Source organism: Myxine glutinosa, chromosome 14 (assembly GCF_964187855.1).
Source record: "Myxine glutinosa chromosome 14, kmMyxGlut1.1, whole genome shotgun sequence".
In the NCBI taxonomy this organism is placed as follows: Eukaryota; Metazoa; Chordata; class Myxini; order Myxiniformes; family Myxinidae; genus Myxine; species Myxine glutinosa.
Genome location: NC_136274.1, coordinates 27,698,462 through 27,770,050, shown reverse-complemented (window position 1 = coordinate 27,770,050; position 71,589 = coordinate 27,698,462). Strand labels below are relative to the sequence as shown.

The following is a 71,589-nucleotide window of genomic DNA, read 5'->3' as shown; positions in this document are numbered from 1 at the left end:
TGTGGCAATACTCCAGACCGAGGTCGACAGGCCTTAATAAAATTCTGCCCCCAAACGGCAACTCTTTCGTCGTCTGTCTTGACAATCGGTCTCAAGAACATCTGAAGGCTTGCAGGAACAAGTGTCAGCTGACTATCGATGTCAGTCATACTGTGTGTGGTGGGGTATGACTTTGGACCTAAATCAATCAAGGCAATATCATTGGATATGAACTTGAGTGCCGTCTTTATGATCTGAGTCTTCTCATCTCCATGGTCAAGATTAGCATGATGCCCTCGCAGAATATTGTCGGTGCCATCTTTGAGACAGAGTACATCTGCCCTTCTTTCCTGTGTTGTGAAATACAAGGTGTCTTCGTATTTCTCTAGAAGTTTTATCTTTAGCCAATGCTTTGAATAAGAAAGGCTCTTCTCTGATGACTGATCAAACTCCTGCAGCTTTTCATGGACTTGGTCCATGTTCATTACCCCATGCTCTAATTCTGAGTCTAACCATTCGCAGAATTCAATAAAAACTGCCTCTCGCTCCTCATCAATACTCCTCTGTCCTCTCTTCCTTTTTCCTTCCTCATCAGTCTTGGACAAACCGTCCAGTGACTTCAGTGCCCCAGTCATCCCCGCGACTCCGTGCTGTCTTCAGCAAGCTTGCCTTCAGTGTATCTGCAGTCAAATTATCTGGCACTCTGTATTTCTTTCTAGCTTGTGCTGGATTATTTTTGTAGAGCTGGGCTGGTTGGTTGCAAAGAATGCATACATCCTTATACAGGAGGTCAACTGACTGTGATCTTCTAGAACTGCAACCAGTTGATGAACTGAACTCACAAGTAGTGCGTCTTCTCTTCAACTTTGATGACTCTTTCTCTGCCTTTGATGCTTGAGCTGACTTCTTGGTGGTTGCAACAAAGTTGTTGTACAGATCATTTTTACACTTCTGGTGGTACCTCAGTTTTCCTTCCTTTTGAGCCTCCTTCATACGTTCCACAACAGTAACATTTTCGACAGTTTCTGCTTGTTTCAATAAAGTTGAGTATCCCTTTGGAGTTGCCTGGTATGAGCCTTTCAGCTGGTGTATCCGAGCGTGCACAGATGAAGCAATTGAGCACAGGTGGAGTAACGTCTTCATCCATATTGCTAGACTCCATGTCCTGCAAAGTAGAAAATGAGATATATTTAGAAATTATTTTTCCACAAAGGAGTGTCTGTGGTGAAATATAAATGTTAACAATCAACTCAGAATCATGAAAAACCCTTATTTGACCCCTCATAAGTTACTTAAGGGCCGATTTAAAAAAATAAAAATTCTCGAAAATAATTTTTCGGTACCCGAATTCAACAGCTTTTTTTCTGGGTTTCCTACGGGAGTTGACCTTCAACATTTTAACACATGTTATTACACACCTTTACAAACATATTGGTGAAGAAATTTTTTGGTAACAATTTAGTTAACAGATTTTCATATGTTTCCCTTACTACTTGAACATCTTTCCGCTTCTCCATGAGCCTCGACCTCTATTCCATGAATACTCAATTGGGTATTCCCATGTTGAAATCTATCCATGGTACATCCCATGTTGAAATCCCGGATACTATGTCAATTTGCTTCTTGTTCTCTACAGAGTCGTCATTTATGTGAAATTTCATGACTGTCTCCAAACGTCCTTGTCTGGCATGTGCTACATGTACAAAGTTCCTCCAAGAACCTCAGACATGGATAAAATAAATAAGTAAAGGCACACCACATTGTTAAAATGGTCGTTCAAGGTAGACCATTTCTTTGGTGGAACCTATCACCCTCATCCACAACTTTATCTCATCTATTCTCACAATCCAGGAGTGAAGGGTCTAGTGCTAGACCACATCCGTTAAAGACCATTTGTACTCCATTCAAGGTCCATCTTGGTTACATCAACCTTTCCTTGCCGGTAAGGTTACCAACTCAAGCGAGTTGCGATGTTGAACCGATGATCCAGCTTTCTCAACTGGGTTTGTGCAAACAGCGGGGTCCTCGGTTTAGCTTCGACCTTGACTCGTTGCCCTATTGGGTAACAAAGCACGGCGAAAACAAAGACGTGTCACACCGTGATTTCTTTTATGGCGGTTTGTTGGCGTCACCACTTACGTGTCACAAACTTGGAACTTTAGCTCGTGCAGTGCGTGGCAGCCTCGTGCATGTATATAAGGGTCTGTTGGTCGTGAGTTAGTCAGACGGAGATTGGACACCTTAAGGTGAGTACTTTGGTGATGGGTCTTCAAGCCATGGGTTTAGTGTCCTTACTTCCTGAGCCTGACTGCACACCTGAGAGCGTTCCTCTTCTCTCTGCAGTTGATGCCTGTGATTAGAATTGGTTGAGAGTAGTTGTTGGAGTCAAACTAATGGTTGTGTGTGTGTGTCTCTCTACAGATTTGTGAACTTGAAACACCTGCAGTATAAAACAACCATGCAACTGCAAGCAATTTCGTTGCTCTGCGTCATTCTGCTGGCTGGTAAGAATCCATTTGAGCTCCACACAACCTGCGCTATCAGTACCGAGGAAGATTGATAAATTAGTTTACTCCACAGCAATGTCCGACAGGATGCATGGTGCATAGAGGTATAAGTTACTTACCTTGCATGAGCTGTCTATTGTATGGGTTTAATTCTCGACTATGTAAACTGTCGGTCGGTGTTTCGCATGCAGGGAGAGGCATCCAGGTGTGCACCGTCCATCGGAAGGACTTTAAGCCGGAACATCAGTCAGCTAACATTGACACATCTGGCTATAGATAAAGATCCTCCAGTGTGTTTAACCAAAGAGGAGGTTAATGTTACGAATAGTTGGTGAGGTTAGGGTAACCTTGTCCAAAGTCCAATTTCCAATCTGAACCTGTACCGGCAGCACTACTTCAGCGACAAAACAGAGACCTTTAGAGACCCTTGCACACCTGAGGGTGACAAACTGGATGCTGACCCAAGCTGGCCCCTCCTCAGTCCAACATGCATATGAACGAAATGTCTAGCAGTGCCGTGATCGGGACCCTCACCTCATAGATCATGTGGTCTTTACACGAGTGATGGCTCCAATCTGCGCTACCACAGGCTTCCAATCTGCTCTGGCGTGAGATCCCAACAATTATGAGAGATTGAAGTTCTGGCCTCTAGTGTCCTTAAACCCCGAGAGATCCTAAAGTTCAGGTTTTCGAGACCCTCTATCATGTGCCTTGTCCATCACCAATCTCACTCCCCATTTGAATGCCTCTCCGCTGTATAATTTTTTACAATGTACATCGTAGCAATGATAATACTGGAACAATTGTATTAGGATGCCTCTTCTTTGTGTGGTTGTACTGTGGTGCTTGGACGTGGATGCTCTGGTTTTGAATGAGGTGGATTTAAACCATATTTTTAGGTCATTGCTCAAATTCAAGTTATACACAAGATTTTTGCCTTGTTTTTCTAGTTTCATGATTGCTCGTTCTAATGAAGAGCTTGTATCTATATTGTGGTGTCCATTAGCTTCTTCAATCTCCAATTGGTCTCTTCATCCGTGCGCACAGGTGCCACAGCGAACATCTTCTTTGAAGAAACTCCTCCTCAGAGTCACCTAGAGGAGCTCTCCAAGGCACTACAACCCTTCCTCGACTCTGCCGAAGGTTACCTCAGCCCCATCGCCCACAAGACCAAGGTCTATGCCGAGTCGGTTGCTGACAAGGCACGCCAGTATGGTGAGACGCTTTCACAGGCCGCAGTTGATAACTATGAACCAGCTGTAGATCAACTCAAAGTGTTCGCCAGTGAGCTCACCGAAGATGTGTCAATCTACGCTGAGGAAATGGCAAAAGAAGCCAAGTCCCTGGCTTGGGCCTGGCTCAAGGATGTTCAAGAACAAGCCGAACCGGCACAAGAGAGGGCGAGGAAAATGGCTGAAGTAGCAGCAAATGAGGCAAGACGCGTCGGGGAGAATGCCTTGCAAGATATGAATAGGTGGTTGAAGGATCTGGAGGAGCAGGCCAGGCCAGAGCTGGAGCAGGTTCCAGAGAAGATCGCACTGCGCTTGGCTGAGGTGCGCAAATACACCGAAGACATGGCCAAGCAGGGCCAGGAACTCGCCCAGCAGATCCGTGAATCCCAGGAGGGACAGAGAATCAGGTGAGTGAGCAGAATAGGGAATGGTTCCAGGATTTTTGGTAAATATTGTACATGTTATGGATCGAGTGTGGTCAGACTTAAATGTCATTCATACTTGTGCCATTTGACTAGTTATAAAACCAATCATTTTCCACCATGAGAGTGACCCAAAAGTACAATCTAGAATCCAGATGCTCTGCAAAGCATCTCCGTCCCATGAGTTCTGGCCTCAGGGAAACGAATAGCTTCAGAAACATCTTGAGATCTTAACGAACTAACTTCAGCCCTGTTTTTCTCTACCAGCAATGTCATCCAGAATAGCTTGGCTTCCATCCAGGACTTTGCGGAATCTATGGAGGAGCATGTGGAAGAACTTGCTGAAATCCCTATCGAGGAGTAGGGGATAGAGCGTCGATCAAGATCTGCGGAAGACCTTTTTAACGATCCATCGTACGGTTGGGAAACAGGGATTTTTAAGGCCATGCTCACTGTATTGGCCGAATGGCACATTGCTTCAGCCCCTCAATCTGTAGAAACGTCTCATTTTTGTCACTTCCTTCTGTTATTGGTATATTATTGGATCTTCATTGGCATTTGTTAACTCAATTATTTTAACCCCCTGATGATTGTATTAGTTCTGTATGGTCTCCATCATGTTCAACACGGTTCCGAGGTGACATCATGACTGTCACATAGCTGTTTGTCTCGTTCTTTTTTGCTTCGACTAGTTTATCTTCATTTCGTACCAATTATACATGATCTTGTGGCATCACAATAAAGATATTCCCAGTTGACTGCTCTTTGATGTTTGTTCATGTAATTTAACGATTTATCAGATTGCACGTTCGGCATTATCGTACTCGGACATGCATGCTACATCGCATATAGTAACCGGACATGCTGGGTGTACGCCCCAGCATGGCCGAACGGTGATATGCCCAATCGAGTGTGGGACGTAGGGATTCTGACGTCACATTATTCTCCCAACCATTTCTAAATGCCATCACTGGGGAGGGGGGTGGGGAGGGATTGGGTATTCAAACCAAAGCACATACAAAGATGTCAACCCATGTTACTATGAAAAATTCTAAGTATAATGACAATAATTATAACAACGATTATATTGTTACGGACCGCGGACAAGATGTTGTTTGGCCGAGCGGATGGCACCGCGGCCCTAACAGTTACCCCGACTAACCCGATTCCTGAACGTTGGCCGAATCGCGCCACAGATATTCAATGGGGAAAAGACTAAAGCGAAGGATGTGAAGAAGAAGAAAGACAAAGGGTAAGGAATACAAATATAATTTATTACTATGTACAGGATTGAAAGAAACCAAGGAAGAAGGAAAGATAAGAAAATAATTTACAGAAGAACTCAGAGACACAGTGCAACGCTAGCTTACCTACAGTCTTAATTAAACCCAGGACAGAACAAACAAAAGACAGACTCACGCGGGGAATGATGATAGGAATGGCAGGAGGTGGATGGCTGGAGGGGGAGGAAGGGTCAGGTCCCTGCAAACGGCAGGGCTGGAGGTGACAGCTCCGACTCCTCGCGTTCTTGGCGGGAAAACCTCGGTGGCGTCGACGCAACTCTTGGTGTCCCTTTTTGTGCTCCTCCTCAACTCAACCCTCACAAGGCTTGCTGTCTTTCTTGGCTTCACTCTGCCTCACTCCTCTTTACTTCTCCCACTCTCTTTTGTAACCAACTCTCTTTCCGCCACCAACCACCAACCAACGTTCTGACGCGCCTTTCTTTGCACGTCTCTCGCTTGGTCCAACCACGTCTCTTTGCACGTCTCTTTGCACGTCTCTCGCTTGGTCCAACCACTTCTCTTTGCACGTCTCTTGCTTGGTCCAACCACTTCTCTTTGCACGTCTCTCGCTTGGTCCAACCACTTCTCTTTGCACGTCTCTTTGCAAACCACTTCTCTTTGCACGTCTCTTTGCACGTCTCTCTGCACGTCTCTTTGCACGTCTCTTTGCACGTCTCTCGCTTGGTCCAACCACACACTCGGCTCTTGCGCGCGCGCTTTTATAGCGCCTCAGGCGATCAAGCCGTCGGCCTTCAGGACACGCCCCTCGGTGAGCTCGCTTCGGCCCTGATTGGTGGGCATAGCCCAGGCCCTCTGACTCCACCCTTGATGACGATGGGCGGGCACGCCCTTCTTCCCTGGCTGAGCACATGCTTAATGGTGGTTTTGGGGCGAAATCAACAACCCACAGCTGTAGCAAACCTGGCAAACTGCCCAGTGCAGTTGGCAATGGAGGCTTGGAGGGGATGTAGTTGGAAATGGAGGTTTTGGGAATGGGAATGAAAGGGGATCTATCTTATTTCACTTGGTGCAATGGAGTGTCATCTTAATGGAAGACAAAGCCTTAACCTAATACACAGAATAAGGAAATAAACTACTGAACAGGGATATTATGGTGTCCTTCATGTATGCTTTATGGAACTAACTACGGGAATGCCCTTTGACCTTTATACAACACTGGAGTAAGGAGGGCGATATTTTACAACAATTTACACTACAACAACAACAACAAAAAAAACATTCTCATATCCACAACAATATATATGCATTTTATAATAAATGATAAATGATATTATTATAACAAGAGGTACGAAGGAGCCTCGACAGAAGTTGTATCTGGATCCGGACCTGAACTAAAATCTAATCACCTAACCAATCATCCAACTAGTTTTGTCATAATCCACCAAAAACGTTTTAAAATATCATACTACATATCGTTTTTGGCCCTATCTCTCAATGGTGAAAAATCACTTTGAAAATGAAAAATCCTCATAGCGGGATCCGGATATTCACCAAAATCTAATCAATTCTTCCTTGGCACACACCCAACTTGTCCGACACGTTTAGTCTGAATCTGTCCACAACGTTTTGAGATATCCTGCTCACAGCCAAAGGGGTGAAAACATGACCTCCACCCACTTTCGGTGGTGGAGGTAATAAAAAGGGAAGGATCAATTTTACAGCTTGGAACGAGGACCAAAGGGCAGACTTGTTTTGGAACAAATGACATATTGATCCTAAATTGTCTAAAGTCTGAAAATTTCAGAACATCAAGTGACCAATTTTGAATGCAGGTGGTGGGGGGGGGGCGTGGTGGTGGAGGTTGGTGGGGGGGGGGAGTGGTGCAGATTGGAGTTGAGAGGGGTGGGGTTTAAGAGTAAAACAAGGAGGTGTTGGGGAACGTACGCACCAACAGCAGGTGTTTCACTTTGATCGAAACGAGGTAGACAAGATGTTGTACCCCACTGATTTGTTACGCTAGACTTGCTGATGTCCCACTTACGGTTCCGCTCGGCCATACGTAATTAATAGGTAAAGGTCGGGCATCGAGAGCATGGTTCCCCATCTGGGGTACTTAAATCACCAGGAAAGTAATGCGAGTTTTGGGCACAGGGACTCATCAACAGCAGGTATTTCCCTCTGATCGAAACGAGGTAAGGATGAGTGTTGTTAGGGTGGGATGGGTGTTGTTGTTGGTTGTGCTGAAACACATTAGGACAAACAAACTTGATGTGAATGAGTCCCAGCCACTCACAGGAAGACATTTTATTGACATCGCAGGAAGACATTGGTTCGTGAGATCCTATATTCACCTAGCCACAGTATGCAAGGTGGGACACAGTAAGTGTGACGCTTATCTTCTTGTTATGTTCGGTGACGTTTCTGGTTCAATAAAAACTCGTTATCATAAATATGCCAAACACAGAAATCACACACATCCAAGGTTTGATGCAGGCTATCCTTAAACACCAACCTTTGAGTTTCCAAATGGCGATCTTCATGGAAATTGGTCACGAAGACAACGATTTTATCGCAGCGCAATGACAGAAGCTGATGGATCAATGACTCGGGTTGCAAAAAAATTCCATTATCCGTAACCCATAAAATATTACCTGGATTTACTGGTCAGAAGCCAGAAATGCTTTTCTGTCATTGGCTTTTCTCCACCAATTAGAAGCAAGCTTTCATAAGTCATCCAGGTATTATACATTGCGCGCAAGATTGGAGGTCTCGTCTCTTCAAAGCTGTCCATGCGTGCTCGCTTTCGAAGTTAAGTAACTTTTCACAATTGTGTTTTTGTCGAAACTGTATCTTTCTCTCGGTGTATGTACCTATTGGGGTGTCTTTAATAGTATTCTTGGCGTTGGTTTTTCATACCTGTGTACAGAATCGTCGGTCTTTCTTATCGCGTATTCTGAGGCCTAAGTGTAGTACTAGGCTACCATGTCCGACCTTGGCTTGAGGCTTTGTTTTTGTCTCAGCGGTTCTCCGATCGCGCTGCAATTACTTTCCGGTCTCTGTTTTTCACGGTCTTTTCACCCCATACTTCCTTGTTTTTAAATCTCAAAAAAAAAACAAAAAAAAAAAACATTTCCTTCTGTTCTTATTCGTTTATTCGTTCTTATTTGTTCGTTCGTTCTTCGACCACGTTGTTTGTGATCACGTGATCACGTTGTTAAAAAAATGTCTCATCTGACCCCTGAAGACCTGTATTCTGTCATATTCTATAACACCTTTTTCTTCTTCTTCTATAAAAGGATGCTTTCGACTTGCTCACCAAATCTATTCATTCCAAAAAAAAATTCCATCTCTTATAGTGCATCTTTCATTCATTCCCTAAACTCTCCAGCACTCCATCCTCCCTCCAGCGTCCTCAAACCTATTTTTGACTCGAATGTCTCAAGAAACTCATTTTGCAATAAATGTTCGTTTCCCATTAATCGTACATTTTTCAAAATCCCATCACCCCAAAATCCCATTTCCAATCACCCCTCCCCTCTAAATCTACCCCCTTGCCCCTCCCCTCCAAATCATCCACATCACCCATCTCTTTCAAATCTTCCCCCTTGCCCCTCCCCTCCAAATCTTCCCAATCACCCATTCCTTTCAAATCTCCCCCCACACCCCTCCCCTCCGAGACACTCCCTCGCTCCTCCCCTCCTAGACTCCCCTCTCACCCCTCCTCCTCAAAGCGTCCTCCCCGCTTCTTCCCCCTTCCAACTTTCACCTTCACCTCCCTCAACCTTCTGCCTCGCTCTTCCCCCTCGTCAAATAACACCTCACTGCGCCTCTCCCAATCACCATCAAACCTTTTGTCTGCCCCATTCTTCCCTTTCTCCAAGCTATTCTGTAATCTCCGACACACCTTCAACAGCTCTCCCTACCTCTTCCTCCTCTTCCACATCTTACCCTACCGCTCCCCCCCCCCCCCCTGTTCTGTATCCGATGCTCCCCCTTCCTCTTCCTTAACAGTATGGACCTCAAACATCCGGGGCCTTCGCTCAAACTTGTCTGATCTCTCCATACAGGTTGCTTCTGACAAACCAGACGTGATCTGCTTAACAGAAACTTTCCTCCTTCATGATGTCTCTGATTCCTTGGTATCTCTCCCAGGTTACTCCCTCCTCCGGTATGATAGACCTGAGCCTCGTCCTGGAGGTGGGGTTGCTATCTTTATAAAAAACTCTCTTCCTCACTCACCCTGCACTGCCCTCTCTCCACCTCACCCCCAGGAATACCTTTGGCTACGGCTTCCCCTTCGCTCCCACCTCTTGTTCATATGTGTGTTGTACTGTCCACCAAACAGTGATGCCTCCATCTACATCTCGCTGTCTGAGAATATGGACCAACTTCTATCTACCCATCCCAACTCTCTCTTCCTCATATGTGGTGATTTCAACTGTCACCATGCCAGTTGGCTGGGTGTGGGTACCTCTCTCACCAGCCATGGCTCTTCAGCAAAGGACTTCTGTGCCTCACTGGGACTGACACAATCTGTCAATTTCCCGACCCGGATTTCAGTCAACGGAGCATCTTCTCTTCTGGACTTGGTTATGACTAACTTCCCTGAAAATGTCTGCTGCTCTTCTTCTGCTCCAATCGGCTCTTCTGATCATGTGCTTGTTAAAGTGGACATCTCTCTGACCATTCTCAGAGAGCCTCCTCAGCGTCGACGAGTCTGGCATTTCACTCAGGCCAACTGGCACGGTCTTCAAGCAGCCATCAATCATCTGGACTGGTCTCCCATCTCTACTGCCTCTGACATAAATTCTTCCTGGGAATTCTTCCAAAGCAAACTGCTCTCTCTCATGCACAGATTTATCCCATCTCATCTTCTGTTGTCATACCCTTCCTCCCGTCCATGGTACCGGAATCTTGTGGTGAGGCTATTGCCCAGAAACAACTTGCTTTCGTCTCCTGAAAAGCAAATCCAACAGAAGGAAATCTCATTTCCTTTCACAAAGCCCGAAACAAGTGTGTGTCCACCCTCAGGAGAGCCAGGAAACAATATCTCTCTGTTCTCAGGACCGAACTCTCTTATTTGTCTCCCTCTTCCAAATCCTGGTGGCGTCTGGTCAAATCTGTTTCTGGTGTTTGTTCCCGCACCATCCCCTCCCTCACCTCAAATGGCCACACGGCTGATTCCGCACGTGAAAAAGCTGAATGCCTCAACTCTGTGTTTGCCTCTAAATCTTGTGTCCCAAACCCATCCCTCTCTGTACCCACCGTACCCAGTCGTACCCAGCTGCTCCTGGACTCTGTGTCCTTTCCTCCTGACAAGGTGGAAAAGTTTCTGTCAACCCTCGACTCGGATTCTGCAACTGGACCTGACGGCATCAGCCCACGGGTCCTAAAATCCTGTTCTTCCGCTCTTTCACTCCCTCTCTCTGTTCTCTTCACCCTCTCTTTTGCTCAAGGTCATCTTCCATCTGCTTGGAAATCTGCCAACATCACCGCTTTGCACAAAAAAGGTGCAAAAACAGATCCCAGCAACTACAGACCAATCAGCCTTCTCCCAATTATCAGCAAAGTCATGGATTCCATCATTGCTTCAGATATGAAATCTTTCCTCTTCTCCAATAGCTTGATCTCTGATCATCAATTTGGTTTCAGACCTGGACACTCTACTCTGGACATGCTGCTTCTGCTTTCTCAACAATGAATGGAGGTCCTCAATGCCAAACAGGAAATTAGAGCAGTCTCCCTTGACATATCATGTGCCTTCGATACGGTCTGGCACCCCGCTCTGCTCACCAAACTCTCCTCTTTTGGTATCCATGGAAATCTCCACGCATGGCTGGCGGACTTCCTCTCTAGTCGTAGTCAACGTGTGGCCCTGAATGGGTTTCTCTCATCTCCTCTTCCTGTTCAGGCTGGAGTTCCACAAGGCAGTGTTCTGGGCCCTGTGCTTTTTCTGGTCTTCATCAATGATCTCTCTGACTCTCTTGAAAATCCTCTGTATCTCTTTGCTGATCACTCTACTCTCTGTCGCTCCATTCTTCATCCCTCAGATCGGCAGTCTGCAGCCTCCTCACTCTCTGCAGACCTGGACAAAATCACAGACTGGGGAAACAAGTGGAACATGTCTTTCAATCCTGACAAATCTCACACTCTTACGATGTCTCTCCGAAAAGACCGACTGGACAACCCTCCCATCCACTTTCTGAATAATCCTCTCCAAGAAGTTCTGTCACTCAAGCTTTTGGGTCTCACTATCTGCCATGATCTTTCGTGGGAAAACCACATTTCAAATCTGGCCTCCAAAGCCAGTCGCCGACTGGGCATCCTCCGTCGTGCGAAGTCCTTCCTTGGCACACCTGAGGTCCTCACCACATACAATGCTTTAATCTGCAGCTCAATGGAATACTGCTCTCCCCTCTGGGCTGGTGCTCCTGCCTCACACCTAGCTCGTCTTCACGCTGTTGAAACCAAAGCATTCAGAATCATTGGAATCTCCCGTGATGAAGCCAACTCCAAGGGCCTCTCACTCACTCACCGCAGGCAGGTTGGTGGTCTTTCCGTCTTCTACCGACTCCTCTCTGGCCTTGCCCCCCCAGCTCTCTCTGGGCTCTGTCCCGCAAATATTCCTACAGGTCACACAATATCTGCCTGCAACCCTCTTATGGTCAAACTGCCAAAATCAAGACTCTCTGCTCACCTTCACTCCTTCATTCCTCTTTTCTCCCGCCTCTGGAACAAACTCCCTCACTCTCTTCAATCCCACTCCACCCTCCAGGTCTTTAAAACAGCTGTTCACCACCATCTCTTATCTTCCCCCATCCAAAACCTTGATCTTTTCTACCCCCGCTAATTTCACCCCAATTCCACTTTTTTGAAATACCAACTTCTGTCCTGGAAGTCCTTGGTGTCCTTGTGTTTTATACTTCTCCCTCGCCCCCCCCCCCTTCCCACGCCTCCTCCCCCCAAGCCCTCTCCCTTCCACACATCTCCCTGCTCTCAAATGTTGTGTTTGTGTGCTTCCCCTTCTCTCCCCATCTTGTTTTCCGCTCCCTCTTTTTATATACGTATTTTGTTTGTCTGGTTGATTTGTTTGTGAAGTAAATGTTAGCTCTTTCACGAGCCTCGATTCAGTATACAAAAAAAAAAAAAAAAAAAATTGTAAGAAAGGTCGTGATTCGTTGTTTGGAGTGACGTCGGTTTAAACTCATTTGCATACACATATCGACCGTGATCGTGGCCCGACGTGATTTATGGATAAAGGAAAGATTTACCTCAAGGTAGATTTTTTTTCCTCAGCTAAGGATTTCCTTAGGATTGAGGAAATCTTTTGGACCCGTTACCATGCCAGACAACCAATCAGATTAGAGATACGCTGTCGCGAAGCCTATCTCTAATCTGATTGGTTTCCTGGCATGGCAACGGTGTCGTGAAGAATAGCTTTTGTGAAGCAAGATGGCGGCGAAGCGATCCGCAAACTGGCTTCGTGAAGAGACAGAAGCATTAGTGGGGGATTTTGTGAAGCACAAGAGCATCCTAAAGGGGACGACGATGCCAGAAGAGAAGGCATGAGCCTGGAAAGGCCTGACTGAATAGGTCAATGCCGTTGGTCACGATGGACGGAACGTGTCTGAAGTGAAGAAAAGGTGGGACAATGGAGCGACCACCGTGCGACGGAAGATCGTCCATTGGACCAAAGAAAACCGGCAAGTGTATCATCATTTTACAAATCAAACATCGCGCTAATGCAATTTTAAAATTGCGACGAAAGTCACGGTATTGGTGGCCGCGTTATGGTAACACATTAAATTTCCCTGCCTCATGATTTAAAAAAAAATTATGTGCCAAAAAATAAGGTATTGGTTTTTTCCCTTTTATATTTGAAGGACGATTGCTTAACAGTGGCCGCCACTTCGGGTCTGAATATCACTCCCGAACACCGATATAACGGTGGCGCATGTGGTGTTCTCCAGGTGAAATCCTCCACCCAGACGATCACTTTCGTGACGGATTGTCTATGGAGACTCAGGGAGGGCGGAGAGGCAGATTCGGATTTGCTGGGCTCACTGACTGGTTATGGACATTTTGCTTTAAAATAAAACAAATAGACAGATTACAAAGGGAATAATTTAAAAACTTAATGAGGGGAAATGGTGGGGAAGCTTATAGACACATTACATATGGGAAGGGTCACGATTATCATCTCCTGAACAAACTTCAGCAGGTGCTCTATCCTTTTCACACAGAAACCGCACACTTTTGCTTCCGATGGACTCATGGAAAAAAAAAACTAATCTATTTTACAACCGTTAATCCATATACACTGGTAATTCCCTGCTTGTCGTTAAAGGCGGCAAAAAGGGTTGGCGTCAGGAAGGGCATCCGGCCGTAAAACATTGCTTCAAAAAGGGGACCGAAAAACAACAACAACCACGGTCCCCGAAAAAGGCCAACCCCTGCTTGCGGGGAAAAATGGCCTCTAAAGGTGGTTTTTAATCCATATTCACGTCGCTGCCTCGTATAATATACATGCACTCCTCTCAATCCTCAGTTCCCTCTTTCTTTGAAGAATGACTCGTGCCCGAAACATCCCTTCACCTTCTTTCCATGGCTGTTATAGTGTATCTCCCAAACTTGATTTGTTCTAAGTTCGAGTTTGTTTCTCTTAAAACCCATTTTTCATCAAGTTCCATGGATCTCTGAAAGAGGTTTCCAACAACAGTCTCTGAAACAATTGGCTCATTGTGTTTTTAAGAGTTTTTCAATCAGAGAGGAGGCACCCGTAAGTAATTAATTGAGAAATGTGCGAACTATATGTTGTGCTCCATTCACCGTTATGTGCAATCCATTTGGCGTAGTTGTGATGGGGATATTGTCTTGTAAGTCGGTGGGAATGAGCAAAGGCATAGACAGATCAAAGTGAGAAATTTTAATGCAGGTGAAATTTGAAAATGATGCATAAACAAAACATGAGAAGAGACAAGTTGAAATCATATTTTTACTTATTCTTTGTAAGAAGATTAAAATGGAACCAATAGGAGGCATAGGATACAATAGGGGAAAAATTGGGGGTTAAATATTGATATTGGGAAAGTGAGTAAAAGGACAGAAACTACCGGTAAAGACAACTAAATATTGCACAGAAGTACAATAGAAAGGCCCCATGGAAGGGGAAATACGAAGAGTGAAGAAATGGTGAGATGGGAAATGGAGGGAGAGGTTTGCTGTGCTGTGGGAGTTTGGAGAATGGAGGATGAGGTTTGGTGAGTTAGGGAAAGGAGTGTGAGGTTTGTTGAGATCAGGAATGGAGGGTGAGGTTTGGTGAGATAGGGAGAGGATTGGCAAGCTGGGGATTGAAGGGTGAAGTTCGATGAGACAGGGAAGGGATGGTGAGCTGCAGATTGAAGAGTGATGCTTCGTGAGCTGGAGAGTGGATGATGAGACTTGTTGCGTTGACTTTTTGTCTGCTGCCAAATCAACCAACTGGGAGGAAGGGTTGTTGGGAGTAGAAGATAGAATTATAGAATTACATTAATGACAAAATGGTTTTAGAATTAACAACTATCCAAAACCAATACGAGTAAACATGCATACTTTACTAAACACGAGAATGCACATTGCTCAAACTTGTGAGACAGAGCATGTTTGTAATCAGTTAATGAAATTATCAATTATGAGAGAATGGGTTAATTTTTCTGGTATGGTCAGTCATTGCCGTGTACTGTATTTCAAATAATCAGCTGTTTACCTGTCTGTTCTCCTTACCTTTAATAGTTTGGAATTCTGTTGGTGAGGGAAAGGGAAGGTAAACAGAAAAACAGAGGTTTTTAATTTACATGTATATATGTTATTGGCAATAATATATGGTATATTACATCCATTCATTCATTCATTCATTCATTTATATTGTTACGGTTTTTAGAACCTTCACTAGTAAATTTTAGTAAATGTTTCCCTTATAAATGATCCCCTGTAAATATCCCCATCAATTGGCTTTGTGAAAGATCGCACACTAGTTAGTCCATGTACAACACGTAGCGAACCATAGGACCTCTCCGTAGTTATTTCATTATTATGTGTTTCAGTTAAAGGATCTGTTCCCAATAGTTGAATCTGCGTTGCATTAATCAAATAAGATAGGCCCCATTCCGTCCATTTTGCTCTCCCTCCCCAAATTGTGGTACCTCGCTTGCCAGCCGCGTTCGCCGCCGTTGCATTGGGCTGTTTTGCTGGCACCACGCCGCCATAAGCCATGCGGTAAAGCCGAGGCAGAAAGGGGCGGAGCCACCAGAACAAGGTGTGGCACGTCGACTCCTCAGCAGAGGTGGAGTCAGCAAGCCCTTACCGACCAACCAGCGCCGAGGTGAGCCAACCGGTATGCGTGTCATCAGAGCCGGCGGCTTGATTTCGACACAGACAATAAAAGCGGCTGCGAGGGACTGCTTGGAGAGAGGAGAGAGGGAGTCGGGTGAGAAGGTACGGAGAAGACGTGATCCGGCAGATGAGTGAGGTACCCGACGAGGATACGGAGCATTGTAAGGAGGAGAGTGGGTCCGTTTGACGGCGACAATCCCGCGCTTTATTCGCATTGTCCGACCGTGTGAGATACGAGACCAGAAGCTGCCGCTGGCTGTTCACTTCCAGCCCGGAGCGTGGACCTGGAGCGGACCTCAATGCTGTGCCTCTGCCGGGACCTTCCAGCCCTGCTGTCCCACCTGGACCTTCTCCCTCTTCCAGTCATTCCTGCCTGCTATTCCCCTTTCGTGTAAGTCTGTGTGTTCTGTCCTGGGCGTTGATAATTAAGACTGTTTAAGGCTGCCCTGTGTATCTTCTTCTTCTTCGTTCTGTATATTACTTTCGTTTCCTCTTCCTTTGGTTTTGGTGTACATAATTAATAAATGTCTGTTATTTCTTACCTTTGGTTTCTTCTTTCCCCCGATCGCTTTAATCCCTTCTTCCCATTGAGTACCTGTGGCGCGATTTTGGCCAAACGCTTTATAGTCGGGTTTAGTCCTTTGTTAACGGCTCGAGCTGCGGGTTGCTAAACCGCTCGGCAATCTACCATCACATCCACGGTTCGAGCGGGGACTCATTTCCCTGCTTTGCGGAGAGATTGGTGAAAGTATTTGGGAAATCCTTGACCAATCACCCTGGCCAATCTCACCCCGCAAAGGAGCGAGATAGTTCCAGGACTCGGACAGCCAGCTTAAAAGACGAGGGGATTAAACCCCCCTCGTTAAGGGGAGTTCCGAAACCGAGATCCGTAACAATATATATATATATATATATATATATACATATATATATATATATATACAGTCTCCAAATTGGCCGGCAAAGAAAGTTTTCGCTGGGTTCAAACTTTCTTTCTTGAAGGGGGGGAGTGTTACATATTTATGTGAATGTATGTGAATTACCATGCAGGTGTTTGCTTCCGTGTGTAGTATATTAAGTTGTTGTGTAGTTGTTGTGGTTGGAGGGTCAGGAGCCCTTCTGAAAGAGTGGCAGGAAACGGAAGTGGCCGGAAGCGGAAGTGACGGGAAAGGGAGGAGAAAAGACACGAGGGAAAGGAAGGCTTCTTCTTCCTCGCCCCGCGACGACGAGAAGGGGGAATCGACCTTACGCTGCGCGGAAAACGCGCCGTTGCGAAACGTCTGGCGAGAGGAGTTACCTGGGCGGTAAATACCTTTGGACACGTCCAGTCACTGTGAGTTCGTGCACGAAACCAAGCGTCCGGGACAGTTTGCCCCGTCTACAAAGACGCGTACGGGTCCGCACGTTGGGCCTCGCTCGCGTCGGAAGCCGCGCTGGGTTTTGCCCCGTCTACAAAGACGCGTACGGGTCCGCACGTTGGGCCTCGCTCGCGTCGGAAGCCGCGCTGGGTTTTTGCCCATCGACAAGGACGCGTAAGAGTCGCACTTGGGGCCTCGCGCACGTTGGACGCCGCGCTGGGTTTGCCCCGTGGCTTGGCAAGGAGGTGCGCTGCAGCCGCGGCCCCAGTCCGAGACGGCACGTTTAGAGCACGTCCGCCCGGGGCTCGTTCAACCGCCCGTGTGCGGAGAGGAGAGACATTGACCACGGAGGGAGTCAGGAGTGGGGCTCACGTGAGGAATGTATAAGATTAAGATGGCCATCTTAGAGTTTGTGTAGATGAGTTCACATGGTTGTAATATTGATTGTGCATTGTTGATGGTTGTTGATTGCTCAGTGAATATATTATTGATTATTCCGGATCCTTGGTGTGGGGTTTCTTCTTGACCGGAATTCATATTGATTGCGTTACGAAAGCGTATAAACCATATATCTTTCTGGCGGGGTCCCTCCCACGGTCCGGGGGTCACCAAGACCAGGTAGTTACCGGGAGGACCACGTATGGTGGTTTCTTGCTGAAGCTGCATGTCACGTTCCTTTAATTCCCTTTCCGCTTTTCTCTCCTCTGCTTCGAGGTCCCTTGCAGCTCTCCTTTCCTCTGCTTGTTCCTTTTCTCTTCTTTCCTGGAGTTCTCTTTCCACTCTCCTTTCCTCTGCTTGTTTCTCTTCTCTCCTCTCCTCTGCTTTCCTTTCTTCTTCTGCTCTTTCCTTTTCTGCTTTCCTTTCTTCTTCTGCTCTTTCCTTTTCTGCTTTCCTTTCTTCTTCTGCTCTTTCCTTTTCTGCTTTCCTTTCTTCTTCTGCTAACCTTTCCTGGAGTTCTCGTTCCACTCTCCTTTCCTCTGCTTGTTTCTCTTCTCTCCTCTCCTCTGCTTTCCTTTCTTCTTCTGCTCTTTCCTTTTCTGCTTTCCTTTCTTCTTCTGCTCTTTCCTTTTCTGCTTTCCTTTCTTCTTCTGCTCTTTCCTTTTCTGCTTTCCTTTCTTCTTCTTTTAACCTTTCCTGGAGTTCTCGTTCCACTCTCCTTTCCTCTGCTTGCTTCTCTTCTCTTCTCTCTTCTGCTTTCCTTTCTTCTTCTTTGAAGATTTCAGAATCTCTGGCTCCGACCTCACTCTCTCTGACCACCTAGCCATCACTCTGACCATCAACATCCCCACCCCAGCACCAAGGCATTATCGCACTATCAACTTCCGTAAGCTAAACGCTTTTTCACCTGCCTCATTCTCATCGACCCTCTCTGAAAAAATGTCCACTTCTCCCTTCGTTGACCTCCACACCCCTTCTGACCTCACTGACTACTACAACCACACTCTCTCTTCCTGCCTTGACCAAATTGCGCCTATAAAAACCAAAACAGTTTCTTTCACCCATTCTGCTCCCTGGTTTACCCCTGAGCTCCGCCTAATGAAAACTCGTGCTCGCCAACTTGAAAGACTCCGCAATAAAACAGGTCTCACAGTTCACTCCCAGGCCTACAAGGACCACATACAACACTATAAAGATGCCCTCTCCCGCGCCCGCTCCGCCTACTACTCTCAAATTATCCACTCTGGCTCCGGAAACCCAAAAGCACTCTTCTCTACAATAAACAAACTCCTCAGCCCCCTGAACACCACCACCCAGTCATTCACAATAGACAACTGCATCTCCTTCCTTTCATTCTTCCAACGCAAAATTGAAAACATCTACAACAGCTTGACCACCGCCGCACCCGCTCCCCCTCAAACCACCTGCCCCCCCCTTATCCTGCCATCCCCTGTCTCAATTCTCCCCAGTCTCCCCTACTGACCTCTCTGAACTCCTCATCGGAATGAAAACTGCCACCTGCACTCTTGACCCCATCCCCTCCAGCTTTGTCAAGGCCTCCCTTCCTGCTCTTTCTCCACTTATCATTGCAACAATAAACTCCTCCCTGTCTACAGGCATCGTCCCACCATCCCTCAAAATTGCTGCTGTTACCCCCATTCTGAAAAAACCTGGACTAAACCCTGACACCCTAAATAACTTCAGACCCATCTCCAACCTACCCTTTCTGTCAAAGGTTTTGGAACGCGCTGTAGCCACTCAACTCAAGCATCACCTCTCTGCCAATAACCTGTATGAAACATTCCAATCCGGATTCCGGTCCAACCACAGTACTGAAACTGCTCTCCTCAAAATCACCAACGACCTTCTCCTCTCCTCTGATGCTGGCAACCTCAACATTCTCATCCTCCTCGACCTCAGCGCTGCCTTTGACACCATCGATCACACCATCCTCCTCACCCGACTTGAAACCACCTTTAACATTACCGGCACTGCCCTCTCTTGGATTAAATCATACCTCTCTGACAGACGTCAGTTCATCTCCATCAATAACTGCAAATCCCCCACTGCTCCCCTCCCCCAAGGTGTCCCCCAAGGTTCAGTTCTTGGCCCCCTCCTCTTTATCCTTTACCTGTCCCCCCTCGGTCACTTAATCCGCCGTCATGGTCTCCAATTCCACTGCTTCGCCGATGACATCCAGCTTTTCATCTCCACCAAGTCCATCTCCACCGCCACCCACTCTATCCTGACAAACTGCATCACTGAAATAAAATCCTGGCTTCAAATCAACTTCCTCAAACTTAACTGTGATAAATCTGAAATAATCATCATTGGCCCAAAAACGCTCACCAAGTCCACCCATAACTTTGCCCTCAACATCGACGGTTTCCCAGTGTCCACCTCCCCTCACATCCGGAATCTTGGCATCATCTTTGACCAAACCCTCTCCTTCGACAAATACACTAAACAGATCACAAAGACAGCCTTCTTCCACCTGAAAAACATCGCCCGTCTCCGTCCATCCCTCTCCTCTGTGGCTGCAGAAACCCTCATCCACGCCTTCATCACTTCCCGTCTGGACTACTGCAATAGCCTCCTTTATGGTTCACCCTCAACAATCACCAATAAACTCCAATACATTCAGAACTCCGCTGCCCGTCTACTCACCCATTCCCGGACCCGTGACCACATCACCCCCGTCCTTTACAAGCTTCACTGGCTCCCCATCTCCCAGAGAATCCAGTACAAAATCCTCCTCTTGACCTACAAAGCCCTCCATAACCTGGCCCCATCCTACCTGGCTGACCTCCTCTCCAGACACACTCCCACCCGCAACCTCCGCTCTGCTGGTACCAACCTCCTGACCCCCCCCATCCGGACCAAATTTAGATCCTGGGGGGACAGGGCCTTCTCCATCGCTGCTCCCACCCTCTGGAACTCGCTACCTCACACCATCAGAGACTCCTCCTCACTCACCACATTCAAAACATCACTCAAGACCCACCTGTTCAACACTGCATTCAACATTTAACCCACAGCATCTAACCCCTGACTATCTCCTCTCCTTCTCCCTCCTTTGTGCTTTGAATATTTCCCTATTGATTCTTCTTTTTTTGCAATTGTCTTTATGTTTTGCTATGCGTTATGTTTTGCACTCTGTCAAAGCGTCTTTGGGCTTCCTGAAAAGCGCTATATAAAATAAATGCATTATTATTATTATTATATATATATATATATATATATATATATATATATATATATATATATATATATATATATATATATATATATATATATATATATATACAGTATATATATATATATTGTTGCGGATATGGGATTTGGCCTCCATCCATATCCGCTTGTAAATATTCCCCTATTTCCCCAATACTTCCCAACTATCCCCAATCCCCCATTCCCTAGTCCCATTGTCTGTAAACAACACTCTGTAGACCCGACCTTCCCCTCTTTCCCCCATTAAATGTCGCATCCAGGCCCACCGCATCTCACGTAGACAACTATAGGACATCTTGCTAGTTATTCTTAGTCTATGTCAGTTAAGGACTCGTTTCCATTAATTCTGACTCTTTGTTGCACCAGAATGTGATTGTATGGCACCGTTAGAAAGTTTAGGACCTCCCAATACCTCCCCGCAGCTCTTCCTCATGGTACAACAACAACAACAACAACAGCGGCGGCGGCGCGGGGAGTGTGCGTCCTCACTCCGGCTTGGTTAGCCGCCATTGAACATGTGCTCCGACGGGGTTACCACGCAGGGGCTCGCTGTCAGCTCCTCGTCAAGGGCGGAGCCTGGTAACCCCCCGCACCCAATAGAAGCGGCGGACCGATTCCATCTGGGGCGGAGCCAACGAGCCGAGGGCGTGTCACTCCCCGCTGAGCATGCGCAGGAAGAGGGAGGTGACGTCAGATGCGCCCTCAGCTTGGAGAGAGAAGACGCCACCTCCGAGCGCTGCAATACCTCCCCGCATCTCTGGACCGGACCGTGTTTGATTCTGCCCCTGAGCCAAGGTGCACCTTGTGCTATCGACTGCCTGTCCTTCCTTGCCATCAATCCCTGTGTAAGTCAGTCTTGTCCCGTTTGTCTGTGGTCTGTCGGGGATAAGATAAGACTGTGTCTAAGTGCCCATCTTTTCTGTGCTTTACCTCTTACCTTGTAATCTACCCCTTTTCTGCATCACCAATTATATCCTCCTCCGGAGGTCTTGAGAACTGTACCCCCTTGTGTCGTTTCATTAATCCCAGCCGTTGTGTCCTTTCCTTCATTGATTTAGCGTAGCGCGATTCGGCCAACGTTCGAGTGGAATCGGGTGAGTTGGGGAAGAATCGGGTAAACTGTGCGAACACGGCGGCCATTCCGCTCGGTCAAGCAACATCTTAAGTCGTGTCCATAACAATTGGTGTCGGGAAGTGAGATCGGACCCGAAGCGCGCTTCACGCGCTCGAAATTATTAACGGTGAAATTTGTGTTGTTTTAAAATAAAAACCCGAAGTTTGAAAGTCGCGCTATGGCAGATCAAGACGGCTGGGTTCCGGTAGAGGAGAGTGAGGCAGGGTCGATCCAGGACCAAATTGAGGAACATGAGGAGAGCGAAGCAGCGAGGGCGGCAGGTTCGCAAAATGGCGCCTCGCACATGACTACGGCGACCGCGCCCGCGACCGTAGCAGCGCCGTTGGTGGATTTGAACCTTTTTTTTATACAAATGAAGGCCCTTATGGACAAGAATAGCGAAGAAATGGAAAGCAGAATGATGGGGGTAATGGGGAATCGGATGGATGCTCAGAGTGAGCAAATGAGGGCTCAGAGTGAGCAATTGGGGGTAATGAGGGACGAAGCGAGGGGTACCGGTGAGGGGTTAGAACAAAGGATGGGGGCCCAGATCGGAGGGTTAGGGAGTAGAATAGAGGGATTAGACAATAGATTAGGGGAAATACAGGAGGGGTTAATGGGGGTAGAAAACAGAATGGCCGTTCAGGAGAATCAAATGGAAGGGATGAAAAAGGGGTTAGAGGGGTTAGAAAACAGTATGGAAGGCAAATTGAGGGACATGAGGGACCAAGCGGAAAGGGAAGTTAAACAAATGGGGCAGCAGATAGAGGGGGTCAGAATGGGGGTAGAAACTAAATTGGATGCTCACAGGGAGGAAATGGAGCAGATGAGGGTGGCATCTGGGCAGGAGATGCAAGTGATGGGAGAAGAGATCAGAAGAGGTGTGAGTGAGGAGGTCGGAGGAGTGCGCGAGGAGGTGAGGCACTGTAAGGAGCGCATGGAGAAGGAGGTGAGAAAGGGGACTGTAAAATTGCAAGGTGGTATAGAGGAGTTGACGCTGGGAGTAGAACAACTGACGGAGGGACAAAAAGAACTAACGGAGCAGGTTCAAAGGAACACAGCGGTAATAGGAGGGTTAAAAGCGACACAAAATGACCTAAACAATGACTTGATAGCGACACAGAGGCAATGTCAGATGGTACGTGAGGGACTGACAACGAGGTTGGACGAGGTGACAGAGGTAATGGAGACGAAGGACCGGCAGGTGAGGACGCACATGGAAACGGTCAAGGTAGCCTTAGAGGACGAACTTGAGGAGACGTACCGGGAAATAAAAGAGGTGAAGCAGAAATTAGAAGAAGTGGAAGAAGGGGTGAGCGAAATGAAGAAGCGACGGAGAGGGGATAAGAAAGAGATAAAAGAGGAAGTAAAAGAATTGGTCCAAAGTCTGTGTTCGAATCGTGATGATGTGCTCATTAACCGGATGAGGGATTCGCAGGTGATGGAGGAGAAGCGAAGAGGAAGAGGACCCGGTGTAAGTGGTGACCAATATGGTCGTGCGTATGATGCGCCAGGTGATTTAATGAGCTTGGGGGTCGAGATGGACCCGGGTGTTCGTGAGAGGCCGTTGGTGAAGTGTGCGACAGGTCTGGTGTGCGAAAAAGGAGGTGTGCGAGAAAGTCCGACTCTGGGGTGTGTGAGGAAAAAGTGCGTGCCAAGGAGTGAGGGTGCTGTCGAGAGTGAGTCGGTCGTAGCGCGTGTGCGAGGGAGCACATGGAAGCGCGTAGGGAGGAGTGTTACGGAGGGTGTAAAGGGAGAATGCACGCCAGTGGTGAGTGTTACAGAGGATGTTACGGGAGAGGGTGTGCGAGAAAGAGGTGTGACGGACAGGTGCATGGGGAAAGAGTGCGTTGTCAAAGGCAAGGAAGAATGCACGCCTGTGGTGAGTGGTACAGAGGGTGTGACGGGAGAGTGTGCGCGAGAAAGGTGTGTAACGGACAGGTGCATGAGGAAAGAGTGCGCTGTCGAGAGTAAGGGTGAGTGCGCGACCGGGAGTGGAGGTGAGAGTAGTAAGAGTGACACGGAGCGTGAGTTGGTTGTGACAGGTGAGAAAGGAAGCACACCTGGAATGGTAGAGCGTGTGTGGGAATGCACACTCGAGTTGGTCGTGAGGCACGTGGTTGGGTGTGCGAGTGAAAGCACACCTGTGATTGTCACAGAGGAGGTGACCGAGGAAGGGGCGCGAAGAGGTGTGTTGGTGAGGTGTGCGACCGACGAATGTGTGCCAAAGTGTTCGGTGGTCAGGTGTGTGACCAAGGCTGTGAGTGGAATGAGTGTACCTGGGTGTGTAAGGAAAGGTACGAGGAGCATGGGAACAGCTGGAGGAATGAGCAAGAAAGGGGTAGCGTATGCATGTAAGCATGCAGGTGAAGCATCGACGGTAACCGGGTTAGAGGTTAGAACGACTTATAGCCGAATCGGGCCCTCGGTGCGTGCCGGGCTTCGCGTGCCGCGAGAACCAGCGGGGATCCGAGCCACGGCGGATTCGAAAGGACCGCCGTACGCGATCCACGCTGGGCCTCGCTTGGAACGGCCGCGTCCGGGCTCCACTAGGCGGAGCGGGCAGCCCGATAGGAAGGGTCGTCATGGCGACCACTTTTTGTTGAGGCATTCCGGCAGGTCGAGATCGGGCCATGGGATGGCTCCGTGCCGAGATGGTGCGTGGGATCTCGGCCCGGGTAAACCTCCTTCCCTGCACCGAATGCGGGACGTATCCAGCCGCTGGCACCAAACAACCCGCATTCATGGCTTGGCTGTACGAAGCCGAGCTTTAGGAGTTAATTGGCGCACCGAGAGGCATTAGTGAGTAGACTGTGTGATGAGGTTAGTGTTTTGGACCCAAAATTAGAAAAAAAACAAAATTTGATGATTGGCAAAGGATTGGCAGTAATGATTGGCAGATGATGAGTAGTGATTGGCAAATTTTTGATTTGTTGAAATTTGATGTGCAAAATTGGTAGTGGGAGATGCCCGATGTGGTGGGATGGCAACTCTGTCATCCCTCACAAACGTGGGGCAAATGCGCTATATATTATGGGGTGTATGGCAGTGAAAACTAGCCCGGGTGGGTTAGGTTATATTGATAGGGCCCTAGAAGATGACATTAGGTAACGTTAAGATTAGTTAGTGACAAGGATACCTGTAGTGGGGACGCAGGTAGATTAGTGTGGATTATAATGACGAGGGAGCGCAATAGTTTAAAGGGGCGACTGGGAAGCGCAAGTTTCAAATGGGAGTAGTTAGATGAGATGATGCTGTGTGAGAACTGGACAGGTGTGTGGAGCAGTGTGGAGCAGTGTATGAGTAGTGAGTGTTGTGGATCAGCGCGAATGCGCTTTGGGGAGAGAAGGGTGCAGGTGGCACCAGGTGTGAGAGCACAGGTGTGCAAGTACAGGTGTGTGGAATATATGGAGCAGAGAATGAGTGGTGTGGAGAGAGTTGGAGTAAGTGGTACGGAGTGGTGTGCATGGTGCGAAGGTGTGGATGGGGGAAGAGTGGACCCCTTTCACGAGTACCCGGGGCGGGTAGTGTAAGTCACTCCAATACATTCAGAACTCCGCTGCCCGTCTACTCACTCATTCCCGGACCCGTGACCACATCACCCCCGTCCTTTACAAGCTTCACTGGCTCCCCATCCCCCAGAGAATCCAGTACAAAATCCTCCTCTTGACATACAAAGCCCTCCATAACCTGGCCCCATCCTACCTGGCTGACCTCCTCTCCAGACACACTCCCACCCGCAACCTCCGCTCTGCTGGTACCAACCTCCTGACCCCCTCCATCCGGACCAAATTCAGATCCTGGGGGGACAGGGCCTTCTCCATCGCTGCTCCCACCCTCTGGAACTCACTACCTCACACCATCAGAGACTCCTCCTCACTCACCACATTCAAAACATCACTAAAGACCCACCTGTTCAACGCTGCATTCAACATTCAACCCACAGCATTTAACCCCTGACTATCTCTTCTCCTTCTCCCTCCTTTTGCTTTAAATATTTCCCTATTGATTCTTGTCTTGTCTTTTTGATTCTTGTCTTATATATATGCCGTATATCGCTGCTGTTTGTTTTCTTGATTCTTGTCTTTTTGCAATTGTTGTTTTCATGTATTGTTATGCATTATGTTTTCCACTCTGTCAAAGCGCCTTTGGGCTTCTGGAAAAGCGCTATACAAAATAAATGAATTATTATTATTATTATTAAGTGTTAGGTAGAGGGTATAGGTAAATTGTGGTTGGATATTGGCATTTGTGGTGCGGTTGCAGAATGGTATTGTGGATGGGTGCATTAGTGTTGTGGAAATGGCTGGGCGTGTAGCCTGTTAGTGTGTGTAGTTGGTTTGGGCACTCCACCACTGTGAGGATGTCGGCCAGGTGAGGCCGCAGGTGGGCTCTGGGAGCCGTTAGTGTCAGTGGGTGCCTGAGGATCCCGGGTGTGGATCGGGCAGCCCGTGCCAGAGAGGGCACTGAGGGGGTGAGAGTGCGAAAGGGCCTTCCCCAGTTAGTTAGGTTAGGGTGAGGAGCAGGTAAGCTCGGGTGGCAACTACAGTGGTGGAGGTGTGCAGGTGGGTAGACCTGCTGGGAGAGCTACACGTCACAGCCCAGAAATTGTGCGAGGGCACCGGGAGATGAATCGGGGGGGGGGGGGGGGGGGGTGAGACCCCAAATTGAGAAGCACCACAGTTTGGTCAATGGGAATTGGTTTTTAGAACCCATAGTGTAAGTGGGCCAATGGTTTGGCAGGAGAAAGACCCCGGGTAATGTAAAGTTGTTAAAGTCATTTAGGAAATAGTTAGGATTGATGAACCTGTCGCACCATACGCAGCCACTTGCCTGAGGTAATGATGATGACTCCACACCTGTGTTCCTTTGTTCTGTGTTGCAGGAAATAAGAATTGCTGTGTGGATTTGTGAGACGCATCATGACGTGGATGAGACATTGGGGTGATTCCATCTCTCCCTCCTTAGGAGGGACTGATGATGAATTGGTGATGGCAAATTTTGATGTTGAGTTGGAGATGGCAAATTTGATTGGTTAGGAGGGAGAGAAGACGAATTTGGTTTATGGGAGGAACGGGGAAGACAGTAGGGACGTTTGTTGATGTGTAAAGTAGATGTTTATGGGTAGTGTTGTGTTTTGTGGATACAGTAAGGGGTAAGGGAGGGGCAATGTAGGTTACCTGGTGGGGGGGGGGGGGCGTACGGTAGGAACGTACCTGTCTCACCTGGTTCCCATGTGCCCCCAGTGTGCATTACCTTATATTGCATGCACTTTTGCGCCCTTACCACCTTACTCACTTGTCTTCTTTTTGTCTCCCACCTCCGAGGATCTGGCTTTGGGGCAGAGAGAGAGGAGAGAGAGGTGCTGGCTCTGCAGTTGTGGGCCTGTACTGTCGCTGCTTGCTGCCTGGATCGATACACCATATGGACCGCAATTTTTGTGGCCGCCCACCATGGACCGCAGTTCTTCTGCGGGCAAGCACCACCCGTGGATGGACCTATGGGTCAACGTGGCACCTATGCCATACAGGTGAACCACTTATAGTTGGCCCCCCTGATGGCCACAATTTAGAAATGGACGCGGTTGGCGCCTTTCTTTATTCCTAAAGAAGCCAGAAGGCCAAGTGGGCTCCAAGGCAAGACCAGCGGCAGAACATCGGCCGGCTGCGACACCACCGGTGACTATGAACACTTTATTGGTGCACCGGATGGTGCTGACTGTATGTATGGGGTGGTGCTTTTGGTGCTTGGATGGGGTGCTCTGCACATTATTAAAGGCCGTAGGGCCACAGGGCACTCGTGGGTTGGTGTATCGATGCTGGCATGCGTGCTCTCTCTATGCATAACATCTGCATGTGTTCCTCAAAGAACAGGTCCTGGATCGTAGTGTAAATATCAGTCTTGTGTAAATAATGCTCCCTACCGGCTGTATGTTTAGTTTGAGGATTCTTTCCGCGATTCGGTTATCCTGTGGGTGTGTTTCTGTGAGGAGAAGGGTGCAACGTCGCAGGGGGACATATTTACTCATTTGTGAACATCTGTAAAACTGTCGCACTCAGGGTTGAGTTAATAGTAAAGGGAACTACATCTGAGTGCCACACTAAAGTAGGTAGAAATTTATCGGGTCGGGACGCCCCGAGGTAGAGAAGGGTGCAATGTTGCGGATATGGGATTTGGCCTCCATCCATATCCGCTTGTAAATATTCCCCTATTTCCCCAATACTTCCCAACTATCCCCAATCCCCCATTCCCTAGTCCCATTGTCTGTAAACAACACTCTGTAGACCCGACCTTCCCCTCTTTCCCCCATTAAATGTCGCATCCAGGCCCACCGCATCTCACGTAGACAACTATAGGACATCTTGCTAGTTATTCTTAGTCTATGTCAGTTAAGGACTCGTTTCCATTAATTCTGACTCTTCGTTGCACCAGAATGTGATTGTATGGCACCGTTAGAAAGTTTAGGACCTCCCAATACCTCCCCGCAGCTCTTCCTCATGGTACAACAACAACAACAACAACAACAGCGGCGGCGGCGCGGGGAGTGTGCGTCCTCACTCCGGCTTGGTTAGCCGCCATTGAACATGTGCTCCGACGGGGTTACCACGCAGGGGCTCGCTGTCAGCTCCTCGTCAAGGGCGGAGCCCGGTAACCCCCCGCACCCAATAGAAGCGGCGGACCGATTCCATCTGGGGCGGAGCCAACGAGCCGAGGGCGTGTCACTCCCCGCTGAGCATGTGCAGGAAGAGGGAGGTGACGTCAGATGCGCCCTCAGCTTGGAGAGAGAAGACGCCACCTCCGAGCGCTGCAATACCTCCCCGCATCTCTGGACCGGACCGTGTTTGATTCTGCCCCTGAGCCAAGGTGCACCTTGTGCTATCGACTGCCTGTCCTTCCTTGCCATCAATCCCTGTGTAAGTCAGTCTTGTCCCGTTTGTCTGTGGTCTGTCGGGGATAAGATAAGACTGTGTCTAAGTGCCCATCTTTTCTGTGCTTTACCTCTTACCTTGTAATCTACCCCTTTTCTGCATCACCAATTATATCCTCCTCCGGAGGTCTTGAGAACTGTACCCCCTTGTGTCGTTTCATTAATCCCAGCCGTTGTGTCCTTTCCTTCATTGATTTAGCGTAGCGCGATTCGGCCAACGTTCGAGTGGAATCGGGTGAGTTGGGGAAGAATCGGGTAAACTGTGCGAACACGGCGGCCATTCTGCTCGGTCAAGCAACATCTTAAGTCATGTCCGTAGCAATATATACAGTATATATATATATATATATACAGTATATATATATATATATATACAGTATATATATATATATATACAGTATATATATATATATATATATATATATATATATATATATATATATATATATATATATACGTATATATATATATATATATATATATATATATATATATATATATATATATATATATATATATATATATAGTTGCGGTTTTGAGGACCCACACGTGTAAATATGACATTATTAAAAGGTTAAAGGTTGCACCCCATAGTTAGGCCACAAGCAACACGTAGGCCATCATAGGACTTCAGTTATTTCATTAGTATGTGTATTAGATAAGGCCGTGTTTCCAATAGTTGAATCTGCGTTGTGTCAATCAAATAAGAAGTAGGCCCATTCCGTTCATTTTGAAAGCCTCCCTCTCCAAGCGACGCCATTACGCGCCCTCCAGTCTGCCCATGGCCCTCCCAATTTGTTACGCACTTTTGTTAGCAGCGTTCGCTGCCTTGAGCTGGAGCTCGCTCAAACGCCGCCATAAGCCACGCGTTGAGGCCCGGAAAAAGGGGGCGGAACACCAAGAAGAAGGTGTGGCCACGTCATCCAGCCGTTAAAGGCGGAGCCGGTAAGCGATGCCCAGCCAACCAGGGCTGAGGTAGGATCGCCGACAGGCGTGGTTTTGGGCTCGCGGAGTGATCGGTTGGGTGAGTTATATAAGCACAAACGCAAAGCCCTTTTACAGGACTTACGTGGAGAAGGATTGGTGCGCATTACAGAGGACTACGCGGGGGACTTGCCAGCGAGCACATTTACAAAGAGACTGATGCGCCGGCGTTTGTTAAAGAGGACGTGTTGGAAGGGTGGCTTGGAGAAGGACTGAGAAGAAGAAGGGCGCGCTTGTTAAAGAGGACATTGGGGAGAGAGAGGGCGTTTGGCACAAGGGTGCACATATTACATACGCAGCGTACCAGCTTCCCCCCGTTATATAACTGTCCGGTCGCGTTCAACTATACGCGGAGCTGCCTGCCGGGTTTCGCCCGCTGGACCGGAGCCTGGACCCCATCGCCGGACCCTCTACCTGTTCCATCAACCATCTACAATCCCCGTGTGAGTGTGTACGTTGTCCTGGGTATTAAGGATAAGACTGTTTTAAGACTGCCCTGTGTGCTGCTTCTTCCTCTTCCTATCTTCTTTATTCCTTTCGTTTCCTCTTCTCCTTCTTGTAAATAATGAATAAACCAATCTTTGTTCTTCCTATTTTCTGGGTTTCCTCTCCATCCGATCGCGTTCGTCTTTTCTCTCATTGGGTAAGCGTGGTACGATTAGAAACCGCTCAGAATCGGGTTTAGTCATTTGTTGGTAGCTCGGATCGCGGATTGCTATCCGCTCGGCATTTTCCATCGTGTCCGTGGTTCGAGCGGGAGTTGTTCCCTCGTTTCCGGCCGGCGTTAGTAATTAGGTCGTAGTGAACCCCTAGGCCTAACAAACCCTACCTAACGCCACGCCGGGAAGGACGTTATAACTTCCAGGACTCGGGTCGGCCAGATAAAAAGACAAGGGGATTGACCCCCCCCAACCCCCCCCCCTTGATAAGGGGAGAGCCGACGTCCGAGATCCGTAACAATATATATATATAAATACCAAAAATTTGGTCTTCTTTAAAGGAACAAAAATAGCACTCTTCAATTGAGACGGCCATAAATAGCCCTCTCTGTTTAGCTGACAGTTTCTCAGTCGCTTCTTCTTGATGGCTGATCACGGGTGGAATTGAATAATACGATTTATTTCTCGAATTAGATATATTGTGACAGCCAACAACACTGCATGTATTCACCATCGTTAATGATCTTCTGCAGCCATAAAGATGAGCGTATTGTGCTATCGATCGGTTCCTTTTCCCATAAAGATGGTGGTGCGAGTGAAGCGCCGTATGTGTGACGTCATATGTAATCTATCAATGAAGCCTCCATCTCATAAACTGCGACTCAACGTCGTCTTATTACAGTGTACAAGGGTGATGTATATCACACTGATTCTGTAGCGGTAAACTTCCGGATTTTTTTTTTCAACGTTCTTTAAAGTCATTATTTCATTAAAATTGAAATACTGTACAGCATTATATTTGAACACTGTGTGGGGTATTGAGTTCTATTAACTCTCGTGGAATCTGCAGTGGTGCCTTGATTAGAGCAGTAGATGCAGTAGATGCATCTGCAGTAGATGGCATTTCTTCAGTATCACACCGTTGCCAGCGGCTGATCAGCAATCATCTATCACTTCCTGCTTATTCTGATAACCATCCAAGAGCATTAGTTGCCCTCGAGTCAGCCACAACTTGAGGCCAAGCATGAGCACCTCATTCTGAATTATCTCTCAACATATTTGTGGAGACAAGCACCTCCCTTGTCTGCCCATGTGAATCAGTACTTTTACAATATAATTCAAAAATCTTCTTCTTCATCTTCAGGTGTAACTTGCAATTTGAGTGGAGAGGGAATCGTCTTTTTGTGTTGGCTTCCTGTGGTTTGGTAGTAATACTTACTCATGGGTAATGTGTGTGGTGATGTGAATGATTGGCTTGGGTTGATTTTGTCGACATACCTGGCAGGTGCATACCTCACTCCTAGTCTATTGGTTTAACAATGACACTTAAATATGTGGATTGTGTAAATGTATGACTTACCCATAGTACTTTGGCCTATGCAATTCACATGTAGGGAGAGAAAGAAAGAAAGGGGGTGAGGAGTAAGGGGAAGAGAAGACATGATTATAACTTTAAGCCTTTAAGAACAAAAATACAGGAATAATAATCAATTATGCATCATGAAAGTATAATCGGGTAGGAACTGGAGAATTATCTTGGCCTCCAAGTTTGCACTCTGAAATATACAGAAACGGGAGGATCTGGCCTCTGCTTGGAACTGTGGGACAAACTAAAGGAAACACCTTGCCAACTTAAATCAGTATGAACTTTTGTGGGTAGACAAGCGATACAGTAATATTGAGGAACAGACGTTGTGTGTGTGTGTGTGTGCGTGCGTGTGTGCGCATTGTATGTTAAGCCGCTGTCACACCTTGACGTTTTAGCCAGCGTATGCCGACGTATGAAAAATTTGGCGAATACGCTGGCACACGTCGAATACGTTATGGGTAAGTTTTGTATACGTTAAGAGCACGCTGAAGCACGCTGGCATACGTCGTAGTACGCCGAGCTCGTCGACAAATTTCGTGCATGCACAAAATTTGTCGACGTATGCCAGCGTATGACTCACACCAGCACTCAATTTTGATACGTCGGCATACGCTGGCTAAATCGTCAAGGTGTGACAGGGGCTTTAGGAATATGGTCTTGGTTGTACATGGTGTATCACAAGTTTTCTTTTCAGCACAAATCATACTCGTAATGATGTGTCACACTCACCAATTTTTGTATCTTGAGGGACGGATTCTGGAAATGATGGAAAATATCATTATTAGTTGTAAAAAATAAAATGGATTCCGTCAGCACAGAAACAGAGTAAATGGAAAGTGTTAGATATGCGACGTGTGTTTGAATATGTACAGAAGTTCATATCATGGTTAACTTCCTCCATAAAACCAGTACATTACCAATGGTGAACTCATTCACCAAACCGATTCCACGACTTTATCGCATGATGCTCATTCTGAGTTGCATTTCATATCAGGTTCCGGTTTCCTTTAAAAAAATCTGACAATACAGAACCCCGTCCATTTCTATGTCCAACCACAAATTTTGAGAATTACGACTGGTCGTGTGCTGTTTAACATCGGTATATATACAAGGAAGATGGACAATGGTAAACATCATTCACTTTGCGACTTAGGGAGGTGTGATCTGAGGTCGGATGCCATACAACTTGGCTACCCACCAACATTGCGGCTACCTGAGCTCCATCAAGATAAATGGATGAAATAAACAGGATATTGACTGCGGTATGCTATCAGACGTGGGAAGCAAGGAGAAGGTGACATTTCGAGCATCGACCCTTTGTCGCAGCAAAATGGCCTTCACCAGCAAGACGAGAAGTTCTTCATTCTTCATCAAGATAGTCTTTCAGATCTACTTGCAAGGGAAAAACTGAAAAGGTACAGCTTCAGCGAAGCCGATTGAAGAATGTCCTGATGTTCTTGACAAACCTCATATTAACATTGTTGAAACCTCTTCGGCCACTGCAGTTCATGCTCCTGACGGTGTTGCGATCGTTGGGATCATGCAGGTCTCTCAGTTCATGCAGCTCTCTCAGTTCATGCAGCTCTCTCAGTTCATGCAGCTCTCTCAGTTCATGCAGCTCTCTCAGTTCATGCAGGTCTCTCAGTTCATGCAGGTCTCTCAGTTCATGCAGCTCTCTCAGTTCATGCAAGTCTCTCAGTTCATGCAGCTCTCTCAGTTCATGCAGGTCTCTCAGTTCATGCAGCTCTCTCAGTTCATGCAGCTCTCTCAGTTCATGCAGGTCTCTCAGTTCATGCAGGTCTCTCAGTTCATGCAGCTCTCTCAGTTCATGCAGCTCTCTCAGTTCATGCAGGTCTCTCAGTTCATGCAGGTCTCTCAGTTCATGCAGGTCTCTCAGTTCATGCAGCTCTCTCAGTTCATGCAGGTCTCTCAGTTCATGCAGCTCTCTCAGTTCATGCAGGTCTCTCAGTTCATGCAGGTCTCTCAGTTCATGCAGGTCTCTCAGTTCATGCAGCTCTCTCAGTTCATGCAGCTCTCTCAGTTCATGCAGCTCTCTCAGTTCATGCAGGTCTCTCAGTTCATGCAGCTCTCTCAGTTCTCCCAGAAAATTGGTTCCCTTCATCTCCTTTTGACCTTCGCCTCTCTCTTCTGTGGAACCTGAACCTATTGGCTATGTTGTCCCACTCTTTCCTTTTCCAGCAGGTGGTGTAATACCATGTCTTGTCACTCCACAACAATACTACACCCTTGATTCTTCCTAAAGGAACCCTCTTACCTGCACTGCAGGTTGCTGCATTTTCTTTCCTCCTCTCTCTCCTCTTTTCCTGTTTGGAAACTCCCTTGGTTGCCCCACTGCCCCACTCTCAATCCATACCCTCTATCACCTCGCTCTTTCATGAGCCTCGGACTTGCAGAGCAAAAAGAAGAAGAAGAAGGTATCTATGGATTTCATTCATTTTTATCGAGCGTGACTTGCTCTGCTGTTATTCAGGCTAAGTGTCGGCAAACCCACTATCAACTCTTCATTTTCTGTCTATCCAGGTTTTGTATTTTTATCAACAAGTACAAAAAGTTTTAATTAAAACAAAAGCCGCGTCGATGTTACACAATGCCTAGATGCAGCTGTGCCTATAACGTCGATGTTATAGGCACAGGACATTCCTATTGATTCGATTACTTGATGTTATTTTTGTGCAAAGTGAAAATATATCTCGGCAATTTCCCGTGTGTGGCGACGAATTTTTAATATATCTCGGCATTTTCCCGTCTGTTATTTCAGGCGGTGTATGACTGACCATGCCGCAATTTAAAAAATATATCTCGGCAATTTCCCGTGTGTAGCGACACGTGAACGAAGCTATGCTCCTCTCTCCACATTATTGTGACGACGTATAAATTAAATATTTCATCGTGACGATTGTCATCAAATGGACGAATTTTTAATATATCTCGGCATTTTCCCGTCTGTTATTTCAGGCGGTGTATGACTGACCATGCCGTGATTGTAAAAAAATATATCTCGGCAATTTCTCGTGTGTGGCGACACGTGAACGAAGCTATGCTCCTCTCTCCACATTATTGTGACGACGTATAAATTAAATATTTCATCGTGACGATTGTCATCAAATGGACGAATTTTTAATATATCTCGGCATTTTCCCGTCTGTTATTTCAGGCGGTGTATGACTGACCATGCCGTGATTGTAAAAAAATATATCTCGGCAATTTCTCGTGTGTGGCGACACGTGAACGAAGCTATGCTCCTCTCCACATTATTGTGACGACGTATAAATTAAATATTTCATCGTGACGATTGTCATCAAATGGACGAATTTTTAATATATCTCGGCATTTTCCCGTCTGGTATTTCGGGCGGTGTATGACTGACCATGCCGCGATTTAAACAAAATATATATATCTCGGCATTTTCCCGTCTGGTATTTCGGGCGGTGTATGACTGACCATGCCGCGATTTAAAAAAAATAAATCTCAATGGACTTGAAGTTACAGGCCTTTGGGAATTCATTTCGTTCTATAAAGGGCAACTTTCATCGGATTTTCTTCCCGTTTTTTTTCAACCGAGTCTAAAACTATGTTAGCGACTGTGAAAATGAAATGATATATCGAATTTGATTTGAAATAAAACTGTGTGAGAGAGGAAGACACCACGGGCCTACAAAACAGGCCTCAAAGCTATGCGAGTTAATAAAATGGTGGATATTTGTTTATATGAAGCCTCTCGCACAATGGGTGGAGCTGTGGTTCCCAGAATGGGTGGAGCTTTGAGGTTTTGTCTTCTCTGCAAGAACAACAATAAGAAGAAGAAGAACTAGAAGAGGAACAACAACAACAACAACAGCAGAGGGCACTCTATGACCAGCGTCTGCGACACGGCTAAAAAAAATACTAAGTGAATTAATGACACTTTGTCAACTTCCTTTGACTTTAACACTCAATAGTAACCTTTTGTTCCTTTTTGAGGATAAAATATTTTTATTAATCCAGCTCATTGTTATCCAGGAAGCTCTTTTATTTGCTGTCTTGCTATTTATACCTTCATAATGAGCAGGTGAACAACTTTACGATTCCAGGTCGAAATATACAAGGTTTGTGAGTTACACGTCTGGTGACTTGGACAGAAAACCTCCCTGAGGGTAAAGAATGCTAATTTGATGGATAATTATTCTGGACTGAACTAATCGAGTTTGCCTTGCCCCCTCCATCCTCCAATCTTGTGCAATGCATTAGCTGCAGTTTGATCCATTAAAGTTTAAATTTTGACATTCCTCTTTATGAACTTTACTTGCATACATGAGAAGGTTCTTGGCTTGAGGTGTGACAAAAGCATTCCGGAACCCACATGGCTGCGTTTCAATTAAACCGATTTACATTGTCTATCTGAGGAAGTCTTTGCTCACCTGGCATACTGTCCTCTTCATCAACACGATGGATAAAGGGAAAGGAGGGGAAAAAGATGTGAGTAAGAGGATTGAACACACAATGATGAATCAAAAACAAACTACTTCTCAAACAACATACGTGAACATCAAGCAATCAAACACAATTCAGGTGAGTGATTCAAAATGTAATAAAGGCAAATATGTTGATTGATAAACCAGGACCTGAGTCGATCCCATTGGAGAAAGAGGTTGTGATCATGATGAGTAATTTAACTAGGTGGCTACAAACCCAAAACTACAGTCTCGGAACTTCAAAACCAAGTCCTGAAGAAGTATGTGTGTTGAAGAAGTCTGTTCTGTGTGTTGTACCATCCTAACAGTGATGACTACATATACATCTCCATCTCTCCACATCTCCCCCTCTCTCTCTCTCTATCTCTCTCTCTCTCTCTCCATCTCTCTCTCTCCATCTCTCTCTCCCCATCTCTCTCTCCATCTCTCTCTCCATCTCTCTCTCCATCTCTCTCTCCATATCTCTCTCCATATCTCTCTCCATATCTCTATCTCCATCTCTATCTCTCTCTCTCTCTGACAACATGGACAAACCTTTAAGCACTCATCCCAACTCTCCTCATACTACATAGTCCTTCCTTGGCATACCTGAACTCCTATCCACCGACACGACCTTCATCCAGAGCTTGATGGAGTACTGCTCTCCCTCTCTGGGCTGCCTCCCCTGCCTCACATCTTACTCAGCTTGATGCAGTGGAAACCAAGGCCTTGAACATTACTGGAATCTCCCACGATGAAGCTGAGTCTACGGGCCTATCACTATGCCATGTGAGAAAGGTCAGTGGTCTCTGTCTTCTACCACCTCCTTTCTGGTCTTGCACCCTCTGCTCTTTGTGCCTTGTCCCCCCCAAGGTTAATGCAGGACTCACACGGTCCACTATGAACCCCGTTCTGGTGAAACTACCTAAATCCAGGATTACTGCTCACTTCCACTCATTTGTTCCTCTTTTTCCCGCCTGTGGAATCAACTTCCACATTCTTTTCAATCTCATTCCTTGCCTCCAGATCTTCAGGACAGGCGTTCTCCACCATCTCAGGTCATCCCCAATTCAAAACTACGATCTTTTCTACCCTGGTTAACCTTAGCAAAATCCCTCCTCCTTCCAATTTTCCAGTTTTCTTTCCCTGGAGGTCCAGTTCCTTTTGTATCCATCTTGTCCACCCCATGCGTCCTCTGTGTCCATCTTGTCCACCGCATATATGGGTATTTTGCGTCATATTTTTGTCTGTTATGTCCTGATGCGTTCCCTATGCTCGCTCTTCCACGAGCCTCGACTATGTGTATAAAAAGTCTTTAAATCACGAGGCTGAAACAATCCTACGTCTCTACCAAGTCAACAGTCTGCGGCCTTCTTGGCCTAGCCTCAACCTAATCCAGCCAAGACTTTAACTGATTGTTGTGCTTCGGTCCATGTTTGTTTTACTTTATGCCCAACATGACACTATAATAATAAACTTGTTTCCACTCGATTATAAGTTTAAACTTACCGAATGAAATTTGTGTAGAGATAATTAAAAATACTGGTACCGATACACTTTGTTTATATACAATTAGATTTCACCATTTATGGAAAGGAGCTGTTTCCGTTGAAGAAACAAACTATGATTTGATGTACATTAAATATATACCGTTATATATATATATATATATATGTATATATATATGTGTGTGTGTGTGTGTGTGTGTGTGTGTGTGTGTGTGTGTGTGTGTGTGTGTGTGTGTGTGTGTGTGTGTGTGTGTGTGTGTGTGTGTGTGTGTGTGTGTGTGTGTGTGTGTGTGTGTATATATATTTCTACAAATCAAAATTCATTCATATGATTTATCATCACAAGGTAGTCGAAAGACAAAAGAGATACCAGAAGTTGATAGCAATGGTGAAAATAAATGAATAGAACACACAAATCAAGTTTTCTCAAATGGAGGCCTAAGCCTAGTTGTTCAATCTCCTCTTTCACATACCGGTGGTGAGGGAAAAGCTCTCCAGCATTCCAAACGAGTTATATGTGCTGACGAAGTCTGGAGTTGAAGCGATGGCTTCCAGGGCCGTTGTGTCTGAATAGGAAACACCAACAATCATCACGGAGATGCCCAGGTTTCTCAGCTCTTCCGCTGGGCCGGTGGCATCGTCTGCAGATGCGCCACCCGTGACCATAACGACCATCTGCAGGTAGCACAAGCAGTGAGAAGAGTAGGTAGAGCAGTGAGAAATTACAGCACAGAATGACCGTTTCATGAATGGTCCATGATGGGGTCCAAGCAATGGCCTCCCATCATACCTTGCCGGAGTATGGCCTGGCTCCATGCTGAGGATCCAGCACGTTGGTCAGTACGTATGATAGCGCTTGGCCCACGTTGCGTGCACCCTGAGTACGGCTCATTTTACTTACGGCCGCCAAAGCGGCCTTCCGCCCGCCGGTCGAGTCCAGAAGGAGGTCGGCATGGGGCTGTCCTCCAATCTGTGATGGTCAAGAAGATTTATCATCAGTTTCCTTCATTCAAGGAACAAAAAGGAAAGATGTTAACCGAACATGATGATAACTCAAATGGGCTCTGCTTTTAACGACGTGCAATGTGGGCACGGCGAAAGAAATATGGCAACACAGTAACTGTTTGTTTTTCACTTTGGTTCATAAACTCCGCCTCTTGGTCTTTCCAAGCAACCAATAACAATACAACTATATATATATAATTTTTATGTTGAAGGCTACAGTCACGGACTATATAGTCCTCATCGAGGCCAGGCCTTAAATATAATAACTGTATTGATAAATGTGAGGAAAGAGAAATAAAAGAGAGAGAATGTAAAAGTGAGGAGTGAAAATGAATAAGAAAAGTGTATATGATGAAAAGTGTATGATGATTGTTTGCAACAAGGAGAGATTAAAGCTTGGCCAGTAGCTGCAGTTTGATCGAGACAGTAAGTAAGACCAGTAATCCTGACACGGAGTGTGTAAGATGGTTCCGGGCACCACTTTAACGCTCCTAAGTCCGAACGGTAGTACTACCCTGAGCGGTTGCTCTCGACAACCTAAAACCTAAAACCCGGTACAACCGCATGGGTGTTTTTTAGGAGACACCATCTCCTTACTGGATGGCCATTGTCTCCTAAAGTGAGCTCATCTGCCCTTAAACAGGTATTGTTTTTGGTCCTGCAGGGTGTCAGTCACGTTCCCCACTGGCAAGCCAGTGAGGGTAGTCGGTTTACTCGCCAACTACCCGACCATGCGACAGGTAGCACTGGGTTACATGTTACCAGTTAGTCAAGAGAGACTGACCTGAATATATATATATATATATATATATATATATATATATATATATATATATATATCAGTCACTATGCGACCTTCATATCATCAGTGGAGAACCGCCAGCAAGGTGTCCCATACAGCTGCTGCTGCACCTTGCTGGGAGCGATAAGCACTGCCTGCCACACGGTAACGTTATCTCTGGTATCCACTCATCATATGGAGTCGACCTGGTTGCGGTTGGGAGTTACTAATAATGGTATCTGTAATCTGGTTCTCCAACCTAATGAGCGGACAGCATGACGTCATCGCCATGCATGTCCGCATTGCCTGCAAAGCTCCAGAGCACGTAATGACGTCACCACTATGTACGTACGCTCTGCCTGTCAAGCTCAGGAGAACCCTCCGACAGAGCATAATTTTGATCTTAGTTCAGATACTGTCATAAGTGTATGTCAAACTCACAGTTACCGACCTGGTTTCGCCCTGTTGGGGCTCATCAGGGCAACGCAGTGAGTCCTGCATACACTTATGACTCTGAAAACCTTTCGGTTATATACCAGTTATTATGCGATTTCACCACTGTATGACATATATATACACATACACATACACATACGTATACCTCCATATATTACATTGTGATGTGGTGCACGTTATATCTGCAGCATTTATATGGCGCTATAGATTTTGAGACATCATCCTGCTTATGCATACATTCGCTAAAATGCATAATTTTACATGTATGACTTTTGTTTTTTGTCTGCCAAGCATGAAGAGTATATGTTACAATCAATACACACCTGTACAACAGCCAGGCGGTGTCTGTCTGGCCGTACATCGATGTTGCTCACAGAGTTGGACAGGAAGCGGCGAATCTCCACAAAATCTGTGTCTGAGACACCATTAGAACCATCCACCAGGAAGACGACGTCCATGTCTGTGGTGCTTGGGATGGTTTCCTCAATGACTGCATGCAAACAAAGTAACAAAATGGTCCTTTTTTGGTGATTTGAGAATGATGAGGTATTGTGAGGGCATGTTCATCTGTATTATAACCTTGTTTTGCTTCTTGTTTATGGTCTATGTTATGTTTATGGTTTATGGTGCTGCATGTGTGAGAAGTGTTATGATTTATGGGAGCGAGACATGGGTAATGAACGTAGAGCAGCAACGAAGGTTGGAAAGGGTGGAAATGCGAATGGTTCTGTGGATGTGTGGAGTATCGTTGAGAGAGAGGAAGACAAATGATGAATTGCGAAAGATGATGGGAATAGAGCCTGTGATTGATGCTGTGAAGAGGAACAGGTCGAGATGGTTTGGTCATGTGTTGAGGAAGGATGAAAGTGACTGGTTGAGAAGAGTGATGGAAATGAATGTAGAAGGAAGTAGAGGACGGGGAAGACCGAGAAAGACTTGGCTAAAGATGGTGGAAGAAGAAATGCGGGCAAGGGGGTTAACAAGGGGAGATGCAGAAAATAGGGCAAGATGGAGAAGATTGTCATGGGGACCGCAAGGCTAACCCCCGCTCTAGCAGGGAAAATGGCCTTTAAAATGCATGTTGTTGTTGTTGTTGTTTATGGTCTATAATGAGATTCCCAGTTATTATTCATAAAGTTCAGGTGGATTTGAGTATGTGCAGGCATGACGTCAAACACCAAATGAGTGACCATTGCTGCCCATACTCTCCTGAAACATGTTCTTGGTCGATAAGAGTGACAGGACAGCACAGAGGTAGCTTATTATCTTTGTAGTACGCACTACTAAAACCATTTCCCCTAACATTTAAAGAACTGCACAAAGGGATGAACTCACCAGGCTCGTACACGAGAGTAATGAACGAGCTCGAGTAGGAAACCAAAAACGAGAGACTGGTCCAGCTGACAGACAGGCTGTGGCTGCTGGCGATCTGCTCTAGGATGTGACCGTCCAAGCCAGCACCCAGTGCGATCACGCTTGTTCCCGCGGACTCCACTTCCGCCAAACCAATGCTGAAATCATCAGCTGGAGGACCTCCCAAAATGGTGACTATGAACTGGGGAGGACGAGACGACGCGAACACCTTTGGTATGACCTTATGGAGTGGAAATCTAAGGCATAACATGAGATCATAAAGTCTGCATTTGCCTGTTGTCAGAACAAAGAACAAAAGCCTCGAAAAATTGAAAGAGACAGGGCGATAACTTGTATTGCTTTCTGGAATATTTTGTTTGTATTTCTGTTATTTATTTTGTGCCTTCTCCCAATTTATTTTGTTCATCCCTTTGTGCGCACAATATCTCAGATATTGTGCTTTCACTCTTCAGCCATTTTTACTACAAGCGTCTATGAGATTGCTTTATCAAATTGAAAAATGGAATATCAACCTTTTTCGACCAATGGAAAATTTTATGGCTTCCAAATGAGCCAATGGGAAAAGAGATTGACTTCCACAAGCAGAATGGCGTCAACAAATAGGACAACTAGAACGGCACTGGTAGAGCGAATACCCTCCGCCAGGCTGACTAGTTTATGTTTTGTATTCCACTGATTGGCCCGATCTGGATTCGGACCTGAACCAAAATCGAATCTGCTTGTTCTTGTCGTCGAACCAACTCATCCACCTAGTTTGATCAACATTCATCCACAATTTTTTGAAATATCGTGCTATATATCATTTTTGGCCCCATATTTTAATGGTGAAGAATCATTTAAAATAATTGGATTTGGATCTTCACCAAAATCGAATCAATTCGTCCTTCTCACACACACAACCTGTCCACCAAGTTTCGTCCGAATCCGTCCATACATTGTTCAGATACTATGCTGTATTTCAGTTTTAGCCTGATCACTCAATGGTGAAGAATCATTTTTTTTAAATCGCAGATCCAGATACGAACCTTCACCAAAATCGAATCAAATCGTCCTTGTCAGACACCCAACCGGTCCACCAAGTTTCGTCCAAATCCGTCCACAACTTTTTGAGATATCCTGCTATGTATCGTTTTTGGCCCAATCTCCCAATGGTGAAGAATCACTTTAAAACTTCTAGTAACCGGATCCAGATTCGAACCTTCACCAAAATCGAATCCATTCGTCCTTGTCAGACACCCAACCTGTCCACCAAGTTTCGTCCAAATCCGTCCACAACTTTTTGAGATATCCTGCTATGTATCGTTTTTGGCCCAATCTCCCAATGGTGAAGAATCACTTATAAACTTCTAGTAGCCGGATCCGAATCCGGATCTTCACCAAAATCGAATCAATTCGTCCTTGTCAGACACCCAACCTGTCCACCAAGTTTCGTCCAAATCCGTCCACAACTTTTTGAGATATCCTGCTACGTATCGTTTTTGGCCTGATCTCCCAATGGTGAAGAATCACTTAAAAACTCGTAGTAGCCGGATCCGAATCCGGATCTTCACCAAAATCTAATCAATTCGTCCTTATCAGACACCCAACCTGTCCACCACGTTTCGTCCAAATCCGTCCACAACATTTTGAGATATCCTGCTATGTATCGTTTCTAGCCTGATCTCCCAATGGTGAAGAATCACTGAAAACTCGTAGTAGCCGGATCCGAATCAGGATCTTCACCAAAATCGAATCAATTCGTCCATGTCACACGCCCAATCTGTCCACCAAGTTTCGTCCAAATCCATCCACAACCTTTTGAGATATCCTGCTATGTATCGTTTTTGGCCCAATTTCCCAATGGTGAAGAATCACTTATACACTTCTAGTAGCCGGATGCGAATCCGGATCTTCACCAAAATCGAATCAATTCGTCCTTGTCAGACACCCAACCTGTCCACCAAGTTTCGTCCTAATCCGTCCACAACTTTTTGAGATATCCTGCTATGTATCGTTTTTAGCCTGATCTCCCAATGGTGAAGAATCACTTAAAAACTCGTAGTAGCCGGATCCGAATCCGGATCTTCACCAAAATCGAATCAATTCGTCCTTGTCAGACACCCAACCTTTCCACCAGGTCTCGTCCAAATCCGTCCACAACTTTTTGAGATATCCTGCTATGTATCGTTTTTGGCCTGATCTCCCAATGGTGAAGAATCACTGAAAACTCGTAGTAGCCGGATCCGAATCCGGATCTTCACCAAAATCGAATCAATTCGTCCATGTCACACGCCCAATCTGTCCACCAAGTTTCGTCCAACTCCATCGACAACCTTTTGAGATATCCTGCTATGTATCGTTTTTGGCCCAATCTCCCAATGTTGAAGAATCACTTATACACTTCTAGTAGCCGGATCCGAATCCGGATCTTCACCAAAATCGAATCAATTCGTCTTTGTCAGACACCCAACCTGTCCACCAGGTTTCGTCCAAATCCATCCACAACTTTTTGAGATATCCTGCTATGTATCGTTTTTGGCCCTATCTCCTAATGGTGAAGAATCACTTAAAAACTTCTAGTAGCCGGATCCGAATCCGGATCTTCACCAAAATCGAATCAATTCGTCCTTGTCACACGCCCAACCTGCCCACCAAGTTTTGCTCGAGACCGTCCATAACTTGTCCTGTTCACAAACAAACAACAGGGGTGAAAACAATCTCCTCCCACCTGGTGGAGGTAACAAGATATGAAGAGCTGACAGAGGTAAAACCTATGTCGGAGTTTGAGGATCCGAAGGATCTTGAGGAGCCCGAACCCTTGGATACCTTGGCCGCGTTGGGTCTGGCATTGTTCAGCAAGTTGGAGGCCGCGTACTGCAATGCTAGTCCAAGGTTTCTCGATCCAGATGCAGCATGCAGCTTCAGAAACGAGGCAACGAGCTCGTTACGGGAACCACAGAATGGAACCACGTACGATGGCTCGGTTCCGATCTGGTAGGAGATCATTTTCAGGATTAGGGATGTCAACTGGGACTACGGACTGCTTCCCAAAATGAGTGTGCAAAAATAACAAAAATATATAAAGGTGTATCAACACAAAGTCTTGTACAGCCTCTTTTGGAGCTTTTGGCAACAAAGACAAAACAGTTGATCCATGTCCCTTAAAGCTGAAGGGTATCATGGATGTAGAGTGATGAAATGAGGGAAACTACTACTGGCAAAGGTAAAAAATCAGCCAATTGCAAATGAGTTGATGACCCATTTACAGAAGAGGAGTGAGGGGGTATTGAAAGGGTGATGGTGACAGACAAAGGAAAGAACATATTAAAGCTGAAGTCGAACACTTGAGCTTTAATGCAATTACAATACTCAGAGACCTTCATCATAAGGTCAGTTATATAGTCAATTAGCTGAAAGCACCCGGCGATGCCCGGGTTATTTTTGAATGAATTTACTGCTGTAATTCAGCTTTTACTCGTGGCCGTAGAAGATTGACTACTATAATTCAGCTCAGCCTTTAATTGTGAAATGGGTCTGGCCCGGCCGATGCGGCCTCAACCGGCCTCACCACCTAGCCTAAAACCTTCCAGGGGCCCGTCCCGACATTTTTGGTTCTTTTTGAATGAATTTACTACTATAATTCAGCTTTTAATTGCGGCCGCAGAAGATTGACTGCCATAATTCAGCTCACCTTTTAATTGTGAAATGGGCCCAGCCCAGCCGATGCGGCCTCGACCGGCCTCGCCACCTAGCCTAAAACCTTCCCGTGGCCCGTCCCGACATTTTTGGTTCTTTTTGAATGAATTTACTACTATAATTCAGCTTTTACACACGGCTGCAGAAGATTGACTACTATAATTCAGCTCACCTTTTAATTGTGAAATGGGCCCGGCCCAGCCGATGCGGCCTCAACCGGCCTCACCACCTAGCTTAAAACCTTACCGGGCCCGTCCCGACATTTTTTGTATTAGAGGTTTCCTCCTATATTTCACCGTTCAGGAGATTAGCTTGCGCAGACAAACAAACAAAAACTTTCTTTTATAATATAGGGAGATAACTAGGCACATTACTCTTCTTCTTCTTCTTCTTCTTCTTCTCAATGCAGCACGTGGATGTCGGTAGAATAATTTGATGGGGGAGCGGCCCTGCTGCTGATGCAGTGCCCCCTATGGGTCGGAATGCGAATTTGTAATCTGATCAGGGTGCCAGCGGTAGCTCGCCTACTCTTCATGTAGGACATCAAGGGATCTTCAACATCCAAAAACTAATGCTGGCCGGATGTCCAGATCAATGTCCATCCAAGGGACTGTGCACAAATTGATGAATCCCCCTGCCTGAGAAATACCAGAATGACAGTTTATAGTTGGGTCGAGATTCAAACCCAGGCTGGACAGCTCAGAGGGGAGTGCAAATACCTCTAGGCCATCCTGCTAGCTGATACCTTGCTCAAACATTTTAAATCAAGAAACATTCAAAACACAGCTGAAATTTGTTTTCCCACATTTGCTTGGGCTTAATCCGATTTGATGGCCTGATATTAGACGAGAATTGCCAAGTATGATAATTGCATAGGTGCTTATGAGTCAAGTCATTCAACCCAATACATTAGCCACACAGAAAGTTGTGAAATTTGGACTGAATACCCAAAGGCCTACTGTATGGAAAGATACTTTCGGATCTTTCATGTTTATGTGACTGCAGGTAGAGGTTAGCCAGCTTTCCAAGCCCCCAACCCTTAGAACAGCTTGCTTCATGGTGCAGCACTTCCTGCAAGCAGTCCACCAAAGGGAGTTTTATTCGTATTGGAGAGCAATTGGAATTGCTCTGCCACCAAACTAATGATGATGTCTATCTGTGAAATGCGCAGAAGTTGTTGCCAAGTTTGTTTATAATGGTGTGTGTGTTCTGTATTGTTCTGAACCACAAGGTTGAACAGGTATTTGAGGAATGTTCTGCAAGATGAGTCCAAAGAATGTATTGAGTAAACATGTCAGTCAACATGAGGGGTAACGAGAAAATTTACAGGAGTAAGAAAAATCTGAAAAAGGAATTATGGGGGATAGAATATTAAAAGATATAATTTAACCTAAAAATAGGATTCATTCAATACATAAAGGATGTGAGGTCACTATTGGTACCAGATCGTTCTGGGGAAGGATGGCAGAAAAGAAAGAAAGTGATCAGCTTCCTGCAAGAGTATCTGAATGATGGACCACCAGCGACGTACCACAAGGATGGCGATGCGAGTGTAGTCGTTTCCGATGTTCAGGATTCCTGTGATGCCATTGAGGAAGTTGATGATGTACACAAACTGGGTTTGAGGGATCGTTCCATCGATTAGGAAAATCAGTTCCAACTCCAGCTCTGTGAAGAGAAAAATAAGGGAGAGGATTGAATACAGGATTAAGCAGACCTCGATCTGGATCCATAAAACAATCTTGAACTGCACTTGCACCACATATCCACAGATAAACTCTCAAACCTCTACATATACTACAGGCATTGTCCATCAGCTGAATGTGTAACTGGGAGATGCTTGGGCCTAGAATCAGCATCAGATGAGGCAACATATTGCAAACCACGTACCATTCTCTGGCTTTGGCTCTGGTTCTGGCTCAGGTGGTGGAGGTGGTGGCAGTGGCTTTGGTTGAGGCTTGGGTTTTACCTGAGCGGCACCGCACACGCTTTTCAACAATGTTTCTCCAATGTTCTCAAGCACCTCAAAGTTGTCCACTGTCAAGATGTGGGAGTCTTTGGGTCTACTGGCTATGGATTCGAGTTGGTCTCGGTTGAAGTGGCCGATGCCAACGGTGAATATCTCGATTCCTGAATCTCGAAGGTGTTGCCCAGGTTCAGAAACATGATCTTGGGACTTCCCATCCGTGATTAGGACGAGGATCTGAAAAGAGAGTATATTTCAGTGATGAATACAAGGATAGGTTTAGGAGACCTTTAAAAGGAACGGAGATAAAATTGTGAAATAAATCAATAAAATTATAAACAAGAAGGAAGAATTTACAAAGCACAAAATTTATAAACTGATGTCGGAATAAAATGAGGTTCACTGGAAATAACAAGAATGACCGCACTGTGTTCACAGCCTGCCACAGAAAATATATTTTTTTCGCCTCGATCCACTCAACTCCCTCATCCTTGCTGTTTGAAGGCATTATACAATTCATCTCTGAGTGTCTTCAGGGTTTGGTTCAATATCAATTACGACGGACGGACTGCTGAGTTTTTTTCTTCCTTTTTTTTTGTATACAAGATCGAGGCTCGTGTAATAGCTAACATTAATTCCAAAAAAACATAAACTGACACATAAAACATATAATAAAGGGAGCAGGAGACAAGATGGGGGAGAGAGAGCACGGCACACAACTACAACAGTAGAAAACAGGGACATTGGGAGATCTGTGGGAGGAAGGGGGCTTGGGGTGAGAGGGGGGGGGGGGAGGTGGGAGAGGTATAAAACAAATGGACACTGCAAGGACTTCCAGGAAAGAAGTTGGTATTTCAAAAAAGTGCATCTGGGGTGAATTAACGGGGGTAAAAAAAGATCAAGGTTTTGGATGGGAAAGATAAGAGATGGTGCTGAACAGCTGTTTTGAAGACTTGGTGGGAGGAGTGGGATTGAAGAGAGTGAGGGAGTTTGTTCCAGAGGCAGGAGAAAAGAGGAATGAAAGAGTGAAGGTGAGCAGAGAGTTGATTTTGGCAGTTTCTCCAGAAGAGGGTTGCAGGCAGTTCTTGTGCATCCTGAAGGAACATTTTGAGGGCAGAGCACAGACAGAGTAGGGGGAGCAAGGCCGGAGAGCAGTCGGTAGAAGACAGAAAGACCACCAACCTGCCTGCGGTGAGTGAGTGAAAGGCCCTCGGAGGTAGCTTCATTGCGGGAGATTCCGATGATTCTGAAAGCTTTGGTTTCAACAGCATGAAGGTGAGCTAGGTGTGAGGCAGGAGCACCAGCCCAGAGGGGAGAGCAGTATTCCATTGAGCTACGGATGAAAGCCTTCTATGTGGTAAGGAGCTCAGGTGTGCCAAGGAAGGACTTCGCACGACGGAGGATGCCCAGTCGGCGACTGGCTTTGGAGGCCACTTTGAAAATGTGGTTTTCCCAGGAAAGATCATGGCAGATAGTGAGACCCAAAAGCTTGAGTGACAGAACTTCTTGGAGAGGTTTGTTGAGAAAGTAGATGGGAGGGTTTTCCGGATGTTTTATTCGAGAGACATAGTAAGAGTGTGAGATTTGTCAGGATTGAAAGACATGTTCCACTTGTTTGCCCAGTCTGTGATTTTATCCAGGTCTGCAGAGAGTGAGGAGGCTGCTGCCTGCCGATCTGGGGGATGAGATATGGAGCGGCAGAGAGTGGAGTCATCAGCAAAGACATCGAGAGTATTTTCCAGAGAGTCGGAGAGATCATTGATGAAGACCGGAAAAAGCACAGGGCCCAGAACACTACCTTGGGGAACTTCTAACTGGTCTGGTTTCACACCCCCCTAAGATTTTATGTAACACTTGAAGACACCTCCCCACTAGCCCACCTCCCCCGTCCCCTCCCCAACCCTCCTCCTTCCAATCAACATTCGACACAAAGCCTACAAACCTGGGCATTGTATAATCAGCAGAGGCCTACAGGCCTGATGTCTTGAGCCAACCAGAAAACCAAGTTGGCGGCCATATTCGTTTGTCTGGGTGCTATGGTCAGTGGAGTCAAGCACCAAATGTGGGTGGGATCCAGCAGCTGTCTGACCAATGGGTGCACATTTCAAAAATCGACACCCACCAAGAACCATAACAACAACAACAACCATGCGGAGCTCTTGTAGACATGCGACACATCACAGGTAAAAAAAGGGATGAAAATGGAAGAGGATGCAAAATATGAAATTAACGATGCAGATGAATGAATAATGAGATGAGGATTGAGGGCCAAGAATCCCACCCCTCACCAATTGCCCTCCATTCTGTTCCTGCCAGTGCTTGATGAAAGAACGATACCATCTCATCCATCAGAACGGCTGGCACAAATGGTAGATCCTGGAGATAAGTGTTCCACCAAGACAATGAAAAATCAAAGAATAGAGAGCATAGCGGAGTGATGGAAGTGCTCCACAATTAAAAAAAAAAGAACAGGTAGTGCAGTGAGGGTTGTTGAGTTATCTGTCGACCAGCCGACCTCGAGAAATATGCTTTAAAAAGTTTTGATATTTTTTGTTAAAAGTTGTCAAGAATGCTAAAAAGTATCGCCATGGTTCATTGTTTCAGATTGACCTGGTTGATGTTGAATCATCATGGCATTTGACCTTCAAGGTCAAATATTGAGCTGAAAAGGTCACATTTCAATTTTGATCAAAAAATGATCTAATTCAAAAGCCAAAGAGACAGAGACAAAATATTGATCATTTAATGAGTTATCATGCTGTACAGATTGAAAATAATAGGAAATTGTGAAGAAGATTCTGAAGAAAAATGCAAAGAACTCTAAACCCATGTCACTCACAAAATACTGGCCAACTGATATGTCCTAAAATTTGTGTTGCATGGAAATGTTTTAAAAGGTTTGGCCCATAGTTGCATCTTCCACCACTTATTGCTCGTGCCATCTCATCTCCCAATAAATCAAGAGAGTGGGTGGACAACTACATGGCGGCTCTGAGGATGGGAAGAAACGTATCAGCGACGCTGCGGCTGACCGAGAAAGGCTTGCTGATGGAGCTTCTTTACCCATTCCAAATCGACTCAAGAACATTTCAGACTTGACTGGAGGGATTTGGAGATGATGTGGCACAAGATCTGCTGTATCAACCTTTCCTCAGAGAGCCACAAAGAGAAGGGCAAGTCTTCTGCAGGAACGATCAGTGGAAACGATGACCGGCCATTGGACTCTTCTAATCGAAGCCATGGACGCAAATTACCGCCAATGAATTGGGACCTTTGTACGTTTTGTCAACAAAAGGACAAACCAAACCATCCTGACTATGAAACTATCTGAGAAGGTCCTTCACCTCTCCCAGGATGATTTTGTTATACGAGTTCAGACAGCTGATGCAGTCGACATTATTTCTGCTGAAGGCAAATATCACACCCGATGCCAAATTTAGTTTGAAAGGAGGGTGAAGAAGAAGGAGGGACAACATTCTACATGTTCAATCTTCAAGAACTCTGCCATAAATTGCTAGATGGTCTTGCTTTGGGTCATGCCTATGATATGGGAAATGTATGGGAGATGTACCTGATGTACAGATAGGAGATAATCTTTGAAGGAAATTGGAATTTGACCTTTTCACCTCAATATTTGACCTTGAAGGTCAAATGCCACATAGTCTGAAACCTTGGACAATGTTGATACTTTTTAGCACGGTTGATCACTTTTAACAAAAAATGCCGTTTAAAGATTATTTCCAGGCTTTGACCAGTCGACGAAAGCGGGTTACGGGGCCTTTGCTTGCCGAGTCGAACTTACTTTGCCTATTTGTATCTGCGTCTTTGCTCCTTTCTTTCACTCATACTCTCTTATGCCACCATAATTTTACATAAAAAGAAGATTCTAGATGAAGAGACTTTAACACCACCAAATGGAGGTGTATGGTAGAAGCAAAGCTTACTCTGGGCACTCCTGATCGGGGTGCGCGAGCAAACAGTTCTCCCAATGTGTACTCCAGTGCAGCTCCTGTCCTTGTGGAACCCCTCATGTATGGGGTTTTGTGTATTGCTTTCAATACTGCATCTTGCGAATTGTGCTGTGGGAGGTGAAAGATGGTACGATGCCTGGGTCTGTTTCTCCAGCCGCTGAACTCGACGAGTCCTACGCGTACTGCATCAGCCCCGATAGCCAGACCTCGGGCAACTCTGATGGTGAAAGGAAGACACATAATGTAAAGAAGAGCAATGGGAACAAGGAAAAACGTATCAAAACAGGGAGCTAAAAATCATTAATAAATAAAAGCCCAAGTGGTGTATGTTGCTGACCCGATGAGAAATTGTTTGACGACACGAAATTGTGGAAGGCCAATGCTTCCAGAACCATCCACTAAGAACACAAGATCCCCCTTCTGTCTTGCCAGATCACAGCCTTGAAGGAGTAATAGGAGAGTGCATTTGTAATGACAACCCACATAGGTTCACAATTTGCCTTAAAAAAAAATAAAAAAAAAAATACTGTTTTTTTTGAATAAATACTGAATAAAAAAAAAAATACTGAATACCTTATTCACATTAATTTCAAATTTCCAAAAAGGATATTATAAATACTGTACCATGACGAGAGAAAGTAAGATACAGACATGGGTGCATACCTTGTATATGTATAGCAGGCTTCTCTGCATTTCCATGACCGTGACCATGACCGTGACCATGTCCATGCCCATGCCCATGCCCAAACATGAATCCAGGCCAATGGAGATGTTGACCAAAGAAACCACCATGGTGACCATGGCCATGATGACCTCCCTTGTGACCATGAAAGCCTCCTAATCCAAAGAAACCACCGTGATGACCATGGCCATGATGACCTCCTCTGTGACCATGATGGCCTCCTAATCCCAGAAAGCCAGTGCCTCCGTGGTGTTGATGGCCATGACCGTGGTGTTGATGGCCATGACCGTGGTGTTCATGGCCATGACCGTGGTGTTCATGGCCATGACCGTGGTGTTGATGGCCATGATCGTGATGTTTATGGCCATGACCGTGGTGTTCATGGCCATGACCGTGGTGTTCATGGCCATGACCGTGGTGTTGATGGCCATGATCGTGATGTTTATGGCCATGACCGTGGTGGTGATGACCAAAATGGCGTTTGGCTGAATGTGCAGAACAAATAAATAAAGGTAAAATCACAATTAGCCAACAAGGCCATCACGGAACGTTAATAACGTTTTTCACAATACTGCAGAGATGATAAATTGATTTAAAGGAGCTTGTTTGTTTACATAGACAAGGCTCGTGGAAATGCAAGTACACTGGATGGATCAGGAAGTAACAGACAAAAACAGGACGCCAAACACACATGCATGGGGTGGATACAGAAGGCAACTCCAAGGAAGGAAAAATGGAAAGTTGGAAGGAGGAGGAATTTGGGTGGTGTTAACAAGGGTAGAAAAGCTCATGGTTTTGGATTGGGGACAATCTTAGATGGTGGTGAACAGCTGTCTTGAAGACCTATAGAAGACCTACTATAGGGAAGAATAAGATTGAAGAGAATGTGAATGTTGATTCCACAGGTGGGAAAAAGAGGAACAAATGAGTGGAGGTGATCAATGATCCTGAATTTAGGTAGTTTCACCAGAAAGGGGTTGATGGTGGACCGTGTGAGTCCTGCAGAAACCAGGGGTGGACAAGGCACAGAAAGAGCAGAGGGTGCAAGACCAGAAAGGAGGCAGTAGAAGACAGAGTGACTACGGACCTGTCTGTGATGAGCCCATAAACTCATCTTCGTCGTGGGAGGTTCAAATAATCTTGAAGGCCTTTGTTTCCACAGCATCAACCTGAGCAAGGTATGAGGCATGGGAGCCAGCCCAGATGGGAGAGCAGTACTCCATCAAGCTGCGGATGAAGATCTTGTCGGTGGATAGTTCAGATGTGCCAAGGAAGGACTTGTACAATGGAGGATGCCCAGTCGGCGGTTGGCTTTGAAGGCCAACTTTGATAGTGGTTTGCCCAAGAAAGATCATGGCTGATAGTGAGACCCCGGAGTTTGAATGATTTGACTTCAAGAGGGTTGTTAAGAAAGTAGATAGTAGGGTTTGCCAGACGGTCCTTTTGGAGAGAGAGAGATAGATAGAGAGGGAGGGGGAGGGAGTGAGAGATAGAGAGAGATAGAGAGAGAGAGAGAGAGAGAGAGAGAGAGAGACAGAGACAGAGACAGAGACAGACAGAGAGAGAGAGAGAGATGTGAGAGAGATTGTGAGAGATTTGTCAGGATTGAAAGACTTTATTCCAAGTGTTTGACCAGTTTGTGATTTTTTTTCAAGGTTTGAAGAGAGGGAAGAGGCTGCAGCCGACTGTACTTCCTCCTGTCTATGGGTGGAACATGCTGCCCAAAACGTTGAGGCCTACTTTTCTTATTTTCTTTTGCTTTGGAGTTATTTTTTGGTCAAAAATGTTTTTTGTCATTTTTTTGACATTATTTTCTTTTGTTTGGAGTCATTCTTTTTGAAGTAGGGTGTCTCAAAATACATGGAACCCATGTCACTGCTAATAATTCTGCCAATATTAATGTTCTTGTTCTTTTTCTTCAGATTTGAAGAGAGGAGACCATAACAACTCATAATTATCAATCAAAATGCCTTGGACAAAGGAGGAAAAAATATTTTGCGTCACTACTTATTTGGAGACGAAATCATTCAAAACGGTGCAAGCAAAATTTCGCAGGAAGTTCAACTTCAACAACTATCCCCAGAAAAACCAAATTTATCGTTGGGCACACAAATTTCAAGCCACTGGATCAGTAAACAACCTCAACAAGAAGGCAGAAACACCCAGTTCTGGCAGGAAGCTGACTGCAAGATCTCCTGACAATGTGAATGCGGTGAGACATTCTGTCGGAAGGAGCCCGAAAAGGTCCATTCAAAGACGTAGCCAAGAGCTGGGTCTTTCACGTGCGTCAGTGCAAAGAATCTTGATCAAGGATCTTCAGCTGTACCCATACAAGATCCAGATAAAGCATAAACTCACACCAGCTGACATGGCAAAACGTGTTGTGATGTGCCGATGGCTCGAGAACAAGATCGAAGAGGATCCTGACTTTCTTGATGTTTGGTTCAGCGACGAAGCACACTTATTGCTCTGTGGGCATGTCAATAGCAAGAACAATGTGTTCTGGGGCACACAAGCCCCAGACGAGGTGCTTCAGAGGCCCTTGCACTATGCGAAATGCACGGCCTGGGTGGCCATCTCAAAACATGGCATAATCGGACCGTTTTGGTTTGAAGACGCAGACGAGGAGGCAGTCACTGTCACAAAGGAGCGTTACATTGTGGTGCTCAACAAGTTCTGGAGGGGACTTGGGAGACGTCGTGGCGTGAATCGAGATGTGCAATGATTCCAACAAGGTGGGGCAACTCCACATACAGCCAACGTCACGATGGAGTGGCTGGACCACCGATTCCCTGATCGGCTGATCAGCAGGCGCCGCGAACCCGAGTTGTCTCCGCATTCACCCGATCTGAACCCCCCAGATTTTTTTTATCTCTGGGGGTTCTTGAAGGACCACATGTATGAGAATCGTCCTCAATCCATTTCTGAACTGAAAGTGGCCATCACCCAGAAGATTCGTGCCATCAGGAAGGAAGAGTGTGTCAGGGTGATTGACAACTTCGCTCGTCGGCTTCAAGTGTGTCTAAGGCGCAAAGGCGGTCATTTGGAACATGTGCTCTAATAAATGTATCCTTTGAGCTAGAGACCTCAAATCTTCAGTTTTTTAAAATTGTTATCATATCAGCTTCCAGGAAATGTAATCTTTTTTGGAGTTTCTTGGCTGAGTAATAAATTATTTTCATGTTAATGGGTTCCATCTATTTTGAGACACCCTGTATAAAGAATCTTTTAGAATTTTTTGAATTTTTAAACTATTTTTAACTAGAATTTTAAAAGTGATTCTTCACCATTGGGAGATACGGCCAAAAACGATATATAGCAGGATATCTCAAAAAGTTGTGGACGGATGATTTTGATTAAATGTGATTCTTTATTGTGATTTTCTGGTCTACTCGGGGATACAAAACGTAAAGTGTTCACCTGGTGGATGTATGCTTTCCACTGAGTGCCATTCTAGTTTCCTTTGTTATCGCCTCTCCTCCGGTCTTCCTTTGTTATCGCCTCTCCTCCGGTCTTCCTTTGTTATCGCCTCTCCTGTGGTCTTCCTTTGTTATCTCCTCTTCTCTTCTCCTCTTTTCCTTTGTTATTGCCTCTTCTCTGGTCTTCCTTTGTTATCGCCTCTCCTGTATTCTTCCTTTATTATCGCCTCTTCTCCTCTGTTCCTTTGTTATCGCCTCTTCTCTGGTCTTCCTTTTTTATTGCCTCTTGTCTGGTCTTCCTTTGTTATCGCCTCTCCTGTGGTCTTCCTTTGTTATCGCCTCTCCTCCTCTTTTCCTTTTTTATTGCCTCTTCTCTGGTTTTCCGTTGTTATTGCCTCTCCTCCGGTCCTCCTTTCTTATCGCCTCTCCTGTGGTCACCCTTTGTTGTCGCCTTTCCTCTTCTTTTCCTTTGGTATCACCTCTCCTCCGGTCTTCCTTCGTTATCACCTCTCCTCCAGTCATCCTTTGTTATCACCTCTCCTCCGGTCTTCCTTTGTTATCACATCTCCTCCGGTCTTCCTTTGTTATCACCTCTCCTCCGGTCTTCCTTTGTTATCGCCTCTCCTCTGGTCTTCCTTTGGTATCGCCTCTCCTCTGGTCTACCTGTGTTATCACCTTTCCTCGGGTCTTGCTTTGTTATCGACTCTGCTCAGGTCTTCCTTTGTTATCGCCTCTCCTCCTCTTTGCCTTTGTTGTCGCCTCTCCTCTGGTCTTCCTTTGTTGTCGTCTCTCCTGTGGCCTTCCTTTGTTATCGCCTCTCCTCCTCTTTTCCTTTGTTATCGCCTCTTCTCCGGTCTTCCTTTGTTGTCGCCTCTCCTGTGGCCTTCCTTTGTTATCGCCTCTCCTCCTCTTTTCCTTTGTTATCGCCTCTTCTCCGGTCTTCCTTTGTTATCGCCTCTTCTCCTCTTTTCCTTTGTTATTGCCTCTCCTCTGGTCTTCCTTTGCTATCGCCTCTCCTCTGGTCTACCTGTGTTATCAACTTTCCTCGGGTCTTGCTTTGTTATCGACTCTGCTCAGGTCTTCCTTTGTTATCGCCTCTCCTCCTCTTTTCCTTTGTTATCGCCTCTTCTCCGGTCTTCCTTTGTTATCGCCTCTTCTCCTCTTTTCCTTTGTTATCGCCTCTCCTCCTCTTTTCCTTTGTTATCGCCTCTTCTCCGGTCTTCCTTTGTTATCGCCTCTCCTCCTCTTTTCATTTTTTATTGCCTCTTGTCTGGTCTTCCTTTGTTATCGCCTCTCCTCCTCTTTTCCTTTGTTATTGCCTCTCCTCTGGTCTTCCTTTGTTATCGCCTCTCCTGTGGCCTTCCTTTGTTATCGCCTCTCCTCCTCTTTTCATTTTTTATTGCCTCTCCTGTGGCCTTCCTTTGTTATCGCCTCTTCTCCAGTCTTCCTTTGTTGTTTCTTATTTACTTTCAAACAATGTCGAAGAATTGAAATCATGGTGGAAGAACTCAGTTTGGATAGTCAAAATATCAGACTAAAAATGAATATGACAAGGATAAAACCAAGGTTCAACAATGATGTACAAAAGGAAGAGCTTTTCAAATCGATCATTCATTTACAATTGAAGAAACCAGCAATTGCCTTTACTTTGGACAAGTCATGCAAAAGGATCGATACAGATACATTTGAAAACGGAGGAGAAGTACTGGAGCAGGATGGATGGAATTTGGAGAATTCAATAATGGTGTAGCGGTTACCGCTGGATGCACACAATCGCCTTGCACCGGCCAGAACACGGCCAGACGCGCCTCTCCCGGGCATGCCCGGACTCACTGTTCCCGGGCACGCCCGAACCTCCCGGGCACGCCCGGTCTCGTCTTTCCCGGGCATGCCCGCTCTCGCCTTTCCAGGGCTCGCCCAGAGCGTCCGGGCATGCCCGCTATCGCCTTTTCAGGGCTCGCCCAGAGCGTCCGGGCATGCCCGCTATCGCCTTTCCAGGGCTCGCCCAGAGCGTCCGGGCATGCCCGCTATCGCCTTTCCAGGGCGTGCCCAGAGCGCCCGGGCACGCCCAGCCTCGACTTGCCAGGCCGCAGCCAAACACGCCCGGGCAGGTCCAGACTCGCCTTTCCAAGGCTCGCCCTTGACACCCGGGCATGCCCGGTATAGCTTTTGCCGGGCAAACTTCCCGACATAAATGTGTATATATATTGCTGCCCGATAAACGGGCTTGTTGGAATACCTGAGCTGTTTTGTTTCAATAAAGCAACTCGGACGAATTCCGTCTTTGGTCGCGTCAATTCTTTCGACTCGCGTTGGAGCGCAGTTCCTTCAATGGCATGAAAAGCAAACTGTCATGCATCTGAAAAGGAAAGTTTCCAATCGGTGTATTCTCCTGGCAATGTCATGTGGGCAGTGAAACATGATCTCCAACGAATAAGGACAAGCCCTGGAAAGCAGAGAGCTGTAGAAAGATGGCGTCTTGGTGTAAGTATAGCAAATGTGACAAGAATCAGACGATTCAGGTGGGACGAAAGGATCAGATGGAAAACAAAATTCCATGACACTTCGATCACAACTGAAAAAAAGGTTAAACGAAACTTGTCTGGACACGAAGCAAGAACGGACAACCGGTGGACAACAATAATTATAGATTGGCAACCGGTGGACAACAATAATTACAAATTGGCAACCGGTGGACAACAGTAATTACAAACTGGCAACTGGCGGACAACAATAATTACAAACTGGCAACCAGTGGACAACAGTACTTACAAATTGGCAACCGGTAGACAACAATAATTACAAGCTGGCAACCGATGGACAACAATAATTACAAACTGGCAACCGGTGGACAACAATAATTACAAATTGACAACCGGTGGACAACAATAATTACAAACTGGCAACCGGTAGACAACAATAATTACAAACTGGCAACCAGTGGACAACAATAATTACAAATTGGCAACCGATGGACAACAATAATTACAAACTGGCAACCGGTGGACAACAACAATTACAAATTGGCAACCGGTGGACAACAATAATTACAAATTGGCAACCGGTGGACAACAATAATTACAAATTGGCAACCGGTGGACAACAATAATTACAAACTGGCAACCTGTGGGCAACAATAATTACAAATTGGCAACCGGTAGACAACAATAATTACAAACTGGCAACCGGTGGACAACAAAAATTACAAATTGGCAACCGGTGGACAACAAAAATTACAAATTGGCAACCGGTGGACAACAAAAATTACAAATTGGCAACCCGTGGTTCAAAATTAAATTTCAAAAGTACCTGCAGAAATAAAGAGTGAGATTGCAATGTGGGTGCAACATGGAAGTGATGTGCCATCTTACCTAGCTCATTTGAGACTTCTTCTCCAGTAACCTGCACAAATGCAAGAGTTCAGGTAATCAACAATGAAAGGTAAACAACACAAGGACATTCCGTATCACCTTTCACATAGCACTGTTAGGGATATTTTCCTACAGTAGTATGTAATAGATGAACCAAAAAATTCAATGTCCATCAACTTGTCAGAAGAGAGTCACAAATTTTAATTCCCGAGGAGGACAACACTTTCTGTCTGCCAGAAAATACACAGCAAGAACAATAACCTTTATCAAACCATATTACAATTCACAAATTACATTTCAAGATTCACAGAAGGTCCCAAGTGAAATCCTGGTACAGTAGGGATGCACAAAGAAATGCCACACCAAACACCAGCATGCATAGAGTACAGTTAACATACAGTGTAAACATACAGAATCGACCAGCCAAGTAAAACATCCTAAGAACAGCAAACAACATCTTACAGACCAGTGCTAATCCTGGTTATTTGGTCATCCGTTCTGATTTTTAAAACATTTCAAGTGGGAGGAGCAAGAGGAGGGGGGGAGGAGCGAAGAGAGGGGAGGAGTGCAGTCGGATTGGTTGGGCAAAGTTTGGGTGGGAGGGCGCAAGGATCGGGAGGAATCTTGAGATGAGGGTGCTTCCCGCTGAGAGCAGGTTTGCATTTCAAATTCTTTCTGTTTTCCCATTGTCTCCTGCCAGACATCTCGGAATCACCTTCTCTCTAATCCTGTATGAAGACTTCAAGAACATTTGAAGGTCATTCTCAGCGAAGTGGATATATCCTTTACTCATTTTTGACACGACAAGGACAAAGACCACTTGCTTTATTTCAAAGCACATTTTTAAAACAATATTATCCTTAGTCATAATTAAATAATTACAGTGCCTTTATTATTAAAACTATACCACATGATTCTACCATTCTGTGTAATTGTTTGATGCAAGGGGTTATTATACAATATTGCAAATTAACAAACTCGTAACATGAGTTTTGATAAGTCATGTTAAAACTTCAAAATAGGCATGCAATTAAATAAGAAAAGTCCTTACTCAATTAAAACAGTCACTTCAATAGCTATGGCAATCCCATCCTTTTTCAATCTGCAAACTCATCTTTTCCCTCATAAGTCAAATCCTACTGCAATCCCACAAAATATTCTACTGAGAAGCAGAGAGCCAGAGAGGGCTAGCCTCCATGGATTTTCTATAGGATTTTTCATATTTCAGACTAACCCTTATCAAATACTAATGAAGCTATTTTGATTCAGTGTTTAGTTATCGTTCTTGTTGAGAGATTTTCCTGAGAATGCTGGCAATTTCATAAAACTATTTATTAAATAAAGTCCTAGTAAGAAAAAAAAAACGTGCGCTGGGCCCATTTTAACAATGGTCAGCGGAGAGTGATCCTTTCACACCCCCCCCCCCCCCCCCCCCCCCCCCCCCATTGCTTGACTCTGCAAAATAATCACCAAGTACTTTACATTCACTTATCAAGACAATATCTAATCCAGACTTCGTGCTGAGTCGATTATTCCCAGTCACAATGAAAGCTTGCACACCGAGCACATTGGTAAGCAAACCTTGATAATCCAGCAATTACCTGGTTAGACATTGTGGCATCAGTTGTATTATTTAATTATTTACCAAGAAAACAATATCTTCTCTCCAATTTGCTTATACGTATAATTCAATAAAGACATACACGATCCAACATCACATTATTTTTCCAAAAACACATCCCATCTGTATTACATACTAGCAGAAGTACCCGGCATTGCCGGGCGGGGGGAGGGCAGGGGAGGGGAACGGGGGGGAGGGGAGAAGAGGGAGGGGGGAGAGGTGGAGAAGAGGGGGAGGGGGGAGGGGGAGAGGGGAGAAGAGGGGGGATGGGGAAGGGGGTGGGAGGGATGGGAGGGGGGGAGGGGGAGGGGAGGGGGAGGGGGGAGGGGGAGGGGAGGGGGGGAGGGGGAGGGGAGGGGGGGAGGGGGAAGGGGGAGGGTGAGGGATGGGAGGGGTGAGGGGGGGTGGGAGGGGGGAGGGGGGAGGGGGGAGGGGGAATGGGAGGGGCCAGTCAACAATGACGTTGCAGTTCTCATGGTCGGAGAGCAGCACAACAATCGCGACATCGTCCTGCATCTTCGCAAGAGCACGAAGTGGATTTGGAGACTCACCGATCCTGTGACCCATGCCCCCTCCAGTACCGGCGTTGCCGGGCGGGGGAAGGGAGACCCGTACTTTCCCAGCCCGTACATTCGCCCTCTCGACTCAAGCTCGTATTCGATTCGTATTCGAAATCGAAAGGGGGAAAGGGGAAATCCTTCGTATTCGAATTCGTAAACACGAATTATGAATTAAAATTTAATTCATATCAGCACAAAATCGACACAAAACACGATCGCATAAAGGTGAAAAAACGCAATCGCTTTTCGCCCTGAATTACGTGCAAACGTGTGACGTGTGACGGGATGGAACATCACGTGATCGCTCTGAGCGAATCAGCGAGCTGTTCTGGCACTGGCTGAGATTAGCGGGTACTTCGCTGAAATGCGCTGAGGTAAATATGAATAAAAAATATGGATCTCGTCAATATGGTCTCGGCCATGTTCGTCCCAGGCTCAATGGCCATGTCTATGCCAAATATCAAGCACGTGAGCCTCTCCGTTTCGGAGTCTATCGGTAACATAACACACACACACAAACTGTGTTTTATATATATAGATTGCAGGAGGGGGGGTGGTGGTCGATTGTGAGGGATCTGAGTGATGTTTAGTGTTGTAGGAGGAGGTGGTGGTCGATTCCAAGGGATCTGAGTGATATATAGTATTGTAGGAGGAGGGTGGTGGTCGATTCCAAGGGATCTGAGTGATATATAGTATTGTAGGAGGGTGTGGTGGTCGATTTCAAGGGATCCGAGTGATATATAGTATTGTAGGAGGAGGTGGTGGTCGATTCCAAGGGATCTGAGTGATATATAGTATTGTAGGAGGAGGGGTGGGGGGTCGATTCCAAGGGATCTGAGTGATATATAGTATTGTAGGAGGAGGTGGTGGTCGATTCCAAGGGATCTGAGTGATATATAGTATTGTAGGAGGAGGTGGTGGTCGATTCCGAGGGATCTGAGTGATATATAGTATTGTAGGAGGAGGTGGTGGTCGATTCCGAGGGATCTGAGTGATATATAGTATTGTAGGAGGAGGGTGGTGGTCGATTCCAAGGGATCTGAGTGATATATAGTATTGTAGGAGGAGGTGGTGGTCGATTCCAAGGGATCTGGGGTGATATTTAGTATTGTAGGAGGGGGGTGGGTGGTCGATTGTGAGGGATCTGAGTGATATTAGTATTGCAGGAGGAGGTGTGGTGGTCGATTCCAAGGGATCTGGGTGATATTTAGTATTGTAGGAGGGGGTGGTGGTCGATTCCAAGGGATCTGGGTGATATTTAGTATTGTAGGAGGGGGTCGTGGTCGATTGTGAGGGATCTGAGTGATATATAGTATTGTAGGAGGAGGTGGTGGTCGATTCCAAGGGATCTGAGTGATATATAGTATTGTAGGAGGAGGTGGTGGTCGATTCCAAGGGATCTGAGTGATATATAGTATTGTAGGAGGAGGTGGTGGTCGATTCCAAGGGATCTGGGTGATATATAGTATTGTAGGAGGAGGGGGTGGTCGATTCCAAGGGATCTGAGTGATATATAGTAATGTAGGATGAGGTGGTGGTCGATTCCAAGGGATCTGGGTGATATTTAGTATTGTAGGAGGGGGTGGTTGTCGATTGTGAGGTATCTGAGTGATATTTAGTATTGCAGGAGGAGGTGGTGGTCGATTCCAAGGGATCTGGGTGATATTTAGTATTGTAGGAGGAGGTGGTGGTCGATTCCAAGGGATCTGGGTGATATTTAGTATTGTAGGAGGGGGTGGTGGTCGATTCCAAAGGATCTGGGTGATATTTAGTATTGTAGGAGGGGGTGGTCGTCGATTGTGAGGGATCTGAGTGATATATAGTATTGTAGGAGGAGGTGGTGGTCGATTCCAAGGGATCTGAGTGATATATAGTATTGTAGGAGGAGGTGGTGGTCGATTCCAAGGGATCTGAGTGATATATAGTATTGTAGGAGGAGGTGGTGGTCGATTCCGAGGGATCTGGGTGATATATAGTATTGTAGGAGGAGGTGGGGGTCGATTGCAAGGGATCTGAGTGATATATAGTATTGTAGGAGGAGGTGGTGGTCGATTCCGAGGGATCTGAGTGATATATAGTATTGTAGGAGGAGGTGGGGGTCGATTCCAAGGGATCTGAGTGATATATAGTATTGTAGGAGGAGGTGGTGGTCGATTCCAAGGGATCTGGGTGATATGTAGTATTGTAGGAGGGGGTGGTGGTCGATTCCAAGGGATCTGGGTGATATTTAGTATTGTAGGAGGAGGTGGTGGTCGATTCCAAGGGATCTGAGTGATATATAGTATTGTAGGAGGGGGTGGTGGTCGATTCCAAGGGATCTGGGTGATATATAGTATTGTAGGAGGAGGTGGTGGTCGATTCCAAGGGATCTAAGTGATATATAGTATTGTAGGAGGGGGTGGTGGTCGATTCCAAGGGATCTGGGTGATATTTAGTATTGTAGGAGGAGGTGGTGGTCGATTCCAAGGGATCTGGGTGATATATAGTATTGTAGGAGGAGGTGGTGGTCGATTCCAAGGGATCTGGGTGATATTTAGTATTGTAGGAGGAGGTGGTGGTCGATTCCAAGGGATCTGGGTGATATATAGTATTGTAGGAGGAGGTGGTGGTCGATTCCAAGGGATCTGGGTGATATTTAGTATTGTAGGAGGAGGTGGTGGTCGATTCCAAGGGATCTGAGTGATATATAGTATTGTAGGAGGAGGTGGTGGTCGATTCCAAGGGATCTGGGTGATATATAGTATTGTAGGAGGAGGTGGTGGTCGATTCCAAGGGATCTGAGTGATATATAGTATTGTAGGAGGGGGTGGTGGTCGATTCCAAGGGATCTGGGTGATATTTAGTATTGTAGGAGGGGGTGGTGGTGGTCGATTGTGAGGGATCTGGGTGATATTTAGTATTGCAGGAGGAGGTGGTGGTCGATTCCAAGGGATCTGAGTGATATATAGTATTGTAGGAGGGGGTGGTGGTCGATTCCAAGGGATCTGGGTGATATTTAGTATTGTAGGAGGGGGTGGTGGTGGTCGATTGTGAGGGATCTGAGTGATATTTAGTATTGTAGGAGGGGGTGGTGGTGGTCGATTGTGAGGGATCTGGGTGATATTTAGTATTGCAGGAGGGGGTGGTGGTGGTCGATTGTGAGGGATCTGGGTGATATTTAGTATTGCAGGAGGGGGTGGTGGTGGTCGATTGTGAGGGATCTGGGTGATATTTAGTATTGTAGGAGGAGGTGGTGGTCGATTCCAAGGGATCTGGGTGATACATAGTATTGTTGGAGGAGGTGGTGGTCGATTCCAAGGGATCTGAGTGATATATAGTATTGTAGGAGGGGGTGGTGGTCGATTCCAAGGGATCTGGGTGATATTTAGTATTGTAGGAGGGGGTGGTGGTGGCCGATTGTGAGGGATCTGGGTGATATTTAGTATTGCAGGAGGGGGTGGTGGTCGATTGTGAGGGATCTGAGTGATATTTAGTATTGTAGGAGGGGGTGGTGGTGGTCGATTGTGAGGGATCTGGGTGATATTTAGTATTGTAGGAGGGGGTGGTGGTCGATTCCAAGGGATCTGGGTGATATTTAGTATTGTAGGAGGGGGTGGTGGTCGATTGTGAGGGATCTGAGTGATATTTAGTATTGCAGGAGGAGGTGGTGGTGGTCGATTGTGAGGGATCTGAGTGATATATATATATATATAGTCGCGCGGCAAGGAACATCACGTGATCGCTCTGAACGATCGATTGCAACTCTGCGTCCTGTCGTGGGCGTGGCCAACGTGGCCTCATGCGCCCACGTGATTGGCTAACTCGAGCTCGAGAGAGCCTTAATGCGCTACATTATGGCAAAAAATATGAATCTAAAGATGAAAGGGAAAAAAACCTATGTGGTGTGAATGGCAATGTTCGTCGCTTAAATGTGAAAAAAGGCAATTGCTTTTCACTCTGAAATACGTGCGAACGCGTCACTGAGTTAATGGCGGCAAGGAACATCACGTGATTGCTCTGAGCGAATCAGCGCGCTGCTCTGCGACCGGTCAGATTCCGTGCATAATATGCCTTGCTGAAATGCGCTGAGGTAAAAATATGGTTTAAAAATATTATGAAATCAATTTTTAGGTCGGCCATGTTCTTACCAGGTTCAATGGCCATGTCTGTGCCAAATATCAAGTACGTGAGCCTCTCCGTTTAGGAGTCTATCGGTAACATTACACACACACACACACACACACGCACACACACACACACACACACACACACACACACACACACACACACACACACACAAACTGTGTTTTATATATATAGATTCCCCTATTTGTAATAATGTTCCATCAGTCATTGATGACAATATGTGGTTCACCATTGCTTCCACTAAGAATTTTACTCTTCTCGAGCCACGATTCTGGGCAGTGCCGGAGACAACTTGCCAACTGCAGGGGATCCCAAATTTTGCATGGAAACCACAAAAAGACACTTGCAGACTAGGAATGGAGGGTTGTGGCTCATAGAAATTGTTTGCTTCATACATTTACACTTCCACAGCACCTTACCCCGCACAATCTTGAGGAAAAAGACATCGGAAGGGTCTTTAACGCTTCCGAGCACGATCTATATTTCCTACGCGCCGCCATTTTTTCTGAATTTCAATATTTCCCAATGCTGAGAGAGCAGCATAATTCGAGCAGGTCGAGTTTTGAGGTCAGATTGGGAGAATTGATGAGTCGGATTACTTTGGATTGAATTCTGTCCAGTAAGTGTGTGGAGCTGGAACCTCCCCAGATGTGAGAGCAGTACTCGTTTATACAAGGTCGAATCAATCCTTTGTTCAAGTATATAATTCAATTGAAATAAAATAACGATTTAGAGGTTGTCCAATTTGTATTCAAAACATATACCGGTAATTCAATTATAATGAAGTAGTTGCTCGATGATAGACTGACGTCTGCAGATAAGCAGACAGACAGACAAAGTGACCCAATTGCTTAACCATGCTTTTTGCTTCGCGCTCGCTGGGGTAACAAGGCAACCACATGTTAATCACAACTCACTTATGTCCAATATATTACATAGGAAACAAATTAACTCGATGCCTCATTTAAGGACTGTCTATCTCTCTCTCTCTGTCTCTGTCTCTGTCTCTCGTTTGAAATGCATTTCTTTGAACCTCTAGTTCTATTGACCGACATATTGTCCACGATATATAGAGAGGGCTGTGGCGAGGCAAGAACTGGAAGGTAACTTGCCTTCTCTTTCTGCTTGGGAGGTCAATGCTTCTGATTGGAGCCTGTAGCCACTTCATAAGGTTCACAATCTGTGTGCTTCTGTCCTTAGCAAGAAGAACCCAATTAAAAAAAAACTCAGTTCAAGGTGAAGGTCTTACACGCCAAGGAGTATTAAACCAACATTTAGGGTTTTTCTCTCTTTTTCTGCCAATGTCCGAGGACCTTTGGAATGAACTTTTGCCCCAATAACGTGAATAAAAAGTAGGCGGAGTTGACATATTTTTTGACCTTGACCTATTGCAGGTCATGACCTAAGTATAGGCATTTTAACATCTATCAGCAAAACGTGACAAAGATTTGTCCGATGGGAATGAAATTGCCCTCACTAGATAGCCCAGAGAAAGCCGCATTTAAGATTAATTTACATCATGCCCCTCTGAGATGAAGGCAAATGGCCTGGTTGCATAAAAATTCCCTTAAGAACCACCTTTAGAGTCCATTTTTCCCCACAGAGCAGGGTTTGGCCTTTTTCGGGCACCGTGGTCCCCTTTTCGAAGCAATGTTTTATGGCCGGATGCCCTTCCTGCCACCAACCCTGTTAGTCGCCTCTTACAACACACAGAGAATTACCAGTGAACTGGTACTCAATTATGCCGACATCGGAAGGATGACAGGCTGAATCAACCCACCTGGTGTTAATTCAGCGATCGACCGGGATTCAAACCCAGGATCCTAGGATCCCAAAATGGCACCCTAACCGCTAAACCAACAACAATCCTTAAGGAATGCTGTAATTTCTCAGCATAAGGATTTCCTTAAGTGCGCTTGCATAAACAACCCTTAATAGACCAAACGGATTTATGGAAAAAGGCCATGCATAAGCTTTTGGGTGCATTTTTGGGTAAAAGTTGTGAAGTCAAAGTAAAAGAGCTGCATGGAAAACATGATACGTATATAAATGCTTGTTCAAAGAAATTGTCCAAAAATGGCAATTTGGCGGCCATTGTGTTTATGCTAATTAGAAGGTAAAACACTCAAAATTCGGCTTGGGAACCGGGGTAATCGAATTCAGCATACCCTAATTATGTTAAAAAGTGAGGTTCCCAACTTTTACCCAGAAATGCACCCAACATTCACATTTCTCAGAAATCCGTCTAGTCTAACACATAGCATGTTGTTTAAAAAAAGTTATGGATGAGTATTGACAAAACTTGGTGGATGAGTTGGGTAATTGACAAGAACAATGCGATTAGATTTTTGTTCAGGTCTGAATCCAGATCCGGCCTATAACTGGGATAGAAAACGTAAACTGTTCAGCCTGGTGGAGGTATGCGCTCCACCGAGTGCCGTTCTATTTACTCCTGTTATTACTGTAATATGTTATTATTCCTGGGGCTTATGGCTCACCTTGGTAGATGGTATAAACAAATCTTGTATAAGCAGCTAAAACCATGTCCTGGGACTTAGAACTCACCCTGTAGATAGCCTATAGCAAAGTGGGTATACAATTAATTTACATGATACACCTCTGGGTCAAAGGTCAAGTTCAAATGGGTAGCCCGACCCGGGTAGCCCGACGCCAGAGAGGGCGGTAGTCGGTTAAGGGAGCCAGAGGGCCTTTCCCAGGTAGGTTAGGGTGAGGAGCAGGTAAGCTCGTGAGGCAACTACAGTGGCGGAGGTGTGCAGGTGAGCGGACTTTATACTTCTCCCTCCCCACCCCCCCCCTTCCCACGCCTCCTTCCCCCGGGCCCTCTCCCTTCCACACATCTCCCTGCTCTCGGATGTTGTGTGTGTGTGCTTCCCCTTTTCTCCCCATCTTGTCTTCCGCTCCCTCTTTTTGTGTATTTTGTTTGTCTGGTCGATTTGTTTGTGAAGTTAATGTTAGCTCTTTCACGAGCCTCGATTCAGTATACAAACAAAAAAAAAAAAAAAAAAAAAAATGGCGGTATGAAAAACGTGTTTTTATTGTCATTGCTCAATTTTGTCAATGCAAAATCTCAAAGACTGCTTGGCCTTCCAAGATGTTCTTACATCCTAAATAGTGTACCTGCACTATAGCCATACACCTGATATTTGATTAGTGTGCTTGACCTACTTTTTTCGGATTTTGACCTAATTAACAAAAATATCTTTTTGAACATAAGTTAAATAATTTTCCTGTGATTTTCATGATGTTGAGTTTTATGGATAGATTGTAGATGGGGACACATTTTTCTATTGACAATCTACCTCTATATTGTGAAGGTCAATGTCATGTGGTGGTCCAAAGTAAAATATGGCCATCAGTAAATTACGGGCCAGGATTCATCATCGGATTCCTCTGTCCTCCAGTAGCTCCAAGTTTCACACATTCCTCCATCAATCCAGGTTCACTGCTCAACTGCACTCTTCCATTCGCCTTTACTCCCAACCCCTCCAGAGCTTCACGTTGGTGGTGTATTTCCTTCGATCTCAAGTCGTCCACCATCGCGACCCATCATGTTTTCTCTCCTCATCCATATCCTTCCCTCCATTTTCTCTCTCGTCATTCCCTTTGTTCATCCGCTTTGTTGCGTCCACGTATTGTCCAACTGTCCCATTTATCAGTGCGTCGCTTGATATACCCAATATCTCCTGACGTTTCCATGAGCCGAGACTCGGTTTAACCAGAAATTTAAAAAGTAGATATTTCTTACTGTCACCTGTTTGAGAAATGAACGTGAAACGAATGCACATCAAAAAAGCAATGATAAACTAGAACGGGCACTCGGTAGAGCGCATACCTTCGCCGCAGCTACTGTTCTGTACTTGGCATGGGAGTGTAGGGAACAGAACAGTGAACAGTTTGGTGCTGATTTCATGCAAATCGGATAAGAATTGACCGAGTTATGACAAAAAACGCACATTTTGCAAGGTCGTGACCCCCCTGACCTTTGACCCCCAACCGCTAACAAGGGTAATGTCTTCACTGGGTCATGTCGTATATCACAAGATCGGGCATTGAATTCTGAACATTTTGGCATTAGTTGCATGCCAATTGGATAAAAATTGACCGCGCTATGGTAAAAATACGATTTTGACCTTTTCGTGACCTTGACCTTGACCTTTGACCCGATTGCTCCCAAAATCTAATCAAATGTGTCCCGTATAATAACCAATCATCCCACCAAATTTCATGCAATTCGGTTGAATACTTTTTGAGTTATGCGAATAACATACACACACACACACACACAGACATACAAATAAATACACAGCGATCAAAACATAACCTTCCGCTTTTGCGAAGGTAACTAGAACTCCATTCAGTAGAGCGCATACTCCCGCCGTGGGTCAAGTTGGAATAGTACGATTTCACAAAAGTTTGAGGGAGTAGTTCAGTGACAACACAAGACAGACACTGCACAGATAGATATATTTAGAATAGAATATATAGAAGATAATGTAAAAAAAACAAGGCAATTTCACTTACATTTTCGGATTCAGCGTTCAATTCTATATAAGTGAGTGTATTGTGAGGCATGTGTGACTTCAAATATAATTGTAAGCCAGGAAAACGTTCGTTTCATTCCTTAGGGATACAACATGTAAAACTGGCCCAAACGTGAAAACAAAACTCGCTCGTTTTAAGTCGAACAAGCTAATGCGACCACTCATTCTTCTGGGAAGAATCCCGTGCACATGCTGATCACACTTATAAGTCACCTAAGTCTTTATAAGTTCATCAAATACTGACACCGCGATTGACATTCGCTGAGGTAAATGTTGATATCTCTTTGAGGTATAAAAAAACAAAACCAAAAAAAACAGTTTTAAAGCATTATACGTATCAAACGATACATTTTATGAAACGGGGAAACCGAATACACACTTTGGTGGTTTTAAAATGACAGAATATGTCTTTCCTAGAAAGAAAGAAAAAGAACCGTGAAGACGACGCTGATAACAAATTACACCGCTCTAACGCATAACCACGAGTTTAAACTACTTTTACAACAAATATGAAAACTATTTTCATATCACAATGTTAAATATAGAATATATAGAAGATAATGTAAAAAAAAAAATGAGCCCTATCTTCCAATGGCAAACAATCCTTCAAAAAATTCCTGGTACCGGAATAATATCCTGAGCTTCACCAAAAACTAATCAATTCTTCCTTATCACAAGGGCAATCATCCCACCAACTTTCATCCAAATCCGTTCAGAACTTTTCCAGATAGGTTGTTCACAAACACACGAACACACACACACACACACACACACACACACACACACACACACACACACACACACACACACACACACACACACACACACACACACACACACACACACACACCAACACACACACACACCAACACACACACACACGGACACGAGTGACTGCATTACCCCCTGGCGGGAGTAAAGATAAGCTGAGGCAGAAGGTGGACAAATAGCGCAAAGTGCTCCGACAACGACGTCTGCTTGTACCTGGAGCACAATGTACATGGAAATGGAGATTAGCACGGCAAGCCACACGAGCCGTCCCATGATGTCTGTCTGTCTGTCCTTCCAGCCAGGGATGGAACAAACAGGATCGTGGAGTGCTGACCACCGATGGGAAGCTCACGTTTTGGGCGTTAACTTTTCCTCAAAACAAACGAGAGCAAGTCCTAGGAGCAGTCTGCCCTCAATCTGTCTCATCCCAACTTATATACATGTGTAGAAGAACCACCTGGGGCTGGGGGCGGAGCTTCTTGGGAATGCTAAAAACTTTCCTTTGTGTAAATAGGTAAAACGGTTTTTTAAAATCAAAGCCATTCTGAATAACTAAATAAAAACCAGAAAATTAAGAGCCCGCGACTCCAAGGTGTACACGGAGTTCCACCGATGGATTCGGACTCTCCTGACAGGTGTACACTTTTCTCTTTACGGTCTGCACAGAGCTGTCTTTACACTCAATTTCTATGTACAAGTGTGCTCTTTGACCTCAGGTCACGATTTCATTCATCTTTCAATGAATCGTTAGTTTCATCAAAACGTACGATCAGGGCCGGATTTAGAGTCGCGGGGGCCCAGGGGCACACAACTTGTGAGGGACCTCGTGGCAAACAACTTTTGGGGGGCCCAGGGGCAAACAACTTATGAGGGACCTCGTGGCAAACAACTTTTGGGGGTCCAGGGGCAAACAACTTGTGAGGGACCTCGTGGCAAACAACTTTTGGGGGGCCCAGGGGCAAACAACTTATGAGGGACCTCGTGGCAAACAACTTTTGGGGGGCCCAGGGGCACACAACTTGTGAGGGACATCGTGGAAAACAACTTTTGGCGTGCTCAGGAGCAAACAACTTGTGAGGGACCTCGTGGCAAACAACTTTTGGGGATCCCAGGGGCACACAACTTGTGAGGGACCGAGTGGCAAACAACTTTTGGGGGTCCCCTTGTGAGGAACCGAGTGGCAAACAACATTTGGGGGGCCCAGGGGCAAACAACTTGTGAGGGACCTTGTGGCAAACAACTTGTGGGGTGCTCAGGGGCAAACAACTTGTGGGGTGCTCAGGGGCAAACAACTTGTGGGGACAGGGGGGGGGGGGGAGAGGGTGCTGGGGCAAACAACTTTTGGGGTCTAGATGCAAACAACTTTTGGGGGCCTCGATGCAAACAACTTTTGGGGTCCTAGATGCAAACAAAATTTGGGGGGACCAGGGACAAACAACTTGTGGGGAGCCC

The 71,589-nt window shown here is 45.8% G+C and overlaps 3 protein-coding genes across 6 annotated transcripts in view; 1 reads left to right on the top strand and 2 right to left on the bottom strand.

The window, feature by feature from the left end:
* Window positions 1-2,742, bottom strand: part of LOC137439530 (large ribosomal subunit protein bL17m) — a 21,602-nt gene extending 18,860 nt beyond the window's left edge. For 2 of the 3 annotated variants that reach the window (XM_068135364.2, XM_078768112.1), the window contains exon 1: window positions 2,606-2,742. The gene's annotated coding sequence lies outside the window, so the exon portion shown is untranslated. The remainder of the gene's footprint in view (window positions 1-2,605) is intronic. The other variant, XM_068135366.2, reaches the window with a different exon arrangement.
* LOC137439533 (uncharacterized) lies at window positions 1,923-4,903 on the top strand. Its single transcript, XM_078768116.1, has 4 exons — window positions 1,923-2,225; window positions 2,401-2,483; window positions 3,534-4,125; window positions 4,408-4,903. Exons 2-4 carry the CDS (start codon window positions 2,438-2,440, stop codon window positions 4,502-4,504), a joined length of 735 nt encoding a protein of 244 aa, XP_078624242.1. The 5' UTR covers window positions 1,923-2,225; window positions 2,401-2,437; the 3' UTR covers window positions 4,505-4,903.
* A 9,392-nt stretch (window positions 4,904-14,295) lies between these two features.
* LOC137439529 (collagen alpha-3(VI) chain) lies at window positions 14,296-70,571 on the bottom strand. Of its 2 annotated transcripts, XM_068135362.2 has the most exons (17): window positions 70,351-70,556; window positions 58,499-58,529; window positions 51,690-52,193; window positions 51,364-51,466; window positions 51,000-51,243; window positions 46,980-47,292; window positions 46,621-46,757; window positions 44,220-44,384; window positions 41,376-41,595; window positions 40,364-40,530; window positions 38,589-38,768; window positions 38,272-38,473; window positions 36,258-36,272; window positions 32,569-32,595; window positions 31,831-31,845; window positions 15,147-15,164; window positions 14,726-14,864 (listed from the first exon to the last, which is right to left on the bottom strand). In XM_068135362.2, the coding sequence occupies exons 1-17, from the start codon at window positions 70,408-70,410 to the stop codon at window positions 14,857-14,859; spliced, it is 2,409 nt and encodes an 802-aa protein (XP_067991463.2). In that variant the 5' UTR covers window positions 70,411-70,556; the 3' UTR covers window positions 14,726-14,856. The 2 variants fall into 2 exon arrangements, with proteins under 2 accessions (XP_078624237.1, XP_067991463.2); XM_078768111.1 differs by lacking the exons at window positions 15,147-15,164; window positions 31,831-31,845 and having other exon boundaries at window positions 14,296-14,864; window positions 32,546-32,595; window positions 70,351-70,571.
* Window positions 70,572-71,589: the final 1,018 nt, after the last annotated feature.

What these genes read in the sequence shown, in the direction of transcription:
- LOC137439533 (XM_078768116.1), top strand. Translation starts at nt 2,438, where the DNA reads ATGCAACTGCAAGCAATTTCGTTGCTCTGCGTCATTCTGCTGGCTG. An exon ending in CTGCGTCATTCTGCTGGCTG is followed by an intron (nt 2,484 to 3,533) that starts GTAAGAATCCAT and finishes CCGTGCGCACAG; the next exon opens with GTGCCACAGCGAACATCTTC. An exon ending in CAGGAGGGACAGAGAATCAG is followed by an intron (nt 4,126 to 4,407) that starts GTGAGTGAGCAG and finishes TTTCTCTACCAG; the next exon opens with CAATGTCATCCAGAATAGCT.
- LOC137439529 (XM_078768111.1), bottom strand. Translation starts at nt 70,410, where the DNA reads ATGGGACGGCTCGTGTGGCTTGCCGTGCTAATCTCCATTTCCATGTAC. An exon ending in CCCGATCAGGAGTGCCCAGA is followed by an intron (nt 47,293 to 50,999) that starts GTAAGCTTTGCT and finishes CTCTCTTTTCAG; the next exon opens with ATCCTCGTCCTAATCACGGA. An exon ending in CTCGCATCGCCATCCTTGTG is followed by an intron (nt 44,385 to 46,620) that starts GTACGTCGCTGG and finishes ATCTCCTACCAG; the next exon opens with ATCGGAACCGAGCCATCGTA.